This window comes from Neolamprologus multifasciatus, chromosome 7 (assembly GCF_963576455.1).
Source record: "Neolamprologus multifasciatus chromosome 7, fNeoMul1.2, whole genome shotgun sequence".
Taxonomy (NCBI): Eukaryota; Metazoa; Chordata; class Actinopteri; order Cichliformes; family Cichlidae; genus Neolamprologus; species Neolamprologus multifasciatus.
Genome location: NC_140445.1, coordinates 36,353,556 through 36,425,644, shown reverse-complemented (window position 1 = coordinate 36,425,644; position 72,089 = coordinate 36,353,556). Strand labels below are relative to the sequence as shown.

Sequence of the window (72,089 nt, the reverse complement as noted above, 5' to 3'; positions counted from 1 at the left end):
AATAGAAATAAGCAGAAAATATAATTTACCAACTTATCAACTTACTTCCTGATTCTGCTTTACCTCGTCCCCTTGTTTAAAAATACTGAGCACTATAATACTCACACAAGTAACATACATCATTTTTTTCAAGGCAGTCTGTACTATATATAAATACTAGAAAGATGGTAAATACTATAAAAAAAACCATAAATTCACTTAATTTAATTCAAAACAGTTAAAGAACTTTACAGATTCAAATATTTCACCTTTAAAATTTTTCTCTCGAGCCTTCACATTTACGGAAAAAACTAATAAACACCCTCACCCTTGTGTTTACCCCTTGAAACAACAAAATTCTGTTGTCACGCTCAGTGGGGTTTTGTCTAAACTGTAAAGTTTAGATTTTTGGGTGTGTGGTGAATTTGATCCTTGGGTATATTGTTGAATCTTCTGTAAAGGAATTTTGGTCTTAGAGTAAAGTGTGGATTCTTTGGAGTTTTGCACTCTGTGTTCTCAGGGCTTGTTTTCTGTTCAGCTTTATCATGATTCTGAGTTCTCACTTTGTTTCTGCTCATTGTTTGAAGATTTGATTTTTATGCGCGCTGGGATTTTGAGCTTTCACTTCATGTCGCAGTGCAGGTTTAATTATTGGGTTTGTTATGTGTGGAAACGCTTCGGTCTGTTCCTCGTTCTCCCTGTGAAGATTTGTATTTCTGTTTACCCCGTTTTGGACTTTGTAGTGGACTCATCACATGACCTGATAAAGATTATTTGGCTTTGTGTTGGTTGAATTCCTGCATTTGTGTGCTTTACTTTCCAAGCTGTAATGTTTTCTAATATTCAGTTAAGAGTGTATAGTGTAAGAGTGCTATGCACGGGTTTAATGTATATGTCTGTGTGTATTTTTTAATCATTTTACCTTTAAAAAATGTCATCATATAGTGATACAAGATAAAGCTCCTTACCTTTATGCATTTTTTTTTATATCCGCATGTTTAAATAAAGAGTGGTTAATGGCAGCTCTGATCTTTTTAGCGTGTTGCTGATGTTGCATGACAGCATGTAGCTGCAAAACAAAGGCAAACAGTCCATTAACAAAAACAAACAAACATTGACGACATGGAGCGGCAATCTTTTTTGTATTCTTACACTTTCTGTCCGTTACTGCACTGCTGCTGATGCATTCACACCCTCTTTAATTGTCCCTTTGGGAATATCTTATTTACTATTGTTATATTTTATATTTCTTATACTTCATACTTTTATCTGAGTCACTGTTTTCCTTTAATGTTACACATCACGTGAGGCTGGCATAACTGCAGTTTTATTGTTCTTGTCTTTGTTTTTCATGGACAGTGGATGTTTTCCTTATATTGTTGCTCCTTCACAATTTGATGATATTTCTGTGTCTTGTTTTGTGTTTTTCCCACTTTAATTTTTAAAGAACCTCCCGCCATTTGCCTGCAAGAGATAATTAGCTCGCTAACAGTGATACATTTATAGAAATACTCGTTTATATGCGTTGCCCTTCTCCATTAAAAAATAATGAATCCAGCATCTTTTATTTATGAAAGTTTGCTCATTTGCTTCTTTTTTTGTTTTCTAAAAACAAGGCTTAAAACATGTTTTTTACCAGTTAAAACTGCGAGGCGCGTCGGTCCAACCCTGACCATCAGTGTCAAGTTTTTAAACGGCCAATTTGTTGCACTCGGCTGGAGTTTAGCAGCAGTTCAAGAATGCCCAACAGCTAATATAGAAATTCATAAAGGCATGAGATAAAAGGCTGTTAAGGGAGTGTTTATTTAGAGCTGGAAATGCAGCAATAATGGCGTGCGGTCACATTTGAATACAGCGGGTCGGCTCTGCACGCGGCCATTGTGTTCCCATCAAAGACTGATTTCATGGCCAACAGAGCCGCAACAAAAGAGGCAGCAGGTCCCGAAAGTTTGAAAAGGCTTGAGGAGAATAAAGGAGGAAGAGAAAAGGGAGGAGGAGAAGAGAAGGGTGAAGATTGGAGAAAAAAAGAAGGAAGATATTTGAAGTTTGCTCGAATTTTTATCCCCAGAACAGACACAGAAAGCTCTTTTTTTTTTTTTTTACAGCAGAAAGTTAAAGCCTCTAAAACATTTATCAACGCTGTTATACAGGCAGCCATGGACGGAGTCTTCTCTCCATAAAGACTCAGAATCTGTAGACGCAGACTTGTGCTACAGATTTTGCATCTATAAATCACTTCATAATGTAGACATTTAACCATAATTAAACCATCTCTTCTCTTGTCTTTATAAACTATCTCAGCAGATTACTACAAATATCATGTTAAAAACAGCAGTATTTTATAGATCTCATACAACCTTGCATGCCTACATTTCTATATATCTATATAGAAATTAGGAAAAAAAGGATTTTTCAGAATGTATTATGTGTCCATAGATATGTTCATTATATTTATGTTAGCTTCATACATTCATATTTTCTCATTAAAATATTCTGTTTTATCATTATATGTTTGTCCATATATGATCTTTGTACATGTATAGATCTATATTATTATTATAATTATTATATATTATTGACATAACTCTAAATTAGCTGTTTGTTTCATTTTTTCAATACTAACTCAAAATATCCTCAAAAACTGCACATCCTTCATCATGATTCCTTCTTAGTCTATTTTAGTCTTAGTCTATCTACCTTGTTTAGCTTTTATATTTCCTACTTGGTTTTTTTTTACCTTTCATTTACCTTATTTTTTAAAATTTTGTTGTACTAATGTAAGGTGACCTTGAGGGTTTTTAAAGGTGCCTATAAATAGAATGTATTATTTTATTTTATTTTATTTTATTTATTTTTCTAGTGGAGACATGACCAAACAAGCAGCCATGCAAAATTACAGTTTTTCAGAATGTCTAAAACACTAAATCCCATTGTAAAAACTAAACTGTTAACTATGAAAACTCTTTCATCAAATCAATCCCACAGTTGCCAAAATCTTAAACACTATTCATCTGGTTAGGACACCATTTGCAAATCTGAATCTCCCATTTACCAAAACTCTAAACACATTCTCAAACACAAAACACATTTAGCAGTGTGGTGCACTTGTACCCAGAACGATGCACACAGGCTACAGAAGTGAAACACAACTAACACACTGTTTTCATGATTAACACACTACCACTCAAAATTGAAAACACATATTGTAACCTCTTCTTCTGCTTTTTGCTAGATTGAATACAGCTTCATCCACAAAGATGTGTTCATGAGGCCTAACCGTTGAGTCAAGCTCAAAGATTCTCTTTACACAACAAACTAATTTTAGTTCTGTAAATGAAATAAGATAATACATGTGCTATGTATGCAAGTTTACTTACAGTTTTTTCTGATGGCTTGAGAACATTTTTTGTATTTATTGGCTATTTTTGCAAAACTCTACACACAAATAAGAAAACTCTTCACCCAATCAGCAAAACATTGTAGTTTTCTTGTAAAAGCGAATAACCCTTGCTTAACTCTCCACACCTTTGTAAAAATTGTATTTTTGTATCCAACAGTTAACACAAGCCATCATATTAATAAGCACACAATGCACCAACTACACACTGATGGTATGAATAAAAAACACATCTGGCTTTTGCTTTCTCTGTGCACAAGGTAGGCTATGTCAGTTTGAGCTCATACTTTTGTCATAGATCCGTAAGCATAGAGGGATCCAAACTTCAAGTACTGGTGTTTATTCACTCATCAAAACAAACACAAGTGTTTATTTCCAAGTATAGGATTATTTGCAATCGCCATATTGACTATATGGGTTTCTTGGTCTGCAGTGAACATGCTTCCTCTGCCCCAGCATCTGGTCATCTAGCAATTCTGTAAAGTAACAATTTCAGTATTTTTACATCTATGGTATTGTTGTGTTTCTCATTGGCATATGGCAGTGCTATTTCAAAATGTCCTTATGATGCTTGCTACAGTGTAGCGGCTCGAGTTAGGCTGGACCCATTGGCCAGCTTCCCTCAGGGTCATTCCACGGTTGATTACATGGTCCACTATTGTAGCTCTGATGTCATCAGCAATTCTATTTCTTACTCTTCTTACCCTTCCTATCCCCCCTCCTCATCCTCCTCTTGCTCCTCCTTGTCCTTGTCGTCCTCTTCATCCTACTTCTTCACCTCCACGTCCTTTTCCTCGGCCTCCTCTACTTCTCACTCTTCCTGCTCCCTCCATTGTACTCCACACATTATTATAGTGCTAGGGCTCATTGCAAAGTGAACTAATTATCTAAAAAAGTTTTCACATGTGACAGTGTGCCAGACAGTTGGCAAAATAGTGTAAATAATGGCCTTAAACGTGTATAGTTTTGCGAGGAGTGTGTTGATCATTTGGAAATTGAGTGTAAAGCAATGTTTGTGCTTTTAGTTTTGCAAACTCAGTGAGTGGTTTTGCTATAAGTATTAATAGTTTTAGAAATTGTGCTATAAGAATCACAGTTAGGGTTTAAGCATTCAGAAAAAACTGTATAACAAAATGGTATTTTGTTTAGAATTGAAAGACGGCCACATGTATGAATCTAGCAAAAAGGAGAAGAAAAGGTTGCAATGTCATAGGTCAACGTGCCATTATTGAACTGCCTGGTCAGCGTGGTGGAAATGTAACTATCTGTGCTGCCATCAGCAGCTATGGGGTTCTCCACAGTCATGTTACTGTTGGGCCATACAACACCGAACTTCTAGCTAGATTCCTGGATGCTTTGCTTGAGTAGAGAGATCGCGAGTAGGCAGAGCCTCCCATATCATTTGGGACAATGCGAGCTTTCACCATGGGCCAAGAATACGCAATTGGTTTCGCAATGAGCAGCATTTTATCAATGTGTTTCTTCCACCATACTCTCCTTTTTTGAACCCTATCGAGGAGTTTTTCTCAGCATGGTGATTGAAAGTATACGACCGAAACCCTTACACAAAGGAAAATCTACTTCAAGCATTGAATGGAGCATGTGGTGAGATAGGACTGGAATCTTGCTAGGGCTGGATTCGATATGCTAAAGGATTCTTTCCTCGTTGCCTTGCAATAGAGACTATAACATGTGATGTTGATGAAGTCCTGTGGCCTGACCCAGCACAGAGGCATGATGCTGAGGCAGATTAAATAATCTGATTATGCTGTAAAAATATAGAATATGTATGCATATATATATATTGTTTTTGCTGCTGATCTTTTTTTGTTAAAATGTGAGTACAAGTATAAATGAATGAATAAATAAATATTATTTTCCGCTATCTCACAGTGTTTTGTATTTATTTCTGTAGTGTGTAATCGTTGCTAAGTTGTGTTTGCACATATATAATACAAATGCTGAGAGCAAGGCTGCTGTGAAGTTCAACAATAGGTCTAAGCATAAAAATCTATGCATCTTCTTTTTACGTATTGGTACATTTATGCAAATTGTATTGGTTTTAATGTCTATATTGTGGTTATTTTTCATTTTAAACTTGTTTATATTTCAACTTTTTGGATATAAATATTCATATAAACATCCAATTTATTGCAAAACAAATAAATAAATGTCATCAGTTACACAAATTATGGATGTATCTGTGGTGATACTATCCTGGTGTCTTTTTATGCACATTTAATTATGAATTGGACTTATGGCAGAAATTGTATTTTTATAATCATATAAATATGCAAATACTGTGTATGTTTGTCTATGCCTCTTCTATACTATGAATAGAAACCACTATTTAAATGCAAATCACCTGACAAAATGTCATCAGCTACACAAATTGTTACGTATTATATTGATTGTGTGTTCCTTTAATTTTAAATTGCATATGCTGTATATATTTCTACAAAATCTTACTTTTAAATATGTTACTACTGTTAAATGTTATACTGTGTGCTGTGTATCACTCTATGAACCAACAATTAATTCAAATCTCCTACAATCTGCTTTAATTTGTTTTATGCATATCAACCTCCACATTGTTTCAGTAAATCTCTAAACTTACATCAGAAATATCTGAGTCTTTACATTTTGCTTCAAGCGCTGCAGTTTTTCCTGTGTATCTTTTCTAGACGTATTCTCTCTGTATATTTCCATTACAGTTTTTTCTGAATGCTTAAACCCTAACTGTGATTCTTATAGCACAATTCCTAAAACTATTAATACTTATAGCAAAACCACTCACTGAGTTTGCAAAACTAAAAGCACAAACACTGTTTTGCACTCAATTTGCAATTTTGTAACACACACTTTGCAAAACTGTAGGCACAATTCACTGCACAACACTCTTTTTGCAGAACTTTAACACAACTCACTGCTTACACTCAATTACCAAATTTCCAACACACTCCTAGCAAAATTATACACATGCATGGCTATCATTAACACTATTTTGCCAACTGTCTGGCACACTTTCACATGTGAAAACTGTTTTAGATAATTAGTCCACTTTGCAATCAATCTAAGCACTATAAACAGGCCACAGGTAAGCTGTCTATGTGGAGTACAATGGAAGGAGCAGTAAGAGTGAGAAGAGTGAGAATCAGAGGAGGCCGAGGGAGAGGACGTGGAGGTGAAGAAGTTGGAGGAAGAGGATGTGGAGGTGAAGAAGTTGGAGGAAGAGGACGTGGAGGTGAAGAAGCAAGAGGGTTAGAGGAAGTTAGAGGAAGAGGACAAGGAGGAGCAAGAAGAGGACGAGGAGGGGAAAAAGGAAGGGTAAGAAGAGTAAGAAACAGAATAACTGATGACATCAGAGCTACAATAGTGGACCATGTCATCAACCATGGGATGACCCTGAGGGAAGCTGGCCAACGGGTTCAGCCTAAACTGAGCTGCTACACTGTGGCAAGCATCATTAGGACATTTCGAAATGAGAATCGGTAAGTACTTTGTAGCACTGCCATACTCTAATGAGAAACACAACAGTACCATACATGCAAAAATACTGAAATTGTTACTTTACAGAATTGCTAGACGTCCAGATGTTGGGGGCAGAGGCAGAATGTTCACTCCAGAGCAAGAGACCCATATAGTGAACATGGTGATTGCCAATAATGCAATAAGACTGCGCGAAATACAGCAGCGCATAATTGATAATGACACCATCTTTCAAAATATACACAGTGCAAGCATTTCTGCACTAAGTCGTGTACTTGCGCGCCACAGAATAAGAATGAAGCAAATTTACAGAGTTCCTTTCGAGAGAAACACACAACGTGTAAAGCAACTGCGATATGACTATGTGCAGGTAAGCTAGTGTCATTGGTTCTGAATTTGGAAGTGCATACTGTAGTGCTGTGCATGGGCCTGATGTGTTGCATTTGTTTTGTCTTGTCCAGAGAGTGGTGGAACTAGAAGCAGATGCAACGGGACATGAGCTACTTTTTGTAGATGAGGCCGGTTTTAACCTCAGTAAAACCAGGAGATGTGGCAGGAACATTATTGGACACCGTGCCATCATCAATGTCCCAGGACAACGTGGTGGTAACATGACCATGTGTGCAGCTATAAGCCAAAATGGTGTTGTTCACCATCATGTAACCATAGGCCCATACAACACTGCACACATTATTGCATTCCTGGACACCTTGCATGACATGCTCACTGTTCAGAGACCCGAGCAGACCCGATATGTCATCATATGGGACAATGTTAGTTTCCATAGGGCTGCTTTGGTCCGCAACTGGTTTACAGACCACCCATCCTTCATGGCACTCAACCTCCCTCCATACTCTCCATTCTTAAATCCCATTGAGGAGTTCTTCTCTGCCTGGCGCTGGAAAGTGTACGACCGTCATCCTCATCAACAGGTAGCCCTTTTACAGGCAATGGAGGAGGCATGTGGAGATATTCACCAGGCATCATGTCAGGCCTGGATACGGCATTCAAGGAGATATTTTCCCCGGTGCCTTGGACTGGAGGATATTTTTTTCCCCTTTTTTTTCTGAAATTCCTATTTTGTGTTCTGACTTTGTCTTGGTTTTGATGAGTGTGAATAAACACCAATACTTGAAGTTTGGATCCTTGTATGTTTACATGACACTATGACAAAAGTGTGACCTCAAACTGACATCTGTACACAGAGAAAGCAAAAGCCAGATGTGTTTTGTATTCATACCATCAGTGTGCAGTTGGCGCATTGTGTGCTTAGTAGATGATGGCTTGTGTGTACTGTTTGATACGAAAACACCATTTTTACGAAGGTGTGAAGAGTTAATCTAGCTGTGTTCGCTTTTGCAAGAGAACTACAATGTTTTGATAATTGGGTGACAGGTTTTCTTATTTGTGTGTAGAGTTTTGCAAAAATAGCCAATAGTTACAAAAAATGTGCTTAAGCAATCAGAAAAAACTGTAATCCATTTATATACATGACAATCTGTAAACAGCTGAATCTTTATGTCTTAAAAGTGCCACTTTATTGGTTTGTATACATTTAGGTTTACATTTAATAGTTTCTTATTTATCTATATGCATGTATGCAGTTATGTAAATCTTTGTATGAAATCATTGCTTGTTTTAAGAGAGCATACATGAGCAAAAATCCTTTATATGCCTGTAAATAGAGAAATGTTAATTTGAAATATCCCTGTTTTTAAAATAAACACACATCATTTATATGCAGCACATATGTACAACAGCATGTCTCTATTACCTCTGCTTCCACTCGTCATCAGGTCTTACATGCAACACCAAAGATGGCTGCCATGAAACACCAAAACACAAGCCTACCGACTCAGGACTCACCAGCAACCAACCACTGCAGCAGGAGGAGGAGGAGGAAGAGTTTACAGCCAGACAGATGGACCCCCGTTTAAAAACTGCTGGCTCATTTAGAGGGAGAGAGGGAGAGGGAGGATGACACTAGTTATACTGAGAGAAGAGAGAGAGAGAGAGAGAGTCAGTGGGACAGATGCGAGGCAAAGCGGAGCAGTGTTTGTCACTAACACTATAGATTAGCATGTGGTCTCCAGCACAAAGCTGCAGATCAATACTACTGCTCTGTGCACAGCAGATGGCCCAGGACACAGAGAGAGAGGAAGCGAGCGAGAGGAGGAAGCAGGAGGAGGAAGCATCCAGATCAACCTGCAGCTTTTTTTTCTTTTTTTTCAGCTTCATTCACATTTTACAACCAGCCGTAGCCACTAAAACTCACCAGGAAACACGGCAGAGGAACCTGCTGTGTTTTCCCAGCCTTTACACAAATTGCACCGTGAATTAGTCTTTTATCAAGAAGATGCCAACTGAGTCTGTCAAACATGTGCAATGATGTGTTAAAGCCTCTATAAATCTGTAGTGTGTTTAATTTAACAACAGGATGAAGATCAGGTTTCTCTGATAAAACATCAGACTGCTTTCTGATAAAAGTAATAAGAAAAAGAGTCTCGGGAACAGTGACGACCACCAGACCTATGGATGTTGTTTTACATGCAAAGAGCATTCAGTAAGTTGCTGCTTTAGGTAGTAACTTCTCTGCCAGATAAGTTCATAATTAAACACGTCATCACTGAGGGATTTGTGTGTGCTGATGTACAGGGACACCAAAGGCGCAACACTGGCAGGTGATCTAAAGAGCTCCTCGAGTTTGCAGAAAGATGTCTTCTCTAGTGTATAGAAGCAAAAATGTGCTCCAAATGTACAAAACATTTACATGCAGTAAAACATCACAGAAAATGTATTATTATCATTGTGAAGGTAAAGTAATGTAGTTGTAATTCTATATAATGTAACGTGCAACTGAATACAATCACATAACTGTTATTAAATAATGTAAGATTTAACGTTGTGGTGATGTAAAAAAGATGTAATAAATGCAAAACAAGTCAGCAGCACTGCAGTTTGTATATGGAAAAAAAATATAGTCAGTAAATTAATTGTGCTGATATTGATCAATATTATTTATATTTATTTATTTATGTTAAATAATTTCATTGGAAATTACTTAATGTGTTCTCAGTCCATCATTCACTGAAATCCAAAACAAGTATTAATGAAATGACTGAAAATAAAACCGTGACTTTCCTTCTCCTGTTTTTCATACTTTTTTTTAAACTTTTTTTTTTTTTAACTTTTGCAATGCTTGTTTTTCCTGAGCCTTTGAAATAATGAACTCTATATTTCTGATGATAAAATGTTGTTCTTCGGTGAGGACCAGATTCACACAGAAATGATATGCTTTTACTTTTTTCTTACTTTATTGATAATGCTTTTTAATTCAATTCAATTCAATTCAGTTCAATTCAATTCAAGTTAATTTTATTTCTACAGCCCTAAATCACAACAGCCTCAAGGCACTTAAATTGTAAGGTAGACCCTACAATAATACATACAAAGAAAAACCCAACAATTAAATGATCCCCTGTGAGCAGGCACTTTGGTGACAGTGGGAAGGAAAAACTCCCTTTTAACAGGAAAAAAACCTCCAGCAGAACCAGGCTCAGGGAGGGGCGGGGCCATCTGCTGCGACCGGTTGGGTCACTGGTGTATCTATGATTGTCCCTATTATAGTATTTGGTACGTGTTTCTTTCTGTTTTTGTTAAAAAAAAAATGTGTATCATTCGCCTGCACAAAATAGTTCTTTATGGTGTCGTATCATCAAACGGTGTACAACTATTATCTAAGACAGACGTTCCCAAAGTGTGGGGCCCGCCCCCTAGGGGGGGCGCAGAGCCATTAGGGGGGGCGCGGCATGAAAAGGGAAAAAAAAAAAACAACGCTTGGACACTGCTAGCACGGGCGCCCACACGAACGCAAAGCAGGAGATGAAGCATAGCTGAATATGTTTCCAAACCAACTTCATTCTATGGTGAAGCATATCTTCCCTTTGGTTTCACCTGCACAAGTGCCGAGGTAGGTCTCCCTGCAGGATTGGTTTCCCCTTCGTTGGGAGCAGCGCTGGGCTGTTTAAATCACGGACAAACAGTATCCCACATTCTTGATTTGTAGTTCACAAACACTTGTTGTAATGACTAACTACTCCTGACATTTTGGAGATGTTAGCTCTTTATACAGTAAAGTTACAGTGGGATACAAATAACATCAGGCTCATCCTGCCACAATTTGTTCCCCGGTTCAAATCACGGACAAACAGCATCCAACAGTTGTTTATGTTTTTGAACCCATTTTGCAGAGGGATTTTTTGAAAAATGTATTGATAGCAATGATGAATATTATTACACAGGAAAAAAAAAAAACAACTACATGTAAAATAATTACACCATGACGCCTCTGCCTTTCTAAATGGAGGGACAGTAACTGCGTGGGTATGTAAGCGTGTAAAACCTGCAGATAGTCAGATTAACAGTATTTCGTCTCTGTCTGCCATTCTGCAATTCATCTCATGTAAACAATAACGTGCACACAGCGTGAGGTGAAAAAAGGCACATACCTTTGACATTGCGTGACGAACTCTGTATTCCTCGTCCACACGTAAACGCAAAAAAGGAGTTTTAAAAAATCTCTGTTCTCAGTGATTCGAAACGCCGTTTACGTGTGGACGAAACAGCTGCGTTTTCAAAAATACCCGTGTAGGTGTGGACGTAGCGTAAAAGACTTAGTAGTTTATTTTCTTACTACCTGTCATTTATTGCAGATTACTTGTATTTGCTTAATTGTTTACTAAATGTTTGAGGTGTGAAATAAACCGCAATGGAGCAAAATATGGGCGTGTGTGGTTGGAGGATGTGTTCGTGCGTGTGCGCGCGAGGGGGGGGGCGCGAACATTTTTCTTGTAAAACAAGGGGGGCCCAGCAAAAGAAGTTTGGGAACCACTGATCTAAGAGTACAGTGTGCAGTTCTTTAAAGACATTACTGAGACTTTAATAATTAAACTTCATATCTGTGAATTGTTAAAATGTCAGTCTCCAGTGGGTTGGTGTTCTAGTACAACAGAGGTGTTAAACCGTTTCTCAGAAAACAACTGACAGATTGACTGACAGTCAGAATTACACCACATGTATCTTTTAATCACTGATTTTATTAATTACTAAATATTTGTATTTATTTATTTTAGCTAATGTTTACCCTTCTGAGATGATTCACGTACACGTCTCATGGGAGCTGAAGCTTTTGGAGGAAAATACAGGTTTACTGGTTTTAAGACAAAATATTGGTATTTGAGTGTCAGCCAGTCATTTATAAAAGTTCATGCATGTTTCGGAAATTTTGATATGAACTTTTTCAGAAGGGGCGGGGCTTAAAGTTTTGCTGGGAAGTGATTTGTTTTGTTTACGCCCCCATATTGACTCCAAATTTGGTCACTTCCCTCCCTCCCCCTCAACCCACCATCACCAGCCTACAGCTGCTCCTCTCTCCTCAATCTCCTTGACCGACCCCAAACTCCCTTATTACCTCACCTCTTTCTTCCTGCTCTTCATCTTCTTCTTCGCTTGCTCATCCTGCTCGGCACGTCGCCTTTCTCTGTGGTTTTTCTTCCTCTCCGTGCAGTTAAAAATATTAAGTGGAGCATAAAACATAAACAGTTTGCTTCTCCTGCAGTGTTTCCTCAGCAAGACAGCTGAAAGTTTCAAGAAGAGACAGACAGACAGACAGACAGACAGACAGGTTATCCCTCAGCAGACCCCCTGCAGAGCCTCTGACAACTGATCAAAAGGAGAAAATGGGTCAGGCTTCTGTTCTTCTGGCCTTAATTACACAACAGTCTTTAAACAAAGCAACATCTGCCCAACTACCCATCCTGCTCCTCCTCCTACTGCTCCTCTCGCCATTCTCCGTCTCATCCACCTCCTTTTCTTCATGGTTCATCCTCCTTCTCATCAGTGAATTCTCAAAATCTTTATTTTACAGGCCCTCAGCTGAAAAAATATAAAACATACAGAATAATTGAGGGAGACTTTTACCCAGTCGGAGAGCTGAACCTGCAAAAAATAAACTTTGGTTTGAGGAAAGAAAATATTGTATATATATATTCGTGGGGAATAAAACTTCCAGTAATACTAAATAAATGTAATTTATATAATTACCATAGTCCACTAAAGAGAACCAAAAAAGCCAAAAAAAAAAAAGAAGAAGAAAAGAAGTAATCATATTTTAAAAAACTGTTTAGAGCAGCTTTAACTTTTACTTTGACTCTTTTGTAAGTGGAAGCAAATCCTGGTCATTTATTCAGATACACTGAGAATAGAAACAACTAGTAATATTGTTTTAGTGCTAAATGTTTACAAAGTCATATATATAGTCATCACAAACGCTCCAAGTATAATTGTTTACGTTGAGAATATTGTTGAGTGATTATAATTCCCTACTAGAAATATCAAAGGTGTCTATTAAAGACATTTCACAGTGTGGACACAAACACTTCCTATTTACATTTACTATTATTTATTTATTTTAAGCACGACATCTTCCTGCCGTCTCGTATATGAGCAAAAGTCTTGGCAGTGACACAAATTTTGTTTCCTACACTTTAACACTTCTGTTTTTATTTGGATTATTCTGCAGATTGTTTTAGATTATGTTTCTATTATACAAAAAACTGTGCAAAAGTCTTTAGCTATCCCTTTTTTAAAATCCATTTTGCTATTTCATGAGTTTGAAAGTCAATATCTGAGATGACCACCTTTATACTTCAACAAGATCTGAACTTACTCAGGGAAGCTTTCCTATAACTTTACTAAGTTGTCTTCAGGAATAATTCTCCAGACTTTCTGAAGGACATTCAGAAAGTCTGGTCTTTTTTTATTTCTTAAAGACGTGATTTTCATCTGCTGTATATAGTTTTTTTTTTTTTTTTAGTCCTCCCACTTCTTCTTTGGTCCTCCAGTTGTGGCTACTTTATCAACTGGACAAGTGGAGGAGGCAAAGAAGTGCCAGGCTTACAAAAAAGGTAACAGATCTCTACAACAGATGAGCAGTGTCTGAAAATCATGTCCTTAAAAATGTCCTCTTGAATGTAACTCAAGAAGCCTGAAGAACTATTCTTGAAGACTACTTTAAAAAATTAGAAGAATGCTCGCCTGAGAGAGTTCAGACTGTGTTGAAGAACAAAGGTTGTCTTGCCAAATGCAGACTTTCAAGCTTACTGGAACTGAACAAACGCTACTGTTGCTTTTCTCATTTTCCTGGCAAAATATACAGAAACTAAGGGGTGGCTCAAGACTTTTGCACAGTACTGTAATTCCTTAGCAGGCTGCTTAGAACAATGATAATGTCTTTTTTGCCCTGTGGGAAAAACGAATGGGTGTTAGCACAGATTAAATGTCCGATCGTATATGTGAGAAATAAAAAGGTGGATACTTTTGTTTAGCAGCCGGTGTTAAAAATCATTCTACCTGTTCAGCTCCATCCATGACACAAGAATGAGAACAGGCTGGATATTTCTCTCTCAAAGCCAAAGTAAAGCTAAAATAGTGATTAGCAATGCTCCACCAAGCAGCTATTCTCCAACAATCAGCACTCTCACCATCCAAAACCTTACTTTAGAAAATGTTCACAAGTATTAAGCACTGATGAGATTCATGAAGCCACAGAAATAGCCATAAAAAGCAGAACTTTTACTGACTGGATCTAAAATAACTGCATGTTTTTTTCTTGTTATCTAACAATAGCAGTGATCAGTTGGAGAGGGCACAGAGACAGAGAGGCAGACAGAGTTATTTAGCAGTCATTTGTCCTTGGGAGTGTAATGAATTGTAAAGTGAACTGGCTACAGGCTATAATGCTCTCTCAGTGCAGCTCCCACGCTCATCACTCCACCCGGAGTCTGTCGATAACGTCCCGACACACCACCACATCATTTACACTGCAGCAGCCAGCGCTCAACACTGTGAGCTACATGGCTGCAAACATCTATCCAACCAGCATCATGCTACAGTCCAGCTGCACTAACACCCACAATATTCATCTACCAGTTAAATGAGGTACATAGGTTCATTATTACCCAACTGAATTTTGGTGGAGAGGTGGAGTTTGAGGAAAAAGCCATAAAGATCTGGTTTGGTTTGAGATCATTTTCTTTAAAGTTAGAAAATAAAGTATTGACTTTGGTGGGGATGCCTTGTCTAAGACACTTCTGGTCTCATTTAATATTAAAGCATGTAATGTTATGTTGTAATACTTCCCCATTCTTTTTCTTTCTGTCAATTCTTTCTTCAAGACATTAGATTTCCTGTATTGAGGTAATTCAAGTGAGATTACTTGCAGTTTGTTCCATATTTGTCAGCCATGCTGGACAACCACTGGTTTCTGGGGAAAGATGTGCATTGACTGATTGATTAGCAGTGGTTCCTGGAGGTTTCTGGTTCTCACTGGAAAGAACGTTGCCTGTGGTTTTTCATGGTTGTCAGCAAACAGTCCCTAATTATTAGCCAAGTGGTAATAAAACTTGAAAAAGTACAACGAACACTGGAACTGGAGAAGGTTTGCCATCAAAGTAAAAGTTGTGATGATCCTACATTGTGACACATCCAAAGTGGCCAATAAGTAAATGTCATGTGGTTAGCGGTCACATGTCTGCAGAACTTCAGCGCTGAGTTGAGTTAGCTGGCTAAACTGCCCTGTTCTGCTATAACTGTGTAAAGTACATGTTTTTAGGGTGATGGTCAAATTACTTTCACAAATGCGTTTTAGATAGTTTGAAGTTAATGAAAATCTTCTATTAGTCAGTCAGTATGTCTTTTATATCCTGCATGGTGACTAGCTCTAGAATTGCTGAAAGTGCTGATACTGCATTTAGGGACTGATAACTTATGCTGTTTACATGTTGACATGATCTCTGTGTTCTGTCCTGGGTCAGCCTTGAGAGCTCCTCCAGGTTGGACATGCCCAAAACCCCTCAGGCTCTGGCTCCTTTTGCAGGAGTACCGGCTCCTCTCAGAGCCCATGGGCCAATGAAATGCCACTTTAGTATGGCGGAAAGGTTTGTGTGCCTGAATGATCCCAGGAGCTGTGTTGTCCTTCAGCACCAGTTTTCTCCTTGTGGGGTCTCCAAAGGTAAAATGGTCCAGGATGAGGGGAAAGGACTAAGTGAGATTCAGAAGACCACTTTGAAGAGAACAACAGTAGTCCCTGTTACCTTGCCCAGCCAGGGCTCTGGGTTACCAGGGGAACCTCCCTGGAGTTAAGCCTGAGGGAGGAGCTAATCGGTGAGGGCCTTTTGGCCAGGCCTTCGTCTGTGTGGCTCATTGGTCTCTGTGGGCCAACCCTTCTGTAGGCGTACCACCCTCAGGAGAGCCTGTAGGGATCTGCTGCAATTTGGATCAAGGAGCATTCAGAAATGGAGGCCTTCACAATCCAATTCTCGGTTGTAAAAAGTGGTAATTGGAACATAGAATATTTATATTCAGTGCATGAAATACCTACATTTTGTACTCTTCAGAGGGGGTGCATCACCTTGGCGACGGAGGAAAAATTGAAAAAACGTATTTTAACCCAAACAATGACTTTTGTTCAAACTTAATCTATTATATTTATCACCTAAAACTAACCTGGTAGCTTCTAATGATAATAAATATAAGAATATACATGGTGAGTCTCAATTATAGGTATCATTTTTCACATTTTGTTGCAGTCCGTTCAGATATCAGCATCAAAAAGTTGCAAAAAGACTGCTGAGATTAAACAGTGTTACAATCATGTGGTATTTTGCAAAAACATCACTTGTTTAATATCAGACAAGCATAAAGGCTCACTTCCTCTGTGCTTCACATTTTTGTCATGTGTTATTGCCTGTCCCCACACTGACGGTGAACAGTCAGAGACAGCAGGTGATGCGATGAGAGCTGAGATGAGATCAAATTTTAATGATCCCTGTGGGCAAATTGCATCTTTTGTTGCAGGAGCTGAGGAGAAAACACAGCATCCTTGGTTTGTTACAAAAAACGCACAGATTAAAGTCTTTGTTTTTTGGGTTTCACTCGCAGGAAGGCGCCAAGACAAATGCCCGCAGGATGAAGACGTGATTTAGGGAATCTGCATACTTAATGCTGAACACCTTCAGCCAAACTGGCCTTAAAGGCTCAGTTCACATTCTTATCAGTGGAAATGTTTCTTAGCCTTTATGCTCACACTCAGAAATCCATATAATGATTTTACACCACATTTATGTTAGCACTTGTAATTTTGGCTAACTATGGAGCAAGCTTTCTGTATTATTTTCAACACCTCTTTATTTAAAAAAAAAAAGAAAAACTCTTTCCTTTCCTTATTTCTAGTTTATTCAGTCATTTGTATTAAATTATTTATATGTCTAATGTAAAGCCCTATATGACATAAATAATTAAACAGATTTGTTTAGAAGGAACAATTAAATCTTGTAAAGCTGAATATGAAGGACTTCTTCATGGTGGTGTCTTAAAAATGGACAAGATGTGCCACTGAAGGCAGTGTAACATGACAGAAAGCCCCAGAACAGACAGACTCCTTCCCAATGTCAATAATGACCTTTAAGCCTTGCACTGCACAAGTACAGCACAGTCTTTACAATTTCAGAATTAATTTATCACAGTTTGTGGGAGTAATATACAAGACACGGGAGAAAATACATGCAACAGACAATACTGCAATACCATAAATTCAGGAGGAGACATGTCATACATGTTCTTGGTGACATCATTAAAATATATTAAAAAAATTAGATAAGAAAACAAGATAAATATATTCTTTATGCCAGAAGCTAGGAAAAAGCAAATAATGGTACAGCAGCCAAAACACGAAAGAAAATCTATAATTTAAAAAAAAAAAACTTAAATGAAGCAGAATATGACAAAACCAAAAATCTGAAGAAGGTAAATAAATGACATGCAAAGCAAAAAAGTGTATTTATTATAATAAGAGCTCAATAAGTAGTTATGAGATTAAAAAAAAGTAAGACAGTTGGTAAAAAAAAACCCTCTAATTTGGCTCCATAAAGTAAAATGGCTCAACAAATTTAGTCAAATATCATGTAAACAGCTCAATACAGTAAAGTAAGGAGCTTAACAAGTAAAAATCAAAATAAAATATCTTAATAGGCCATGCAAAAAGATTAGTGTAATTCAATAACATTTAAACATTTAAAGTAAAATGCTATAAATTATCATTTAAAAAGAACTAAAGCCAAATAGAGTAAAACAGCTCATTAAATACAATTAAATATTATATAAAGAACTGAATATATAATATTAAGAAGCCCACTAGCGCGATCATTATAAGACAATTATATGATGTACAGCAAAATGCCATGTAAAAGCTGAGTATCACAACGTAAGAAGATCAAAAGGTGAAAATCAGACTAAAATACAGTAAAATGTGGTGTACAAAGTTCATTGAGTAAAATATCTCAATAACTTTAATAAAAGAAAATACATAAATAGATAATTAAAATAAGCACAGAAAAGGGCAGGGGACTGGTCTTTATTTTTTAATCAAAAATGTTAAACTAGTACATAAAAATATGTATGAAGTCTTCTTTAGACCGATATCATAACAGCGGTGATCCCGCCCACAGCTGCAATCATTAAAAACGCTGATTGGCCTATCTTTCAGCCAACCACGCCCCCAGAGTCCTCTCCGTCCCTCTGATTGATCTCTTCCACCGTCAGTCACACCGTATACGAGTTCGCCTCTCCCCCTCCGCCTCCTCACCCAGCAGGTTGGGTTGAGAGGTCGGCTAGGGGACCGTGGACAGCTCCCGTCTGAGGAGCAGAGCAACACAGGAGGAGGAGAGGGCTGGATATGGGGGAGCCACCGCACAGGCCCGTATGATCGAGATAAAACACTTTTTACAAAGAGAGCGAGCTGGAGAGGCCTTAAGGAGGACCGGGGGGGAAACACACCGAGGGAGTGGAGGAAACACGGGGACACGGCTACTGACCCATCCCGGCGCATCACGGGAGAAGCGGCGAGAGAAAGGAGGAGAAGAAGGAGAGATAATTCTGCTCGACCTGATGGACTGAGAGGACAGATGAATGAAGACTGCCTACACTAACGCCTATAGATGCCTGGCCAAGGACCTGGACGCTTACGCCATGAACACGGACATGACAATGGACGGCATCGGCAGCCTGCATGGCGGGGTGGCGGTGAGCTCCGTGGCCCCTGATGCGGAGCTGATGAGCGGCCACAGCCCGCACCACGGCCGCGGAGGCTCGTCGGGACCCGGAGCGGCGGCTGCGGCTGCGGCGGCGTCCACCCTGCGGATACACCAGGACCTGGCTGCCGCCGCTGCCGCGTCCTCCCGCTCGGCCATGGTGTCCGGCATGGCCACGATTCTTGACGGCAGCGGGGAGTACCGGCCGGAGCTGTCCCTGCCGCTGCACCACGCCATGAGCGTGCCCTGCGACACCTCCTCTCCCGGGATGGGGATGAGCGGCACCTACACCACGCTCACCCCGCTGCAGCCGCTGCCCCCCATCTCCACCGTGTCCGACAAGTTCCACCATCACCACCACCACCACCACCACCACCAGCGGCTCTCCGGGAACGTGAGCGGGAGCTTCACCCTGATGCGCGACGAGCGGGGACTGCCGGGGATGAACAACATTTACAGCCCCTACCACAAGGACCACATGTCCGGGATGGGTCAGAACCTCTCCCCGGTGCTGGGCAACGGCCTTGGCTCCATCCACAACACCCAACAGGGTCTCCACAATTACGGCACCACGACGCACGGGAGCCACGACAAGATGCTGAACTTCGACCACACAGCCTCTATGCTGGCCAGAGGGGACCACCACCACCAGCACCGAGGCCTCGGCGCTCCGGCTGGCGGGATGATGCCGCACCTGAACGGAATGCACCACCCGGGACACCCGGTCGTTTCCTCGGCGGGCCACCACCCCCACTCTCACCCCCACCTCCAGTCTCCATCCCACGGGCCCGTGTTGGCTTCCACCCGGGAAAGAACGCCCTCCTCCTCGGGGACGCAGGGGGGGAACAGCTCGGGACAGTTGGAAGAAATCAACACTAAGGAGGTTGCGCAGAGGATCACGGCGGAGCTCAAGAGGTACAGCATCCCCCAGGCCATCTTCGCCCAGAGGGTGCTGTGCCGCTCCCAGGGGACCCTGTCGGACCTGCTGAGGAACCCCAAACCCTGGAGTAAACTAAAGTCAGGCCGGGAGACCTTCAGGAGGATGTGGAAGTGGCTGCAGGAGCCCGAGTTTCAGAGAATGTCCGCGCTCAGACTGGCAGGTAAGAGAGGAAAACAACCTGAGCTGCTCTGCTGCTGCTGCTTTGCTTTGATTTGTTTTTGTGCCACAGCAAGAAGAAAAAGGAGAAATCCTCCACATTAAAACAAAATATCCTCAAATGATTCCTCAGCATTTATCACTAGCTGACTTTTAATCTTCTTGCTGGCTTTATTTTGGTTGGTTTCTCTCTCTTTCTCACTCCTCGTGGCTCCTCACGCGCCACTCCAATTTAGGTGAATGGGATTTATTTAGACTCACCGGTGCTATGATTACCATTATTGATCAATAACACAAAAGGATCGATGGGAAATGACAAGGTCATGGGATTTCCCTCCAACAATCCTCCTCTTTCAGTTTCCAGTCCCTCCATGGCAGCGAGGAAAACGCTGCACTAACACAAAAAAATCTACTAGTTATTCTGCTTTAAATAACACCCAGATTAATAATAAATATATTTAAAAATCCAAGAAAATAAAACAACAATAAAACCTGCTAAACATCGCACAATATTTTTGGTATAATTTGTGGTTGTTAATGTCCATCCGCGGGTGTAAATATATATTCTCAGGGTTGAATATTCTTATAATGCTGGTGTTTTTACTGTCATTAGCTCCTTAAATGCTTATTGCATTGCGATTGCATTAGCATTTGGGTGGAGAAGTGTGATGGGGGCGTTCAGGAGGATCCGTTTTTGATTGTGTGGAGCTTGAAGCAATCAGAAAGCTGTGACATAAACACACGAAGGTCTGCAGAATCGGTGGGTCTGGTGCCCCCTCTAGTGAGGAAGCTGTTCCCTGTCCCAGCCTCTATTGTCTGCAGGAGCAGCACTAAAACGGGCCAGTTCCCCCTTTTTAAAGGTCAGGTCATGGAAAGGCTTGCATTTAATTTCACACCAAGATGTGATAAACGTTTAATGTTTCTATTGGGATTTGGTCATCTATTTATCACAACAGAGACATTTTCTTTGAATATGTAGTAATTTTAGAGTCTTAAATTATATCAAAGGTTCTTTATTTTCATGTTAAAATGTAAAGCGCAGCACAAGTGACAGCAGTATTTGTATTTACGTGGTTTAGAATACGACTTTAAACTACCCACTGCACGTCCACATCTTAATACCTGCATACTTCATAGCTTGCTTGCTGGGAGTAAATTATAGCTCCACATCATTTCAGTTTTTTTATTAAACATTTTTTTTAGTGTCTCCCACGATACAAATATGCCTTTATATTGTTTTTACATGCAAAATCAGAAAAAACAAAGAGAGGCCAGTTTATGTAAATCACATAAAAAAAAAATTTTTTTTCATGTTAATCTGAAAAAAAATATGTGTTTTTCATTAGGGCTGTATATATACATATATATATATATATATATATATATATATATATATATATATATATAGTTATAAACTGCATGATTTATGCACTGTGAGTGATTTAAAGTTACTTTTTTTTGCACAGTCATTCACACATATGACTTTTTGCTGTTTTTATATAAGTTAAAAAGGATCCCATATTGTTAAAATTGTGTCTTTACTTTCATTATGTCCCATTAAAAGCACAAATGATGAGTGTGTTACCATAAGACTTTAAATCGTTAAAATTATTCTCTTTTTGTTTGTTTTAAAAGTATATGCCAGGGTTTCTTGTGGCTTCAAAACTCATTTTGAAGTTTTAAATATGTAGATAAGTACAAATGCTTTGCATATACATAAGGGCAAAAAGTGTGTGTTACCTCACCTGATAGAAATCTTTGTATTTTCCTCTTATTTCTGACCATTTGTTAAACAAACATTAATTCAAACTTCAGTAAATTAGGCCCTGTTAAAAACACAGATTAAAAATGTTTTTCTTTAATCATAAAACTGGTGATTTTCCTTTGGAAGGAAAGTAAAAACTCTGTGCCGAGATATTTTAGGTGCAGGAAATGTGCCTTCACATTGTTTTTATGTATGCAAAATTATAATTATTCAAAAGATGAGAAAACACAAAGACAATCCAAAATATTACAAATTATTACACTTATACTAAGCATACTTTATGGTCATGGTGTCCTGGCTTAAGTGAAACGGTATTTATAGTTACCTGATGTGTGAAGTTTGTAATTATTGCATATTTAAGCTATAACCTGCATATTTTCAGTGGTGCATTCACCTTTGTTGTGTTAAACCTATAAGCTTAATTTATATATGTAGTGTCAGTGCCTCACTCTGTGTAAATATGCTTTTACATTGTTTTTATTTATGCAAAATTCCAAAGAAAACACAAATAAACATGAGATTAAAAAGTAAGAAAGAAGAGGAAATAAGGATGAAATGGATGTAAAAACTGTGTGGCAGCCCCAACAAGGATATCATTATTATTATTAGTAGTAGTAGTAGTATTTTCACTGTACTGCTTAGGTAAACCATTAAACATCAACTTTTTATGTTTCAAGTTAAAATAATAAATAGTTTTCAAAATGCATCAATTTGTATTTTAATTGTTGTTTTTTTAATTAAAAAAAACATATACCTTGTTTTTAAATTTGGGAGGCACATGGCTTTCACTTTCAAATAAAAAGAGTGACATGTGGAGCAGCAAAGTGACAGATTTGTGAAATATTCAGTCGCAGCTACTTTGGTAGCATTTCTGACTAATAGACTTAGAGTTTGGGATACTTAGGAATATTATAATCTTTAAAAACTTAAAAAAGATTCTCAGGAACAATGTCTGCTTGTATTTTGCTATCCGCTGAAATCCACTTCAGTTCTTTTGGTTGACTCAAGTTAATCAATCCCAGCTGCTTTCATAGGAGAAATAATCAGCACCGAATTAGTCTAAATAAAGAAATCTGGTAAATGCTCTGTTTTAGGGGATCACTATCTTTTTCATTTTAATTATACTCTTGATTTCAGTAGTTCTAAACAAACAAAAGTACATATAAGATACCAGAGAACAAATGCAGATTTACCTGGAAGTAGTATTAAATTAAAATCTTTGTATTAAAATGATCATTATAAGGAATTCTTACCTTTTGTATTTTATTTTTTATTCATCATTTCCAGAAATAATCACTGTAAATTGAAAATGTTCATTATAAAAGTAATAAAAACTATAACGTTTTAATAAGTTGCACATTTACATGCTTCATTATGAGTTTGTAAAATCTCCCACACAGACTAATGAACCCTCTAAAACCTGCATGATTATAAGCGCATACAGTAACACTAGGATGAAAGCATACAGCATTCAAATAATCATCTTATACATTTCTTTAAGTCACAGATAAATACATTAAATCATTTTCACCGGCTTAATGTGTTTATAGATTAGTACATTTTAAAATGTTATATCTAGTTGCTTTTATAGAGTCGGTGTAATATCCAACAATAAGTCTTCGGCATGGCTATTTTATGGGTTTTCTTTTGTTTTATACACATTTCCAGGACTTTCCATGAATATAGGATATTGATATTGGATTTTGTGGGTGAAATCAAGTAAATTGAAATTGATCCCTTTCACTCCTGGATATGTGCATTTGTCATGTGTGTGCGTCTCTTCAGTTTTTCATTCATTTATTTTTTTTCCTTTTTAATAAACTCTAGTTATCCAAAAATATAATAGATATGGTCTAATCTACTAAAATATGTTTGTTATCATACAGCCTATATGTCTTTCAATTTATATCATTACAGCTTTCTTATAATACTCATATTATCATAATATTTTAATTAGTTGTTGTTGTAATGAGATAAAAAAAAAAAAAAACACTTTATGTCAAGAAAAAAATCTACCAAATAAGAACACAAATCGAAATAAATGAGGCAAAATATACAAATGATGAATGATTGGATCAAATTTGAAATTAAAAATGTATTTATTGATCTATACAATGCATTATATACATATAACAAAATATTATTAAAAGATTTATCCAAATAACAAAAACAATTGCACTTGAGAAATTCAAATGAGTATACAGTTAATTAAAACAAACAGCTTGTTCATCAGTAATATGTCAATGTAAAGGTGTTCCTACATTTTTCCTAAAACTATATATCTTCTGTTGTTTTTCCTACTAATAATAACATCGTAACAGCATTTTATGAACTTATGTCCTCTCTTATTTTATCGCTGTGATAACCCTTTTATACCTTGTGAATGTCAGTGTTTTTGCAGGGTTTTTATTAAGAGTTTAAGAAGATTTTATCTTATTCTTAAACCTTCAGATCTGCCGTGGTTTCATCTGACACATCCTATGATGTACTTTGTAATATGATGCACCCAGTTCAGTATCCTTCTGCGTTTTGCAGAGACAGAAAAGGACTTGACTATAACAATGCGTGATATCAGCCCAACATGGAGCGCTGATTCTTTAACATTCGATTGGAAATCAGTATTTAAGCAAGCTGGATTTGCCTGTAAATTGCTGATGTGGATGAGATTATCTCTGCAGGATTTGACTGTAATTTCATTAGGGGTTCTTTGATTTTCGATGCTGGTATTTGACGATACAGGTTAATAGAAAATGACAGGAGAGAGTGGGTGGAGGTTGGAGCTGGAAGAGAGCAGGGGAGTGTTCATGTGATCTGTGTTCCCCTGTGTGTTGTAAAATGTCACAGGACAGCCTCACAGTTATACCTCTGTCTGAGTGAGCTGCACTCATCTGCTTTCCCTAGGATTATACTGCATATCTCACACTCTCAGTCTTTTTTAACTTCAAATCTTTGCAATGACTGCAGTTTATTATACCAATGCTAAAGATTCTTCTTATTTAATTCTAAACATTGAGAAATACAAATATAATCCTCTTTATTTATTTAGGTAGTTAACTAAGTGTACAATGTCTGATTTATAGAGTAAAAGGTAATTAAGTTTTCTGTTTATTAGTGTCTTTGTTGTCTAAAGCAGTTGTCAAAAGCTACACTGGAATCCATGTCATTTAAATGGTTGTATACTGAGAAACCTATGATAACATACTGTCATTTGTCTAAACAACTGTAGTATGTGTAAGATACTGCATAACCTTTTACGAAGTATATTACCATAAAGAATGTTGGAAAATATACAGATACTGATGTTATTCTTCTTTACTGTAAATCAGTTTAAAGTAGGAAACTGTAGTACATTAGAACTGATGACATAATAGTACTGTAAAAGTAAAAGTTTAAAAGTGTTTTTTTCTCTCTCTTTTGCTAAGCCAGTAGTTTCCTCCTCCTGCAATAGGCTTACTATAAATATTATGTAATAGCTATGAAGCTGGTTCACAGAATAAAACGTACGAGACAACAACAAAGGCTATAAAATTCTTTTGGCCTCAGCCCACACTGGACTTTCACTCAGGAAACTGGGGTTTGTGGCTCATCCAGCGCCATCATTTTTTAAATTGCTGTTATCTATTGACCTTGTTTTGTTTCCAGCTCCTGTTTAGTTTCTTACATTTCTTGTGTACATGAAAGCAATGGTAGTTTTACACAAAGTCTAAACATCATGGTTTGACTTGGCTGCGACATCTGCTCTTTGGGTTAAGCTAGGCTATAGAAAAGCGCTCTCCGTATAATGTAAATCAGCTTTGGAGATGTTACATGTTGATGCCTTGATTTTAAATATTAATTCTGTTTGATTCTGATGTGTAATTGGCATCCTGTGGTTTCTCAGAGAATGGGTCAATATTTTGTTTCTTTATTTGAGTGTTTGCCAGGTGTTGCACTTTTGCTCTTTCCATTGTTCTCTCTCGCCTCTACAGTGATTTTAAAATTACCGCAGAAACAGGGAGGTGCAATCCTTAGATCAGCAACGCTACAAGCAACCAATAGAGGTGGGGTCAAAGGTCAGAGCTGCAACACTCAGACAATAGATGGAGCAAATATTCCCTTGACCCTGAGATGAGCAGAGAGGAGAGGGAGGAGCAGTATGGGGGGGGGGGGGGGGGGGGGGGGGAATTGAGAGCTGGGCGACAAGTTTATCTGGTAGCTAAATTCTCCATCATAATGGCCTTTACAGTCACAGCAATGGAGGACAATAATAATTATGTGGTTATTTTAAGCATATATTTCCATTTCTTCACTCTCCCTATCATCTCAGACTCTGTCTAGTAATGTCTTAGTAATGCCTTTGTCCGTAAATTCTGAATATGATCCATATTATATTTCTGGGGAAAAAATATGCAGGTCGGAACAAACTGTAGGAAAACTACAGAAGGAAGTTGATACACTTTCATCTCATTCAGTCCACTTATTTGCTTATTTTTTGTATTTATTTCTCGACAATAAACCATCAGCTAAACTTTGGAAACTAAAGTTTTCAGTATTAAATGAGGGTTGAATGCTTTTCAGTCTATAAACATATTTTTGTTCTGGGTCTTTTGCAGGAAACTGTGGGCATGGAAAAACAAAGCATTATCATTTTTTTTCTAATTTTAAAAAGCATGTCCCAACCACTAGTCTTGGCAGCCTCGAAGAGATTCTGACAAACCATCAAGCAACTCCTCTACATCTTAAAATAGAGGAAGCAGAATCTGGGGATGAAGGGGATGAGTCGTCCATCACCAGGGGTGAAGTCACTGAGGCAGTTAAACAACTCCTTGGTGGAAGGGCCATGGGAGTGGATGAGGTTCATCCTCAATGTTGCGTGGAGATAAGGTGTGGTACCTCTGGATTGGAAGGCCGCGGTGTTGGTTCCCCATCTTTAAGAAGGGGAACAAGAGGGTGTGCTCCAGGAGGATCATACTCTTCAGTCTCCTGGGGAAAGTGTATGCCAGGGTCTTGTAAAGGAGTCTGTCCGTTAGTTGAACCTCGGATACAGGAGGAACAATGCAGTTTCTTGGGTGAAACTTCATTGAGTTTGCCCAGCCAGTCTACATGTGTTTTGTGGACTTCTGTCCCTCTGAGTGTTCGGTGGGAGGTGCTTCGGGAGGAAGTATAGGGTGTCTGGCCCGTTGCCTCAAGCCATTTGATTCTTATACAACCGCTGCAAGAGCTTGGTCCGCATAGCCAGCAATAAGTCGGGCTCATTCCCGGGGGGGTTGGACTCCACCAGGGCTGCCCTTTTTCACCGATTCTGTTCATAATTTTTATGGACAGAATTTCTAGGCATAGCCAAGTAGTGGATGGCTTCCACTTGGGCGGTCTCGCTGCTTTTCAGAGATGATGTGGTTCTCTTGTCTTCATCAGGTGGTGGCCTCCAGCTTGCACTGGAGTGGTTTGTGAAGTGAGGGGGAATGAAAATCAGCACCTCCAAGTCTGAGGGCATGGTCCTCAGTCGGAAAAGAGTGGAGTACCCAGTCTGGGTCACGGACGAGTTAATGCCCCAAGTGGAGGTGTTTAAGTATCCCTGGCCCTGGATAAGTGGAAGAAAATTGATGGATAGATGGATGGATACAGAAAGCAGAATTTCAGTAATGCTGTATATATATATATTTGATGTTAGACAAGCATTACATGCTGCATAGAAGTAGGTAGAGAAATTCAAATGATGACGGTTAATGTTCAGCACATTAACACACTTAGGTCAGTTTGGAAAAGTCGGTGACAAGGAAGTCAATGATACAGACTTCACAGATCCAGTTTTTCCTTGTGCTATGTCTGTGGATACATTTGCACTGGAAAGCTCTAAGTACTTGTCCCTAATTGCTAATTTGATGAGGAAGAGAATAACCAGTAGCGTGAATCAGCCTACAATTCTGCAAATGTGAACCCAACTCAGTGATAATAAGCTTGTCCTGCATTGCAAATTATTGGAGAAAGTTTTTTCACAACCTAGTGTGAAGCAAATTCTTTGCCAAAATGTAAACATTTTAAGTCCAGCAAACATGAATAACTTTCTGTACGTATCACTCTTATTGTTCCAAGTTTGTCTATAATTTTTAGCTTTGCGTTTTGTGTGATCTGTCTTTGTATTATTTACCTTACAGTAATAAGTGCCTTGAGGCAACTGTTTGTGATTTAAATTCAAATGAATTGAAAATTGAATTGATTGCACTATTAAAGCTTTCTTCACACACAATGAAAGGAACTGAGATACTGAGCTGTAAATGGGCTTCAGATGGGTTTCTGTGTACAGCAGGAGAGAGCTAAGGTCTGGTGTTGGCTGTGGTTCAGGATGTAGAGTGGCTCAATAACCAATAGAAATAGAAATAGAAAGAGCTTAGTTTCTCTGGCCTGCATTTTGAAGTGTTCTTGTGTAAGATACTGAAACCCCAAATTCCTCCCAATTCCTCCCAGTAGGATAAGTGCCAAAATAAGTGACTGTGGCTTTGTGTAAAGAATTTTGAGTGGTCAAAAACATTAGACAAAATAATAAAGGCAGTGAGTTTGCTGTTTTGGACTAAGATTAAGTATTCTTGAGACACTTAAGTAGCTTTCAGTGCTGATGCTGATGCATCAGTGCTGCATGTATGAATCAATGTACGTCACAATTTCTCCTTACTTTTTCAAAATAATATTAACCAAAATTCGAACCATTGTTACACTGACATGACTGTCAATACCACTACATAGTCGAAAGCATGTGGACGCCCCAGTTCCTGTACTTGTACATTTTCATATAAGAAAACAGTTCCTGCCCTTAAAGAGGCCTGTGTGGGTTGGATTAAGGCAAAGAGTCTGTGCATTTCCCTGTTCTCAGTCATGTAATAAACAAGTATTTATTTCACGCTGGTGTAAATTGAACCCACAACCCACAAAAAAATATTTAAAAATCACAGATTTGGATTTTTGGGTGGTGACAAAAATCGTTATATTCACGCAAAACCCTTAGCAGGTTTTATTTCAATTGGTGGATGAAAAATCAACCACCAGGACCTTTTTTTGGTTGGATTAATAAATAAATCTTAATAACCAAGTCATGTGTTCCTATTAACCTCTGTCTCCACTTGAAAAGTAATTGTCAGGACAGATGAATCAGTCACTTTTGTCTGGCAGAACAATAAAAGGCAATTTCCAACATTTTAGAGCCTTTGGATTTGCTCTTCATCAGATGAGCTAGTATCTTTGTGTCCACATACTATAAAGGCAAGTACATTTTGCAACAGCAATTTAAAGAGAAGTCACATACAAATCCTAATTCTGAAATTTAAAGAAACAATATAAACTAGCACACTCACAATATATTTAAAGAAAACAAATGTGCTTGTTTAAATATTTTATTTCGTTTCTTTCGACGCCTCCTCCTCATCTTCTCCCTCATTTTGAATCTGTTTCTTTCACCATTTTCTCGTCCCCTGGACCTCTTTCTCGCTCCATCCTCTTCTCTCTCTTTTGGGGGTGGAGGTATTATGTGATCGTCAGGGGAATTGAACACAAGAGCAGAGGCAGCAGCGGCCCGATGAATTATTGATGGGAATCTCAGCGTGACCCGCCTCGGTCTGCTCACTTCACTTCTTCTTCACCTCACAGCCGGGTTAACCAGGCAAAATGGAGGGAGGGAGGAAGAGGGAGAGAGGAGGAGGAGGAGTCCATTGTTTGGATGGAGGACAGAGTCGGCCCGTGACTGCGACTGAATTATGGATGACAGGAAAATGATGGGCAAATTGGTGTTGAATCAACGAACCGCTATTCACATGGTTTATTCAGAGTAATGTGCATGTAATGATACAACAATGATCCCTCTTTTCTCCTTTTACATACCACAAATTCAACACATATTCATATCTCTTTTGCACTGTGAAGTTGTTTCCTATGGAGTTTTTCACATTAAAAGCATCTCAGAAAACAGGAAATTAGGTAGAAAGGGAAACTAATTTCTAAATAGCACAGTCTATTTATCAATAGGATACAGTCATTGTTGGCTTGATTGTTTTAGCGGAAAATAAAATACAGAATATGATCACCAGGGATTACCTTAATGTTTCCAGAAGAGAATGAATCCACTCAGAGTCTAATTGTGCTGAAAATCTGAGTGACTGAACCTAAATATTTTCCATTTTATGCATCCTGCTGCGAGCAGACAGGGTGCATTATTAATGAGTCGGACTCTGCTTTATGACACAGATTACCAGCAGTTACTGTCTGTGTGTGTGTGTGTGTGTGTGTGTGTCTGTGTGTGTTGTCTTACAATTTCAGACTGTGGGAATACAGCTTGTGTCCGTTTTCGGGGTTTTTGTTCTGACCTCCTGCATATTCACAGACTGCCATCGATCTGTAATAATGGATTTCAGGCTGCTAAGAGGAGACTTGTGATGTTTGTTTGTGTGTCGGTGTGAGAAGCTTTGACAGATGCTGTTATCTCTGTCTCATGCTGTCGATAGCAGTTTTTGGTGGCTGGAAAGTGAGACGTGACAAAGTCTGTCTTCAGGTTTTGGGAAGTGAATGCAGACTTCTGTGTCTTCAGCAGGTCTGATGGGTCTTTCTGTAATAGATGGCTGTACCTTCTGGGTCTGAAAAGTGAAGTCCATGCAGATGTGTCTTAAACCTACATTTGTTTTAATGGCCAACTCTTCTGGTTTTAAAGAAGATTGTGGAAAAACCCTCAGCTCCTCTATGAGCTGAGCAAACACTGTCCTGATGAGGGTATGGGTTCAGTCACTAGTTTATAGATGTACTGAGTACAACTTGTTACTTCTTGTGTGAATTATGCTCCTCATCAGTATCCAGAAGGATGATTACTGTGTAACTGACAAGCTGCTAGCCTTCGAGCAATCCCTTGATTTCTTAGTCTTATCGCTCATCACGTTTGGTTTCAAAACATCAAGTTGGTGATGGCAAAAACCACGAGATTGAGGTTTCACAACATCACAGTGGCTATATCAATCTCTTATATATGGTCGATGATGGTTTTGAAGACTACAAGACTGAAAATATATACATTTTCAGGTTGTGAAGGTAGAAAGAAGGAGCTCTTTATCTCTACAACACAAAAAGCTGGTGATGACATTATGCTGATAATACACACTATTTTCATGGTGGGCAGTGTAGATGCTGTGTTTGGGATGAAGCAGTCTAAATCAATGCTTAATAGAACCTGTTACTGTAGGCTCTTTATGTTACAATGTAAAGCACCTTGAGGCGACTGTTGTTGTGATTTAAGGTTATATAAATAAAACTAAATTGAATTAAATTGATTCATATCAGTTGATTCTCTTCATGCATAGAGTTGACAAATCTCATGTAAGGCATGATATCTGAGATGCTTTAAGCCTCCTGGCTGCTGTTGCTCCACATCTGCAAGCCACTTTACAACCCACTTTCACTCTTATTGAGTCTCATGTCTGTTACCACTGATGTCTGCTCTGTTCTGTGTGCTTCATATTTCTCAATTTTCATGTACGCACTTAGAAGGACATGGAGATGCCAGAGCAGAGCTTTGCCACCATAATATATTAGTTGTTATACTTTTTTTTTTTACTACAGTCCTGACTGAAATAATTGCAGTGTCTAAACCAACCTGGTCCCATGTCAGAGATATCCAAAAGATGATCTTTGACTTTGGTGTCTTAATACACCAACTGCAGCGATATTCAATGCCGAGGCCAAACACTAACTGTGTTTGTAAGTCTGCATATGTTGGTCACTCCTGACTTTCAGTGTTTTTTTTTGGTTGTGCCTGTGCATTTTTGTAATAATTAGCTTGCTTTTGTGTCTAAAATTACGGAAAACTCACAACTCGTTTGTATGTTTTGTAAGGTTCAGATAATCAAAAGATTATGACTCTAGAGGCTCTGGCTGCACTATATTCATTCAGCAGAGCACCAATCTCCTTTTACAGACTCTTTCCAACCTTCACCGTTCCCAATAAGAATATCAGAAGAGTGGTGTAGAGATTTTTTGTTAAGACTGTCCACACCAATTATGGTGCACCGGTGTTGCTGGGGCAGTAGAAGCATTGCTGGGGCTACCTGAGTGGCTCGGGTTCAGGGGAGAAAATGGTCCTGTCGCCTCTTTATTAGGACGGTCAAATCAAATGTGACACCTGGACCATGAACTCACTGAGGCCGAGTGCTCAGAGAATGCACAGTGGACAGTCGGAGCTGCAGCAAGGACGAGAAAACAATCCTGAATCATGCTCAAAAGGCCAAATTAGCTTTCTTTTCATAAAGATTAGCCTAGCTATGAAAATTTGCTATTTATCGGTGCTAATATCTTATATTTCAGTATAGTTAAAAACTACTCTACTCTGACATTAGGTGCAATGAAATGTATTATTGAGATACATTATGGAAAAAGTAGTATGCAATGTCTTTGGCCCTATAGTATTAATTTATAGCATGCCAGTCTTAATTTCTTACCATTCATTTGGAAATTTGCCTCTTTCAACCTTAGGAATAAGACTTACTCCGTTAACAGGTCTGCTTTAAGCTCAAAAACCTCATAAAGAGCTCAGTAGTGTGTAATGGTATAGAGCTGCTGTAGTCTGGGAGACACTAACTCGGGAACTAGCATGAGCGAACTCTGGCTTCTGCCAGTGGATTACAATTACAGGGTCTTATTTGATCCCCTCTGCAGGTTCTAAGCACCAACAGTTAAGTTAGCTTATCTATGCACTGTTCCAGTTACTTGGGTTTCCATATAAAAAAAGCTTCACAACACTGTAAAATGAACAAAAAACAGTCAGACATTGCAGTTTAAAGCCATTTCCCCAGTTTAAATGATACCTGTCTACATAGGAAACATGTCACCCCCTGCACATTTCCTACAGCTATATTTAAAAGAAGCCAATTAGTTATCTTCCAATTCATATGGTAACCTAGAACCTATTTCAAGAGAATAATGATAATAATAGTAAATCTATTAAAAGTATGTTTTCATGGCCAAAGGTCCTCATCATGGATATTTCTGGAATAATGGAAAGGCTACAGTTAAAAGGAGGTCAATATTTTAGTGACTGGTATGTAAAAGCCTGCAATTTGGTCGTGATGTGCAAAGACAATGCAGTAGATTCCATTAATCCTTGAAGTTACAATTAAACAAAATGTTTATACACTGCTTCCAGTAACAGACTAAAAATATGGGAAACATCTAATGATTGTGACATGTAGAACAGCATTTGTGATTAATTTCAACTATTTTTGTCCTTGTTGGCTGCTGTTGGATTTATTTTTTAACCACATTATATATCTCAAGGGGTTTTTCAGGAGATTGCAGAATGTGTTTGCTGACGTTATCCAATCAATAGTGAGGCCCCGCAGCAGTTTAGGTCAGAAGTAGACTGGAGGAGGTGCAGGATGTGAGGCCTTATTTGGTTTGTGCTATTTTAGTGGTTGTTAGGATTCATTTATTGATCCACACATGAAGCACCACCTTTGAATAGACCGATCCCATTGATGACATTTTCTGTTACTTTACTGTAGTTATCTTTGTGGGGTTTGTATGTTTTCCTCCTAATTTTCTTTTTCTCTTTGTTTCCTCCATCCTGTTCACCCATCCTCCCTCAGCTTCATTAGTATTGGTGTCACTGCCTGGCTGAAATAAGTCTGTCCAGAGGCGTAATGAGCAACGACAGGCAGGACAAACCTGTCAGGCTGCAGGCAGGGTTTACTGTGAAAACACAGTGTTTAAGGAAAAAAGGAACATAAACGCACAACAAAAACCTTTAGATGTCTATTTTATTATCACCTAACTCAGTCATTCCCTTACTCCAGACTGTACTTGGAAATCTGAAAATTTATCTTTAATAACAACAATGAGCCTGAGGTGAAGTGTTTCCCTCTTTGTGTTTTCATTGCTTCACATTGATCTTCTGGTGATTTGCTCATTCTCTATTAACAGTTTTACTTTCATACTCTGGTAGCCACTGAGCCCTTTTCTTTATTATTATTATGCAGTTTTAAATTTTACACGCTTTACTTTGCCAAGAAAAAACAGAGCATCAAAATATGTATAGATGATTTATAGATTATTTGCTGAATAGAATTAATTGTAATTATTATAATTGAACTTAAATTTCTTGGTAATGCTTAATGTTTATATCATGATAAGAAGAAGTAGAAGAAGAATCCTGGTGCACAAAAACATCTGATGACAGGCTGATTAATTTAGCTTAGAGTAAAAACATTAATTTATTACAGGAAAAACTGTGTCAGTGTGTAAATATGGATTTTTTAAACACTTAAAGAGCCATGAGACACAGGACTATTAAGCTTAAATTCAGATTTTTAATATCTTTCAGTTTTTAAATGGTCACAGTTTGAAACATTTTCAACTCATGTTACTTCCAGCCCACTTACTGCTCAAGCACAATTTATACATCAGAATGCACCAAACTCATTTTCAAGTTTTCATTTTTCTTGTCAATCTGTGATATTTCAGTTTGCTGCTTCAGCCGACAGTTATGCAAATGTGCTGATGTGTATCTATAACCGATCAATGCTCTGATGGTCAGATACTGAGATCGGACACAAACAAGGAAGCTGAGGCACATTCTTGTTTGTTGTCCTTCCTGCTCCAGCCTCTGCTCATGCTGTTGTTTTCTCCTCTGCTGTTTTCCTCTGAAATGTGTGTGTGTGTGTTGTTGTGTGTAAACCAGCAGCAGTTTGGGCTTGGCCGTGTGCGTGGATGGATGACGTGGATCGATGGCTGTAATCCCGAGCAGATTAAAAGAGCATTAATACTGGCAACGATAACGTAAACGGTGTGGACCGAGATCTCCATTGATCTGCAGGAACCTGATCCAGACCGGTTCCTGGAAGAGATGGGGGAGGGGGTTGTAGGCCGAGAGAGCTGACAGCATACAATAGAGAGAGAGAGAGAGAGAGAGAGAGAGAGAGAGAGAGAGAGAGAGAGAGAGGCTGTATCTGAATGTCTCCTGCTGCAAAACAATAACAACAACCTGGACACTTTAATGTGCAATAGTAGACGCAGCAAACTACTTATGTGAAAGGCATACATGCAACTCAGCAAGGAGCCTTCTGGAGCCAATGGCTCACTACATAACGATCACAATAAGCTGAATCACAGTACAGGAATTACTTTATTTGTGTGCTGGTTCGTGCTGGAGAATGTGGCTAAAATGGTTTTGCACTATGATGCAAATCGGGGCTGAAACCAGTTTCTTTTTCTGCTGTTTGGAGACATTTACATTGACTGTTTTCTTTAGTCTTCTGTGAATATTTGATATGAGAACAGCATGTTTCACTTTCATTGCTTTAGTGACATTCACTGACTTTGGACCAAATATTGATATGAGTATATATTGTTTCGATTTCCCTTGCAATATGTTATTGATACACTGAAACCAAATATATCAATATCTCTGTACGTAAGTATGTAGCTGCTCTAAACCGATTCCCTCACCAGTTAGACTCACCAGTGACATTAGTTTTTGGTTTCAAGGTTGTGTTTTAGTAAATGCTTTCCCTGTTTAATGCTCCACATGGACTGTTTACCTTCATGCATCCAGAGCCTGTTTGAATGTCAGTACTGCACTGCTACCCTTTTCTACAAATTCTGCATGTTCATGTGCAGGAAATTTGCTATTGAAATTCCACATGGCGGCACTTATAAGATGAATGAAGGGAAAGCAAATGAAATATGTGACAGGAAGAAACTCACAGGGGGAAAATGACAATTAAAATAGTGAGCTAGTCAGTTTTACTGACATATTCTTGGTTTTTGCCTCTTTTTGGTCAGATTAGTCAGTGAATATTCTAGAGATGGACCCAGGGGTCCACCCCACTTGGAGGACTGTTTTAGGTCAAATTTTAGATCTGAATATTTTTATGACATAACAGTATGATTTATTAGGGAGAATAGAGTAGTTCCCCTTGTGGAAGGAGGAAAAGGAAGAGAGGACCAGACTTGCATTAAACAACATTATAATCAGCATCATAACACATGAAAAGCATTTTCCAGTCAATATCAGATACTTTAAGGCTGAAAATGCATTTTGATGTTTACTTGTATCATAGAATCGCTGTGACATGATACGGGTGTTATTGTAGGCAACATATCATGATACAATATGAAAGCTGTTGTCCATATTCCCACCTATGGGAGCATGCTAGGGATGTTTAGCGAAAAAATGCTCCTACAGCTGGTATTGACTGGCATAATAAACAAGTGTAGAGTTGTCACTCTGATAAAACACCAGTTGTGAGGCACTGAAGGAATAGGGAATAACTGAGGTGTACACATGCAAAAGACAGAGAAACCAGGGAGTTTGATGGCCTATACCTGTGAACAAGCACATGGGAATTCCAAGTTCAGGGCAAGCAAAGAGGCAGTGCTTGCCCAGTGAAATCTAAAAATAGGCATCAGTTAAAACCAGCGAAGTGCAAGCAATTGTTCTGCTTATATTATATCATATTGGCTGTTTGCATTTTTTCTATAAATCACCAATGTCTTGTGGCCACAGTTCACTATTGTCTCTGGGCTTGACTCAAAACCATTGGACTCTATGTCATTTTCAAAACACAACTTTTATTTTTAAATATTTAAACCCCCTTGTAGATATTGAGAGTTAACCATGTCATACAGTGCTCAAGTCTTATATATTTCAGCTGTGATTTTTATTGTTATATTAATATTTTAATACACTTTAAAAAAGAGAGAGAGATGTGATCCTAACTGGCAACCACTCTGGTTTTATTTTATGTTATATGCTTGTCTTTATGCAAAAGTCACTGCACATCAATAGCATAAAATTATCTAGTCTTTTGGAAATAGTGGATTTAAATGGAATCAGGTTTTACATTTAAAGTTCAAACATTTAACTCATTTTTCCCCTTTAAAAAAATCCTTATAATTTAAGTTGTTTTTCGTGGAAAACTGTTAGCAACAATAGTTTTATTTTTGTATTTAGAGCCACGTGGACTACCATTCTACCAGTTTAATACACCAGTGAAAAATGTTGTGTTGTTTAGGGGATGATTTTTGCAGTATTGAGTCTCATCTCATAACCATTTGCAAGTCAAAAACAATGACATAAACACAGAAAAAAAAATATAGATAACATGTATATAATTGTACATACACACACGCGCAGGCAAGACAGTCTTCATGATCACGGAAAATAAGCACAAGCAGTTGAACAGGGCAGTAACAGAGCAAAACACAAGAGTACCTGTTTACAAGGCGTTATTGGGAAATGAGACACAGGTGGGAACAATTACTCACCTTAACTGTTCAGGAAATGAAGACGAGGATTTAAAAACCACAATTCAACGCAGGAGAAAACCTGTGAAAAGGGAAAACTACAGACATTTATAAATAAACATGGGCCATGACTGCCTAATTTCTCTTTGTTCTAATGTATGCATGAAGCCAAATTTCCTCTTTTGTTGAATCTTGTTGTTTTCTACTTCACGATTTCTTCTTGCAGTAACGGCATTTTCTTTATCTCACCTACAGAGCTTGTACTTTTTGTTTTGCTGACCTTTTATTCTTATCATTTGTGGTGACAAAGTCCAAATCAAAGCCAAATTTACAGAGAAAAGAAAGCCAGTGTTGAAGGTCAGATTGTTCTTATTTTTCTTCTGTGCTCACCTCGGCTCAGTTTGGTGGTAAAAGCATTAAAAGCACCCAGATTGATGCGTATCAGACAGATGGGTTTGAAGGGAATCCTCCTCTATTTGATTGGGCCACATAACTGGATTCATTTAGCTGAATCTGTCTGTTATTGGATTATGTTTCATATTGGATGGATGGGATCCAATTGTAGATATTACAACCTTTAATGGAGACAGGTTTAGCAGGAGAGAGCGGGCAGGAGTTTGTCAGTGAAAAAAGCCAAAGATAAACACGGGAAATAAAGGTACAAATAAGTAAGGAAGCAGATTACTGATTGATTTGACTTGGTTAATAAATATTAAACTTTTTGATCAAGATTAAGCCATATTAGATCAGATATTTAAATCTAAATACAATTTTAAAAATACATTTTCAGACTAAACGTAAGTGAGCTACTTTGCATCTCTCAGAGCAGGAAACCTGATCAACTCAAATCGCTCGCCACTGATTGTTTGGAGACAAACATAGCGGTGAGCCGTTTGCCAGGATGTACCTTTATAGTTGACCAACCTTCTTTTGATCAATCAGCGATTACAATACAATCTATTGATCAGAGACTATTATCTTTCTGCTCGTGTTTGCTCTCTGTTGGACCGTTGTGCTGTGAGACAGAGTGGCGATGACTTCAGGCCTCCAAAAAACATTGCTGATAAGAAAGAGGTACTGAGAGATCAGTTAACTCATCACCTATTACTGTGTGTGTGTGTGTGTGTGTGTGTGTGTGTGTGTGTGTGTATAATGTCCAAACAGAGCTTCCCTCTGACTTATCCTCAGTGTCAATATTCAGCAGGTTAAGGGTTAGTGGGTGTTTTCTCTCAACATTTTCATTCTTTCTCTTGGAAGGATGTTTTAATGTAATTTTTTTCTTGCTCTTATTAACTTTTATTTACTTTGTTATATTTAAACCCTTTGAATGCATGGGGTTTTAATCATTTATACAGGGATATAATTTATTATGTGTGTATTGTAAATCTTGGTGGAAAAAAGCGAATGTCCTTGGTTTATGTTGTTTTTAACTTTGGATGAATGTGAGTTTTGCCACTACAATTCTCATAATATTTGATGTAAACGGGAAGGATGCTAACATGGAGTCATTGGTTTAAAATTGCCTGGTTTCTTAGCATTACAAGGAACCTATTAATAAAGATGCTATGCTATGTTAGGTCCATGTATATGAGGATCTAACATAGTATCAGGATTATTGGTTTTATTTTTATGGCTGGTCTGAGTGAACCCACAATGTATAAAATATTGTTCAGGATATAAGAGAACAATTTGTCAAACAGATCAGATCCTGAAGACTTAACAGCAGTGATATCAGGTTGTACATTTTAGACAGTTTGAGCCGAATCGTGTACAGACTGGAGGTCTAGCAATAGTTCATCTGTGCTTTATTATCGACCAATATCCACCAATATTTTCTCCCTTGGTCTGTGTTAAGTTCTCTGTGGATAATGGCCAGTGTCTGAGTCAGCAGATAAAGATGTAGTTCACGTGTGCCTTATTATCCCTCCTTGGTTCTGGATATTTATATTGCATTCAGCCTTTGTCAGGTTGTCCTCTGTAGTCCCTTCAGTCTCCCTTTTTCTGGTAGACTTTCTATATTTTTTCTTTTTTCATACTATATTTTTCCTCTTTATAGTATTTTTTGCATCCTCCTGCCTCATAGAGCTGTGAGGCTCTGCAGTTGGGTTCACCCTGTTCATTGCAAACATACCAAGTGATTGGAAACACATCTATAAAAACACAGATTTGTAACGTACTCAGACGATTGTCATCATGTTTATTTAAGCATGAATTTGAACAGTTTCTTTAGCTCCTGCACGGCCGGAACTAGAGAGGACGGGAAGCAAGTGAATGAGAGAAATGAAAAATTAGAGAAGAAGGCACAAAGCAAGACAGAGGGTGAGTGATGAAGGTGGATGACATCAAACTCCTCTGAGGCCATTTCCTCATCAGCTCAATGACATCACTGAGTCACCAGTTTCTGTGATTGGTCAGCCCGTTTGTCCTGGTAAACAAGTAGAGATACATTAATGTGTGTGCGTGCGGGCAGGCAGAGAGACCTTTGTACGGTGATGTCACCACAGACTGTGTGGACATACAGATTACACACTGATAAACCATCTTTGCACACACACTGATTCAGTGATTACGTACTCTGAATACTCTTTCTCTCTCTCTCTCAGACTCTCTTTGTTCCTCGGTACATCACTCGTGAAACAGATCAGTCTGTACATGTGGAAACCCTTCAGACACACCAAGACTGAACACGGATGGAATAATTAACTTTAAAGAACTTGATCATATCACAGGCCAAAGTAAAGCCTCAGTAAAGTAAAGCCTGAACCCAATGCATTACATCCTGTGGCATAATTTCATGCTGTTTTGTCTGATGATGCTTGCGTCTCCAGGTGGTTTGCAGGCTTGTTAGAACACTGTAGTATTTGGAGATTAACAGTTTCATAAACACAGCCGTGTCTTAGGATTCACTTGAGGCATTTCAGTATAACGAGTGGTTCAACTGCATCAGCAGGAAGAGTACGGGCAGCTGACAATAATTATAGGAGGTCCTCCTATTCTGATTTATAGCTTCTTTGGGATTAATGTTTCTCTGAGTTTTGGGCTTTGGGTCACAACATAAGCAATGTGGGAACCCATCGCCTGTCATATGATGAATTAGCCTCTGTAGGTGATAGCCAGTGTTTCAACTAAAAGGCACAGAGGCAGCAGATATACAGATAACACATCTCCCAGCCAAGATTTCCTGTTGTGTTTCACAGTTATTTCTTACAGTCCATATATGAAGGCAAATGCTTTTTGTAAAAAGGGGTTGTCAGCTGATTGCATTTTGGCTATGGCATTTCTTTTTTTATTTGCCAAAAGCGATTGGTCAGGGAAACCTGTTCCTTACATGTTGTGTAAATTAGACAGACACATCTACATGTCTTTATAGACACAATACAAAAAAAGATATAGTTTAAGATCAAAGGAGATGAAGGTAACAAGGATTTGTCTGGTTTAGAGTCTAACAGAGTGAGTGCTCTTTATTTCTCAGCTGACTTACTGACATACACTGTATTTTTAAAGGAGACATCAGAGGATAAACTGTTACAGTCTCACTCATGCTCTCGAGTGTGTGTCTGTGTGAGAAAGAAGCACAAAGAGGCTTTAGTCTGTGTCTCCATTTCCGGTTATTTTCTTAAAACGGAAGCAGGAAAGCACCATGGTGCATTAAGCATGACCACACACACACACACACAGTGTTATACAGTAGTAGAGTACTCATTGCTAAGTGCTACAGTCCTGTTTCTGAGTGCTGAGATATGATGCATCAAGTATGATTGCCAGGCTGACATGCTGTGCTTTAGCTTCTGTCTTACACATTACACACACATATGGCTGCCGGAGACCTGGTTCTACATTATTATATCAGTCTGTGTGTGTGTGTGTGTGTGTGTGTGTGTGTGTGGTTCTTTTTAGGTTTTTCCGAGGTCTTTTCATTCAGCAGCCCACCACTGTAAATAAGGACGTGTTTGTAACGATTGAATGTAACTACCAATATATCAGCCATCGATTTGTGAAGTCTGTTTTGAGGTCTTGAGATGAACATTTAAGCTGTGTTTACAGAACTCAGAGCTGAAGGCTGGTTTGCCATAGATGTCTGTAGGAGCAGAGGTCATTTTGTGTCTGTATTTGTATTAAAAAGACAAATGACATACAACAATCACCTTTTAAAGGTTCAGTTAAAAGTGTTTGTTTTTGTTAATTTTTAAAAAAAAAGCAAGATTTAGTCAACTGGATTTTGTCACCGCACCTTTTAGCAGAAAAGTAATAAAATAAAGACATAAACCTTGAGCACATAGCAGCAGATTACAGTTATAGTACTGAGATAAACAGACAGCACCAAATGACAGTTAGCAGTCATGGTTATTGCAGTGTAGGGGCGTGTGACACCGCGCCAGGTTCGCCCACATTAACAGCATCACAGCTGATTAACGACTGAACCCAAACAACGCTCGGCCTGGTCGGCCCATGACGGAGTGTCGAAGCGTCCAAAACATGGCGCCACACACAAGCCTGGAAGTGTGTGTTGAAGGGCGACTTTACTACTTACCCTGCACTTATATGCCCTTTGTGTAATGGATATCAGAGCTTAAGTGGTAATGGTGCAATAAAAAAAAGAATAAAGAATCACAGAGAGAGGGAGAGCGAGAAGGAAGACGTGGAGAAGGAGGAGAGAGAAACAGTAAGGTAGGAGGAGGAGAAGGTGCGGGGAAATGACAGAGAGGCAGCGGTGAGGAGACAGGAAGGAAGAGGAGAGATGGAGAAGAAGAAGGGAGGACAAGGGAGAGGATAGTTAAAAAGATAATGGAGACAAAAGAGGGGGGGAAATGATGGATTGGACAGAAAGAGGACAAAAGATGAAATAACGATGAACAGAAAACAGAAGATGGCACAAAATCTACACACACAGATGCAAAGAAAGGCAGGGAAAGAAAGAGAGAGAGGAACTTCCTTTTGTGCAAGAAATCCTTTTTTGTTTCTTGCTGAATGAAGCCTGTCTGTCTGCAAAGGCCCGACAGACATCTGTGGCTTTATATTCAGCTGTATTGATCCTCAAACTCTCTCCGTCTCGGTTTCTTTTTTTCTCAGTCTTCCTCTTTTTCCTTCCATCTGCCTCCGTCTCAGACAGAGGAGAAGTAAAATGGCAGCTGCAGTTTAGTCAGAATCATTGATTTTAATACAGAGGTGGTTTCATACAGGAAACAGTGGCCTGTGATCAATATGCTTTGGTGATCAGTGTGACCTGTGTTTACTGTGAAACTATGTAAGTAATACGTATTGAACCCTGACACAGAGTGATTTGAGGGCCTCTCACTCATCAATTATCTGACACGTGTTAACTGTGAAGTTTATAAGTATACAAACATTTTTGCACATTCCAGTAAATATCTGGTGGTGACATGACCTCGCTTCATTTCTGTGTTAAAGCCATTGTTTGAGCTTCTGTGCTGAATTTGATCTCTGGTGTGTTTTTTTTATTCATGGCGTCCAGCTTATTAACTAATCGGCCCTCTACCCAGGCGTAGCGTCATTGCCATCGTGCTGTTGGTTTGTTAGGAGGAAAAACTTCTGCATTAAGTTAGCAAAACGCCTCCAATCATGTTGCAGTGTGCTTTGATCTTAGGGCTGCTAACTACCTTTTATCACTGGAATTCACCGTGTAATGTTTGCTAGCCAGGTGTGGCAAGTGAAAGTGAGAGATTGAGTCTTTAAATTTGCCAGTTCCAAATGTTAAATATACACAAGCTACCCTGACTTCTTACATTACTCTTACTCCCAAAAGTTTAAGAGCATTGCAGGTTTAATGACAGCTGCTTGACTGAATGCTGGAGGATTGATTTGAGTCCTCTGTGTCAACATTTTGACCATTTTGGCCCATGTTGTTTTATTTTTTTCTTTTTGGAGGCAGCAGTGACCATCTTTGGACGAGAGGGCACAGTTCTACATTGACAGTTTGACTGGATGATAGCCGTAGGCTGTATAAAAAGATGGATTTAGCTTCCAGGTTTTGTGCCAGAAAGTAATTTTCAGTGTTTCTTTATGTTTGTTATGTGTGATATTTTTGCTTATATTGGTAAACAGACTTTAATCAACATTATTTATGAAGGGGTTATGTATTAAATAACTAACTTGTTTTACAAGTATCTTTATGACTCTGCATTTTTGTACCCACATTATAATAAATCCAGTCTTTTTTGGTCACTTAAGATTTCTTTACATAACTGTAATGTTATATTTGCCTCAATTTCTGCTTTCCTCGAGACCATATCTCTAAAAGTCATTGTGCCAAAAGCTGATTGCAACTTCTATCTTTTGATAGGAATTTTCTTTCTGGCTGAAGAGGAATCGATATAATTCATGACTGACACGTTTGGCAGGTTATAGGCCAACAAATCATGTAAAACAGTTTAAATAACCCAAATCACCTTTTGGCATTCTGTCTTCTGTCTTCCTTTAGACTATAGAAGTTTCTGGGAAGAACAGCCATCGGGTCTGATCCCAGTAAACACTTTCCTTCTGAGTTTATGTCCTCAGTTAAATCTGAGTCTGTGTTTGTGACGTCCCGTTTCAAAACACCAAGATGCAAGTGATGAAGATGTTCATCTTGAGGCTACGTCCGTCTTTTATGGTGTTTACAGCACAGGAACAGATACTTGCTCATTAGTTCAAAGTAAGTAGTAGCACATTAGTAAAATACAACAATTTCACAAAAACTGAAGCCTTAATGTAAGTTCCAAAAGAGTTCAACCTTCAGATGGTTATTATGACAGGGTAAACTGTCCATGAAGACCAAATCGGATTTGTAGCAGTCTCTAAACATGTTTATTTATGATGTAAACTAGAACATTTTAACACTGGAGTCTGTGAGGACTGATTGTAGCCAGTATAAAAGATCACTTTGGTTTCTAAAGTCCTGCTTTACGTTTCCATCATCACCGTCTTGGTTGTAAAAGACAAGATGGTGATGATGAGGTTTCTGTTCGGGGTTCTGACTGTGAAACCCACGCAGTCAGTAGTTGTTGACTTGTGATTGAAGGGTTTTTAGCCAATAAGCATGTGGTTTCATGTCACAGGTAATCTGTATCCTTTATTTATGTTGAACACATGTATTTGTGCTTTTTATTATTCTGGCTTATAGTTTTCCTATTTTTTGTTTTTACGAGTAGAAGAGAGGGATTGTGTATTCATCTCTAAGCACTTCTAATACTGGTGATCTAAAACTCAGCCCTGTCCCTGAACTGTGCCCCGTTTTATCCACTGTCATTCAGACCACTATATTTCTGAGCTGTCACACCGTCCGACAGGAATTTGTCACTATTTTGTGAGCGACTCGTCCATTCCCTTTATGTATTGCAATGTGGGAATTGGCGTCCATCAGCAGCTGGACTCCTGCATGGCACTGTGGAGACTGAGGCTGTCACGCAGGAGCTGCCAGGCTGTGATCTATGTGATCTATGGTGGAGATGAAAACAGTCTGTAATGACTCTGCTGAGCTCCCCTCTCCCCGTCTGTAAGATGAAACCAATGCTCGCTGGCTCGCTCACTTCCTCCCTTCAAACTTTTACTCTTTATAATAAGCTTTATTCCTATAGCATCATACAACGCAGGAGGGAAAATGAAGGGAAAGTTAAACTTGGTTTTAGAGTTAGACCGTGTTTTTTATTCTTAAAGATGTGAAAGAAAAATCTGGGCTTTAGAAGGTTTAATGTATTTCCACTTCAACCTGTAAGTTCTCACCAAATGTGAAGCAACTGTCTTGAAACTGCACACATTTTCAGATGTTCATTTTAAAAAACATTTCCATAACGTATTTGAACTCAGAAAAAGGGTGAATGAGCATGCATGATTTAACTTTTCCTGCACAACATAGTAATAATATATTCACACTAACAATTCTGTTTTGGTTCCTGGTTTGTGGATGTTCACGCATTGGAAACAATTCTTTCCCCTTTAGTTCATTTACTTTTGAGTTTATGTTATTGTATTATTATTATGTAGCAGCAGTAGTAATAATATTACTACTAATAATAATGATGATCATGAAAAAAAAGTTACAAAAACTAAACAATATGCATCTATAACAAATGCAAAACTTCAGAAAACTAAAGTCCTTAAAATTACAATTTAAAAACTTGCAAAGAGCAATACACAGAACACAAAATTGTCATGAAGTGCAGGTTTAGGACCCAAATGCAGGACTCAAAGGTTGATATATGAACACAACTGGGGAAAAATGAGCGACAGGTGAACAGAATATAGGGAAGGAATGTAAAGCTAAAGGCAAGACACGGGAGACAGGAGGCTCACAAAAACGGCAAGTAGAGACCCAGTACAAAGACTAACCTAGACTAACAGATGTTGATTGAAAATGAAGCCCTCCTGTTTTTTGGTTATCGTTGTCACGTTCTCCTCATCTTTGATAATCCATTCCTCCTTTCTGTGTTTCCTAACTTTTTCTTCCACCCCTCTTTTTCCACTTATCGTCACGGGTGTATCTGAGCTCCATATCTGTTTTCACTTTGAATCGCTGCTTCAATAAAACATCAACTTGATGTTTCTATTGACGTTTATTGGCCCTTGACTCTTAAAGCGTCTGTATGATACACTGATGAGTTTGCTGTGAGTGTTACCAGCTCTTGAGGCTCTGCACTTGACTCAACCCCCCGTTCAAAAATGAAAAGAGAAAGGGCTTTAAGGTGGAGTGGTGCCTCTCAGCTGCCATATTGGAAGACTTGACCTCATGAGCTGAGGTGGGAGAGAGAAACTGATTGTTGTTTTTAAACAGTTCAGCACAGATGTGCCCAACATCTGTGTTTGACCTGCGATTCAGATACATAAGATCAGTTTTTATATCAGCCTTCTTCAGAATTGGTTAATAATTAACTTCAGTGAAGTGCTCTTAAATGTGTGTTAAAGTGAGGGACTGTCAGCTGGATTGTGGCCCTTTCTTCTGCAACTGCGGTGCTCCATCCTTTGTTTTGTGCAGATTCTCATCATGTATTATTAGTGAATGTAGTGCGGTTTCGATCTGGCATTGCACGGTCAAAGTCTTCACTTATCCAAGCAATTAATGAGCATCTCAGAGCCCATGCTAGGTAAAGCTCGTGGTTTTTAGCTCTTCACTGACTCAGGTTGTGCACCTTGAAATGTTATTCCCACCAGCTCACTGGTTCTGTTGGTTTTTGTTACTAATATTTCAGCTGATTCAAAGAAAGAAGCAAAGTAGCTGTAGCCATGATGTCTACTACCTAACCTTCCATGTCTCTTCGTACAAAGAGCTCTTTGTAGTTCCCACTAGAAAGGTGGTAACATATGCATTTTAATGTATATGTACAATAATTCAGCATTTTTTTATAGTCTATTATAATATTGTGTGTTTAATATTACTAATTATACTGTTCTTTAATGTTAGTCACACTCGGAAAAACAATGAGAGCAGACTGCAGCCTGAGACCACTCGCAGTCAGGTGTCGCCTGCAAAGTGACTTTGGTGCATCAAGATGGCTACAAGATGACAATAAGACTGGGTCGGCCTGCCATCAGTGGTGGGTGAATTGGGCCAAGTGAGCAATTACATGCGATCTGTTTGCAATAAAACTGTGTGAAATTAGAAAATTACAAATCTGTTGCCTTCTACATGCAAAGAAATTCTATTTAACTACATCTGATCAGAGTCCAGCCAGAACCTCATAGATCTGAAACAGAAGTTCATCCACAAATAGTGACATAATTGCAGCAGTATAGTGATTTAACAACAAAATGGCATAGGTGGTAGAGTCAAGTCTCCTATTGCAGAGACTTGTCGGAAGTCGTGCTCATTACTGCAGACTGATTCAGACTGATTTGTTGGCGTGTTGGCAATTTGTCTCCATTTAGCAATTAGATGGCAACTATTTGTAAAACCTTCATTAGTCTGAGAATGACAGTGGTCACTCTGAATGTAACCACAATTGTTGGAGACAGATTGCCTTTCAGAGGTGAAGGTGTGGCACGCGACTAGTTGGTCCTTTTACCCACTTGGTCTAAAAATTTAGACCAATCGACCACCAACATGAAGTACTTGTGCAAACTCCAAATAGCAATAAAGTCTGTTTATCAAGACAAAAGCCATTTCTGTAGCAGTCTGTAAACATGTTTATCACTGCTGTAAAGAGTTTGTGGAGACTGACACACTTTTGGAGTGAGCCTCAACTGCTCACTAGAGAAACTGCAGCTTAGCAAAAAAAATATTCTCTGCTCCTTTACTCTGAAACATGTTTTTGATTTCACATAAAATGGATCATAGTAACTGTCCAACCCTTAATGACCTATGTCTGCTAATAGAACTGAGTTGTTGTTGTTGTCTTGTTCACTTCGCCAAATTACTTTTAATAGCCATACTGAAGTATTGAAGATGTATCACCCATCTCAGAAACTAGAAAAAGTTCATCCCCAGCTAGACTGAAGTTTTCCATTAGAATCAGGATTATAACATCTCTGGTGTGCTGTCTAGCAACAATTCACCAACAGAAGTAAACTGTTATTGAATGACTTAATCATTTTTTATAAATGTTGCAATTTAGTATAAAAGTGGAAAATTTGCAGTGCAGATCAAAGACTTTAGATAATGGTTAGACCATAAAAGCCTTAGCTCTATTTAAGACTAACTTGTGACTACATAGATGACTATGAGAGTAAATACTGTGCTGGAAATGCTTTAATTGAGATTTCAGTGATGATTATTCAGATGATGTAAAAATGACATGACAGCTGATTCAGAGAGAAAAAAAACAGGAGTGATTCTCGGTACTTTCTGCTGATCTCGTGTGCAGTTAGAGACACATATAGCAACACTCTGATGTCTAGAGTGGCTGAGAAAGCTAATGAAAGGCAGAGGGACTCTGCCTTATTGATCCCATTGATTCAGACCTTACCTTTAAAGAAAACCCACCCCCTCACCCCACCTTTACTCTCACCCCTCCTCAAACCGGTAAACCCCTTTTGAATAATATAATTGTGTGTTTGATCCTTACTGTAACCTCGAACAGAAGAGGGAGCAGGTAGAAAAAAAAGGCTGAATGAACCACCCAAGCGTGCTTCCACTGAATGTCGTGTGTGTGTTCGTGTGTGTGTGTGTGGGAGGGGAGAGGGGTGGTTGTGTTTGATTGCTCCCTTTTTTTTTTTTTTTTTTTTTTTTTTTTTTTTTTTTTTTTTACACGTAGATGTGTCTGCACTTTTTTTAAGTTAAAAAAAAAACTTGTGTGGGGTGAACTGCTGCTGATCTGCTTTTAATTGAGCTACAGTAAGCAGGAAGCGAGAAAGTCAGAGAGAGCACATTTAAAATCTATTTACAGCATGGCAAACTACTTTAAATGGAGCATCTTTAACAAAGCCTGGCAGATAATAAATATTAGACCACACCTCTATAGGTGTATAAAAACGAGTACCTAGCCATGCATACTGCCTTTACAAACATACAGTTTCATTGAGTTCAAGTGGATGCCACAGTTGCAACAAGTCATTCCAGCCTAGATATTCCACGATCAGCTGTAAGCGGTATTATTGCAAAGTGTTTAGGAACCCCAAGAAGTGGCAGACCGCATAAAGTTACAGAGCAGGATCACCGCCTGCTGAACGACATAGATATAGATGAGAAACGCTCTAAGATTAACATCTGCGTAAAAAACGTGCACCACATTGGGGTTTTTCCATGGCCAAACAGCTCAGTGAATTATCAGAGCACGGATCTAACCATCCAGGGTACCAATGGGTGTTACTGTTCCTCTACATCACAGATGTGAAACATAAGGCTTATGGGACAAAATCGACCCAGCAAAGACTCCGACCTGGCCCACTGGACAGGTTTGGAAAATGTGGAGGGGACTTTAAGTGGATTTTCCAAAGGTTTTGTATCTTTTCCTATTAATAAAAACCTGCTCTGTGACTGAAAAGTAATTAAGCAATATATAAACAATTAAATGACAAGTAAGTTCCTATTTTTTAAGATTTTAAATTTCTCTGTTTTACATTGAGTTCTGTGAATTAACAAAATTTGGTTTTATAATTACATTAGTTTGGCATAACAGAGCTTTCCTATAATTTTATACATTTATTTCTTACAATTTAAGCCTACATAGTCATTCTGACAGATTTGTTTCATTTGCTACATCAGCATTTATTCATCACGTAGAAAAACTGAGACTTGTTGTTGAATTTGTGATTCTTTTGCATACATTAAGGAATATCAGGATTTAAATTGTAGATAAACTGACAGAAAGGGTAGTTTCACTGTTGGGTGAACTTAATATAAAATGAGTCCCATAATATAAAAAGAGTTTGACTTCCCTGCTCTGTGTCACAGATGTTAACACTGAAATGCATAAAAATACCTTTTAGAAACTGGAGTATTTACAAAGAAAAAAAAAAAATTAAATTTTAAAATTGCATAAATACATTTTTATAATTTGCATGATTTTTGCTACATCCATAGATTATTTAACACTGATGATGTAGAGGTCTCAAAGCTCACAAAAACACTTGCATCAAACATGCCACACTTTACTTCACTGGGCTGAACTGGTGCAGCTTTCCCAATGATGATGCTACGATATCTTTAGGCTGCGGCACTTGAAGTGGTGTAAAATTGATTTGGTTGCAGCTCTGAAAATTTCACGTGGATCATCTAAATTTTTTTCAAGAGTATGTGTACAGCCTACTAAAAGGCTTTCCATCTGGGAGTGTATGATGCTGAAACTTCAGTCTGTGGTGGCTTTGACCGCTGCAGGACTCTGAATGCCTCTGACTTGAATTTAAATGTTTTAGTAAATATTTCTTTTGTGACATTTTATTCTGAAATCAACTTTAGAAACACATAAAAACAACAGTTACAGGGATTATGTGCTGAGCAGGGGTCACATATTCCTGATAAAAAGCTGACTCTAACCATTTCATATCGCTTAAGATTTCTTTTTTTGCATCTTTTCAGCCTTTCAGTAGAACTGAAGCTGTGCATGCTTTCAAATTCACACACAGAATATGAAATAATATTTCTCAAAGTCAAGAACATTGTTTCACGCCTATTAAAGCCAGTGTAAAGCCAGGGGTACCCTCCCCCCAAAAAGAAAAACAGGTGTAGCAGAAAAATATACATTAAAAAAAGCTGATAAACTACAGCAGCAGTATTAGAAACAGGTAGCAATGAAAGCTGTTAATAAGAAGTATGAAGAGTGGTGTACCTCCCTCAGTCTGTTAGCTCACAGTTAAATATTTTATCACAAAGATCATCCAGTAAATAGTCGTGTCCAAAGTCCAACATTTGCCTCTAGTTTAAACTTCGAATTAACAAACCTGTGGCAGATTTTAAGCCCTCTAATTACCTTCATATTAATAACCAACAAACGTTAAAATATAAAAGGAGTCCTAAGAAAATATAGGAAATAAATGCACTGTTAAAAAATAGTTAAATAATTAGGAATATATATGAAACAGGTTAAAAGGCTCAACATGCAGAGCAGGTACAGAATAAAGTCATTAGTTGTGATTTAAAATATAATTATTGATATTTGTTGTACATATCTCTTCTCTACAGTCATGATGATTCTGAGATGACTCTCTGACTCTCCCCTTTCTATCTCTGAGGATGAATATATTTTGTCAATGCTGGTTTTTTGTTTTTTTGGTAACAGCTGCCTTCATTTTCAGAGATCAACAGTGCCACCTGTCAGTGATAAACTGTAACTACAACCACAAGACTCCTGACAGCGAGAACAAAGGACCCTACATGATTAACAGCACAGACACAAAGACATTCACACTTATCTCCAGACGCCTTTTTGAAAGGCACCTCCTGAAATTCAACTCAAAGGGGGAACATATTTCAGAGTTAAGGCAGTTTTTCCTAGAAAAGTCAAAAAAGTGTTTCCAAAAAATACCAGAACCTGTATAAATGCCCCGCAACGAGGTTTTAGCCAGCAAAAATCACCAATTCCTTTCTTAGTCAGATTCTTTAATTGGTGTTTCTTTTACTCATGTACAATATTTCAGGGTCATGAATGGTCAGAACCAACAGAAAAATGTCTCTCAGACCAAGTAAAAAAAAACAAAGTTGTCGTTATGGTACAAGGACTGATTGCGTTTACAGGACTAGGCACTCCTTAAAGGCCGGTTCTGAGCTTAAAAGGTAATATTTGGGGGAACGGTGCATTTTTAAATCCATCTGTTCCTGTAATGAGACAGGGAAACAAATAAAGGTGCTGTCCTTAATTAATTTAATCTGTTGTCAGGTCGCTAAACGCCGAGATACAAAGCTGGGGGAGGGATGTCGCTCTGTGTGTGTGTTTACAGAGAGGATAGTTTCCCCTTACATAATAGTTTTGTTACTGAATTGAGTCCTTAACCTGATTCGTATTGATCAGCTCTGACTCGTGCATACTTAATTCAGGGAGGTAAGCAAATCAAACACACAGACCTCCTCCTCCTCTGCCCTCTCTGGCTGCTATACAGCAGCAGACACATTTCAGGTGTTAATCAGTGACAGGAAAACTACTGTTACTTCATGCTGGAAAACGGTGATCCCTCGGCACTCTGATCTAGTCAGAGAGGGTCAATGCAAGTATGGGGCTAAAATGCAGCTTTACACCAAGATAAAGCAGACAGCTCCAGCCCAAAATAATCCAAATCTTTGATTCAGGCGGAGGTCGTACACGTAGAGGCAGTCAGCGAAAACAAACACTTACAGGTAAGGAGCAGGCATCAGGTTAAAAACAAATAGCTTTAAAGGTCATACACGAATAAAAAAAAAACAACAAAACCAGAAAATCACAAAGAGCTGCTGAACTGCAACGAGAACAAAAAAGTGGCAAGAAAGTCGAGCAAACAGGAGGAGAAAGACTGGAGAGCTGTGTATATGTATTAGAAGGGCTGATTTGCTAATTGGGGACAGGTGTGGTAGACTTAGCACAGGTCAGTCTACCTTCAACTTGCTGGAAAAACATCACATAGAAGCTTGTTTCTTCCACTGAAAATAACATTTTTTGGCAACCAGAAGTCACCATTTGGGGTTATTGTCTCAAAAGTTCAACTTAATAACTCAAAATTTCAAGTTATTTTCTTGATTTTGAGTTAATTTTTGAGTTATTACATTAGAGTTACTCAAAAGTAATAACTCAACTGTTTGTTTTTTCAGTGGCAAACTCTACTGACTCCTTTAAAAAGCAGCTGGAGAGAGTTTTATACAAACAGGCTTTTAATTAATTTGAACTTGTATGTCTGATCTTATTGTAAAGCACTTTGTGATTTTTATCTGTGAAATGTGCTATATAAATAAATTTTACTTACTTACTTACTTACTAGAAACAAGTTTATGCAATGACAATCAGATAGTGCTTCCTTTTGAATTATGGAAAGAATTATGGAAAATAAATGTCTGCTTTCCTCTCATTAAGGATGCTCCAGTGTATCTTCTGCTAAAGGAAGTAAAAAAGAAAGCACTGGAGTAACTTTCCTTACTATTTAGAGAATCCTACTAGCTGTTACTGTGACTGTAAGAAGATATTGCCAGGCCACTTCACTAAGTTAGGATCCTTAAAGTTTAAAGCAGACGTGAGAATAAGAATGAGTGACTTCAAATATTAAAGGTCACGTTTTGAGCATTACATGGTGTGCTTTAGGCAGGCAGATGCAAAACTAACGTTTTTTTTTTCTTTTTGGAAAAAGGTGCACAGAAAAAACAAGTACACCATCTTAACATAATCAGAGGTTGGAAGAAACACTCACAGCAAGGTGGCAAGTAAAGCAAACACAGTACACAGTCCTGATGGTTTTAAACAAAATCACACATAAGAGTATATCTGTCATAATTCAACAGATGAGAATTCAAAGTTCTGGTTTTCACTTTAAGGTAACCTGATTAAATCCACCATTTGCATCTTGCCTGACTGACTGCAGGGTACTGAGAGGAAACCTGCTGCTGTGTGCACATATTAACCTTTCAAATAGGTGTTGATGGCGTTTTACTGTTGTCTATAATATCCTTGTGTATTTTTTGCTATTAAACTTATTAAATGAGGACTGTAACAACACAAAAAGAGATGAAGAGACGTCAGACATTGTAGTTTCATCTGGTTTTTACTAAAACTAATATATATTATGTAAATATTTGTAATAAGTGTTTCCCTGATGTTTTTTTATGTGCAGATGTTGATTCCTGCTCTCCTTCAGCCTATAGAAACCACTCCTGTAGGAACTTATTAGTGTTGTTAGTTTAGTCAGGATGTGTGAATGACCAACGTCCTTCTCCTGCTCTAAATAGTGTAGGATGCTACACCCAGCCCTGTGCTGCAGTGCCTTTTTGAGTCTATCCACACAAACCTTCTGACATGGATTTACCTTCCGTCTATCTTTATGATTTACTGGACCTTCACTTTACACAAATAAAGCTTGATTGCCAGATTTTACCACAGTCTATACAACCAAATCCATCAGGAAATGAACCAAGTAGGCTAGAGGTTAAAGCACACTTAGATACCAAACGATCATGCAACTCCTGTGTTTTCTAATCAGTGAAACATCATAGCATGAGCCATGTAAGTAAAGTTCAGCCCGGTGGCACAATGGAAAACATGGCGAGACAGAAGGTACACAGATCAGATCAACACAGGAACATGAGCGTCTGTAAACAAGACCTTCTGTTTGTGTTTCGTGTGAGGGACACTGCAAGATCCCCCTCCAATATTTAACTGTTGTTCAAATACAAACAATAACACTTTTCTATTTTTCCCCTCTTATTTTTTCTTTCCCCCACCCTCTCACACTTGCTTTGCAGCGTGCAAGAGGAAGGAGCAGGACACGTCGAAGGACCGCAACAATACGCCAAAGAAGTCGCGGCTGGTCTTTACCGACTTGCAGCGGCGCACCCTGCTGGCCATCTTCAAGGAGAACAAGCGGCCGTCCAAAGAGATGCAGCTCACTATCTCGCAGCAGCTGGGCCTCGAACTCACCACCGTCAGCAACTTCTTCATGAACGCCCGCCGCCGGAGCCTGGACAAATGGACAGATGACGGAGCCAGCCCTGGCGGCCAATCTTCAGCGTCAAGCACTTGTACCAAAGCGTGATAATAGAGAGCGAGGAGGGGAATGGGGAGTCGGGGAGGGGGTGGGAGTTTTGGGGAGGGATGGAGGGCGCGGGTTGAGGTTTCGTCCAGTTGAAGCGTGGAGGAAAACCAAACTTTTTACTTTTTTTGTTTGTCTGGTTTTGTTTTGGGTTTTTTTTGCTTTTGTCAAGAGTGACAAACTGAGAGAGGGGCTGCTCACTGCCACGACTTGTTTTAGCCAAACCGCCTTTTGCAAATTCATCATACATCCATTAAGAAGCTGAAGGGTAAATTAATCTTTAGAACATTCAAACCTCACTGACGTTCACTGCTGATGTCTCCTTTTGGACAATAAGCTGACACGCTAGCCCAAATACCAAAGACGAGAAGACGATGCGTGTTTTCTATTATGCAATATAAGCTAGAAACCAACCAAACAGGAATGCAAGGAAAGCTTTAAGACCACAGAATGTGATAGAAGCTCGGGGATAAGCAAGAGTTGTGTGGAAATTTTGTGGTATTTCTAATCTCAAATGTCCAAAGCTGACACATCAGTTCACGAAAGAATCCTAATTTAGAAGCTGGGTTTCAGAAACTGCACAATCAAAGTTTGTTATTTATCTTGAAAACAGAAGGTAGTTTTTTTTCTTCACAGGATATCTGGACAGTTTTATTCAAAATAACATTAATAGTTACTCCAGCTCAGTATTCTGCTGATAAAAATGTATCAGTTTATCTGATATACAACAGCATTTTCAGGAGAAAAAAAAGTCTAAAAAATTTACAATAAAAAACCTCACAATTTCAGCTGTAGGTTATGACTTCAATCTTTAAAAAAGTTTAGAGTTTTTCCTCATTCATTTCAGGATTTCTTATTTGTTATAAAATTCTTGATGTTCTTTTCTTCCTTAAACATTTTGAGGGTTTTTTTTTTTTTTTTTTTTGGTAAATTTCCTGTAAATTTCACACTAAAAATCTAGTTAATTTAGCCTTTTTTCTTGTAAATTTCCAAATCGTACCCCTCAAAATTTAGATTCAGCCTTTAATAGCTCAAAGAGTCTTTTATGTATTATTCAGGAAGATGTTTTGGCTGTGCAGTCTCTGTTTTTATCACAACTGAGGAGTTGATTTCTAACATGTTCTATACAAATTTTAATGTGAAAATAGAAAGCCGATCTCTTAAATGCATGCGATCAAGGTAGACTTCTATTTTGACTGAAAATAACCAACTCTTGTTTATAAAATGACACAATTTCCATAGCTTTTTGGATAAAACATGTAAAGATTTGGCTCTTTAAAGGGGAAAGTGAGGATTTTCTTTTCTTTTTAAGTTAGAAAATGGCAAAATATGCAAGCACAAACACACACACATATACACACACAAACACACACACACACACACACACACAAATACTCACCAAGGCACATGCAACTTCTTCATAATTTGAGCTACAACCTTTCTCAGCATATTTAGTGTTTGATGGAGTATTAGTGTATAATATATGAATATATATGATGTACGTGAGCACAATCTTGAAGCACATTTTCTTTGCAATAGAACCGGGGCTCTCTGCCAAGCCGAGTGGTCGTCACATCTTAGAAAACTCAGGATGCCATTTTTTTTAAACAGTGGCTGAAATCTATTCAGCGTCTGTTGTCACATAATGTACTGTACGAATGTACAAACAAACATGCAGACAAACAAACAGATTTCAGACACACACACAACTTTAAAGAGTCATTTCCCAATCACTTCCCTGAATTCACAGCCAAACCAAAGCTAAGCTCCAGTTTACCCTTGCTTCACCCACCCATCACTTCTGTTACCATAAACTCATCCATTAGGGCAGCACACTCCACAAAGCATCTTAGCATTAATACCACCTTGGTTTGCAAAGAAAAAGGAGGTTTTCAAACCAATGAAAGTCAGACTAGAGCTGAAATTTATAACCATGTGACCAAAATCTGTGATCCTCAAGGTGGTGAACTAAAAGTAGGATGGGGATTTGAAGGTCAAATGATAATTTTAGCCTGGATTTACAACTCTCTGGCTGGTCATTATTTAGATGGAACTCAAATCTGTTCAGATTTATCAAGTGATATGGCAAGTCGTCTTACTAGGCACTGGAAACCCCCCAAGCAGCACTTGTTTTTCCAAAATGGTTTTGTTCACCATAGTTCAATATTATTAACATTAAATCTAAGACAATAAAAAATGTCAAGAAGTTCTGGGCTTTAAATTAGTCAGCCACAAGAACCCTGCAAACATCTTGGCATTAAATAAGCATCGGCCAGCCGCTTTTTCTCACCATCTAGTTGCATCTATTCTGTTGCACTAGAGTTAATTTCTTATTGAACAAACACTAAGCAGATGACATTTAGGTTTATAATCTTGACATTATCCACAGTTTAGATCGGAAAGATGCCACAAAAATGCTCCTACATTGGTTTCTTTAGACCCTTAAGTCAAAATTTGTGAAAAAAAGTATTAAGTAGTAAACTATTGAGAAAACAAGGCTACGTTATGTTGAGAGTGATTTCTACGGCTCTTTTTTAGTCAACCACAACAAATATTGAAACCAAACCTTTAACTTTTTTAAGAATAAAGAATGTTCTAGATTGAAAATCTTTTGGTATAAATCCAGTTTTAAGCCAAGATGCTTTTTGGAAAGCTTTGATCTGCCCTCACTGCTACCACAGGTAAGCAAACCAAAACCTCCCACTGCATCAACACATCCGCAGAACCAGTTAACCATCTGAGCCCAAGAAGGACAAACTGTCTAGGCGAATCAGGGCCTTTGTAATAGTTAAAGAGGACAATCTAAAGACGATGCCTGGTTAGTCTGTCTCTTCCAGAGGGTCAGTGGGTTGTAAAAGAGCATTTGCTGCAAACAAATGATCTCTGATAAATGTGTACATCAAATTGTGCTGATTTATTAAGATAAAGCAAAAGCCAGTTGCTTAAAAGTTTGAGGACAACACTCAAAAATGTAGTTTGTTTGCAGCGTAGGAAAGTTGGATGCTTGGTAAAGGGGATGGACAGTCAACAGACAGATGGGCTGTGACACAAAAACTAGACTCTTCTGCCCATATTTTTGACTGTCTTTGTGTCCAAGCATCCATAGCTACCAAATCCTCCAATACCCATTGATTTGAAGGTTTTACTGTCACACTTTACAGCCTTTACACATGATGTAAATACTAACAAACCCACAAAACCTCAAGCACCATCACCTCCAACTCAGTTTTGGCAGCCTTTACCATTTGCAGTCGCTTCATCAATCATCTTTCACTCAAGCTATCAAACCAAAAAAAGAAAGGAAACCAAACCAAAGGAAACACGCCAGTCAGCAGCCCCTGCTCCTTAGAAACCCCAGGCGGAGTCTTGGCCTGGTTAGAGGCAAGCCAAAGGCTTTAAGAACGATTTAACATTTAAAAAAAAAAAAAAAAAAGGACACTTAAGACTTTTTCTATTTATTGACAAATCGAAACCAAAGAAAACTTTTTTTCTGCACCTAACTGTTCCAACAAATGGGAAAAACTGATGATGGAAGAGAATTATTACCAAAAAAAAGAAAAAAACAAAAAGAAAAAAAGAGTGGCGCCAACAACGTCGAGGATGGAGGACAACGATGACAAGGGAAGATATGAGGAAGGATGACACCACGAGAATGGAGAAGTAGCTTTGTTCTGCCTGATATTAAGTCAGGCAATCTTTAAGGGGAAGCAAGTTGGGGACTGAAAAAGGGTAAAACCACATGGGAAGGAGGGAAGGAACGAACGGAGGACACCGTTGACCATTTTCTTCCCTTCGATCCACCCAAAAAAAAGGCAGAACATTAATGTGTTTCTCACGGTTGAAGAGTGTCTTTAACGTGTGCCTATGCAGTTTTTCAAAGTAAAAAAAAGGTTAAAAGAACAACAGAAACCTCATCAGCTAACAAACCAAAGATTCACCGTTAACTCCAGTAGCAGTTCTCCCCCCCTGCCCCCCCCCAAAAAGGGAAAATACCCATTTTTGTTAACCAGCATGAACATACCTGCAGCATATGTACTGTTGACAGTGGTGAGTTGTTGTTTTTTATTATTATTGTTGATCACCTGTTATACATTAAACATTAAAGGTTAGCTTAAAGGCTAATTCAACTTGTTCATTGGTTGACTTTAAAGCAAGTAGTATTACCTTCAGTCTAATTTTATTAAAACCAACAAATTCAGTCAACGTGTTTCATTCAAAGAACTCACTTTGATTATGAGTTAGCTAGCTGGCTTATACACTATTCTGGATTCTTATATTGGCTGATCTAGCTTGTATTTTAAAACAATTTGGATTTTCAGCAATCATTTAGCTGTATTAAAACCAACAACCTTAGCCAACATTTTTCTTTTGAAAACTTTACTTGGATTGCAAGCTATCGAGCTGGCTTATCAGATCGTTTTTAAGCTGTTCTGGAAGTTAGCATAAAGGCCATCCCAAAGCCTTGTTTATCATTTGATTTTAAAACTAGTAGCATTTCCTTTATGCAGTTAGCCAACAAACTTACCCAACATGTCTCTTTCACATAACCCAGTTTGATTGTAAGCTAGCTAGCTAGCTACTTCTAAGCTTTTAAGGTCATGAGCTTGCAAATAGCTAATTTTATTTTCCTGTGGATCATTTACCCCAAACTTACAGCTTTTATTTTTATTGGTTGTTCCTTCAGCATGGCATCAATGTAGCCATCATTACCTGCAAACTTTACCACCAGACCACACCACACATAAAAACAATCTTCTGCTGCACACCGAGGGAGATATACTGGAGTATTTGGAAAATTCAAAAGCTTCTCCCTTTTACTTTTCACACAGGTCAATGTCTACCTCCAACTCCAATAGGACAACATATTTGAATTTGGTGAATTAGCATTAAGAAACAACATCAGCTAGTTGTTATGCTTGCACCCAGTTTAAATATTCTAGCTAGTTGCTGTTGTCTAGCACACTTCCTGCTATGGAAAGAATGACAGCGGTAGTGCTATTTGAACTGTACAGTGCATACCAAAGATTTTTTGCTGTACTAACAGTAGCACACTGTCACTTTTCAATCAGTTTATTTTATGCCAAGTCTAACTTTGTGCTTTTCAACCCAAACCCAGCTAAATATCTGTTAAAGAAGAAAAAGCTGCATGCTGTTAAAGATGAGATTTGGACCACTTACAAACCTGTACAATAATCTATTCTATCATACAGTATATAACTATAATTACTGTAACCCTTAAGTGAATTTCAGCTGACGGACTAAAGCACGGCTGGCTAGGGTTAAAAAGTTTTTAAAGTTGGATAGAAGGTTTCTGTAAAAAATTGTAGCCCAACTTGCCATGCTGTAGGAGAAACCTAAAAATCCCCTTTCTGTAGCAAAGAAAGCTCATGTTAGCTTGTTTCTTGGGGGGAAGAACTATGCTGCTGCTCCGTGAATACAACAACAATAAATAAAACCAAACCAAAAAAGACCAAGTTGACATCTGCTGAGAGAAACTGCTAAAATATCGGTCAAATAGCTTTATCCTTAGTTTTCTCTCTGTCTTTCTGTATGTAAAGCTTCTAGTCCAAAGAAATCCTCCACCCACCTGGCTGTCCCGTCCTGCTAACAGCGCCCAAGGAGGGGGCGTGACTTACAGTTCAGGGGGTGGTGGCCATTTTCCATTCCTAGTTGCAGTTCGTCTGGATTTAATACAGGCTAAACCTGCCAAACTAACAAAAGATAAATGAAAATGAAATAGGAAGGGTATGAAACCAAAAACAGTCCCAAAGAGGTTTTCATTGCTTGTTTTTAAGTACTTAAAAATTATTTGCCAAATTTACTACTACTGTATTCCTTCTTAGAGTTTTTTTTTTTGTATGTTTTTGCAATATGCGATTTTTTTATTTAATGTAATTTATATTTTTAATTGTGAATTAATTTAAGCGAACACATTTTTGTTGCCAAATCTCCCTCTTAACCCTTTTACCCTTGATGATTAGCTTTGCCAAAGTTTACACTGTATTTTTCTTTTCCTTTCTGTTCGATGCTGTATTTATTTATGAGGTGTTTTAGAACACGCTAGTTTTGTACTTATTAATAATTTTATGTTATTTAATTAGATGTAATTGTTTTTTGATGAATATTTATGAGTATTTAAGAATGTTAGGTGCATCAAAGATGCAGTGCATTTGCCAGGCCTGTTAATTTATTCTTAGCTAGCTTTACTTTAAAGCAAATGAGATGTTGTGTTATGAATGTTTAGACTTAATGACAGAACAATGTAGAAATGTCAGATTAGACTTGCGTACTTCTGAATGTGAACACTTGCTCTCACTCTTTAGCTAATTTATTTTTTGTTTGTTTGTTTGTTTTGTTTTTGTCCTGGTAATTATTTTTTAATTTTTTGTAATGAAAACAATCTCTTTATGACAAATATTAGCCTACCGAATGATGAGCACTGCATCTGTTTTCCTTTTCTTCCCTGTGATTTTTGTGCTTAATTTTGTTAATTTGTTTGCATCCTGCTGACCACTGTTGAACAAGCAATGAATTTGAGACTGATGTTCTAGTGACACTTGATCAGGTGAAGTGAAGGGCCACATGTTGATATGAACTGACTCGCCAAAGATAACTGGAGTCCTTGAGAGGCCAATAAACTGTGTGTGTTTACATCCACGCAGCTCACACCCTGGTAAAGCTCGTATTCGTATAACCACATGTACACTTCTTCAAAAGCATATTTGAAGTTGAATAGTGACTTTTTTAAGGTATATTTGTCACATTTTTAATTCAGCAAAACAAAAATAATTTATAAGAAATGGACTAAATAAAGAAAAAATTTAATTTACTTTTACAGCTGTAGGACATAATGTCAGATGTTTACCAGATATTTGTTTTATAGGGCACCTGTATATTGTATATAAAACATGGGTGTAACCACATTTTAAAGCCTCACTTTTTGGTTGTTACCATCTTGGTTTTATGAAGCAAAACATCACATGTGAAAAGTAGGTCAGAGAAAGTAAAAGCATACTCTACTTTATTGTCTCTTTTGCTTTAAATGTGACCATAATTTATAAAAAAGTAACATTGTTATATCTTTAGGAAGACTTAAACTAAGACCATAAACTTATCAGAAAGGTTTGGGGCTTTTTTTTTTTACCATGGTTGCAAATACTGTGATAAATGGGGTCCTTTTCTTATGGACGTAAATGTAAATCTTGACTTCTTTTTGCAACCGGAGCAGCCAACCTCTGCTCACTATTATAAAGAAAGTATGTTTAAGACAGTTATACACTGGCTTCACTTTCCAGGCTAAGATCAAAGGTTACATCCATCTTTTATACACAGTATATAAGTATTTTGCTGTCAAAAATTGATTTTTTTTTCTCAAGAAATCAAACCATATTCTCAAGCATGTCCTCTACAAACTTAAACCGTGTCCTTGCCCAGGCACTATAACCAGGATGTGAAATAACTGCTGTTATCAGGTTTTCAATGTGTATGACTGCGTGAATGCCAACACACCAACTTGTTTCGCTTATTACAAAGGAAAAATGAGGAGTCCCTTAAAGCTAGCTGCTTCCAAGACTGACTTTGTCTGTTGTGTGTAAAAAGAAAAAAAACCTTTCTATTTCAATAGTGAGAACCAGAGAGGCTACCTCACTGACTTTCCATTTGTCCTTTTAATCGTGTTGATGAAACCAAAGAAACCAAAGATTTGTTTCCTCTTCGGTACGGTCTGCGCTCAGCTCCATGCTTTTGTACTTTCTGTTCTGTTTAATAATCCCACAGATTCTACATTTTCTTGTCTCTCTTATTCTTACTTTCTCTTTCTCACATTTACATGTTTCTCTTTTAGCTCCACTTGGCCTCTTATCCTCAAAAAGTGCAAAGAAGGTGAAAAGGCAGACTTTGTGTAGGCTCAGGCTGTATGCAGAATATCAGGGCTTTATCAGTTGTAGGGGTATTAATGTTCAAATGACTTCAACTAAGTTATTTGAACATTTCATGCGATGAGCTTCGGAGTTTAGATTCCAAATTCAGAAATACACTCAACTGAAGATCAAAAACAGCCCCATGATTTAATGTAAAAATAACTAGCATCTGTTATAAATATTTTACAGCTGAATGTAGTTGGTAAATTAACTGCTGGTAAATAAAAGGGCCTCAATATCACTTAAACTATGAGTAATGTCTTAAAAAAATGTAAAAATTCAATGTAATGTGATATTATAAAAAAGTCTGATTTTGTACAGTTCCTCTACTCATATTCTGGTTAATTGGCCTAAAAATAAGGAAAAAATAATAAACAAAGCTAAAACGTAACTGATAGTGTTTGTCTTTTCTAATTAATCTACTGCAACATTAATATTAAGAGTCACTGAGCTAAAATTGGACTTTGCTAAGGCCCGTTTCAACTAAACTTGACTGTATGACATATGAAGTAAGGCCTTTACTTTGAGACACAAAAGTAAAAATTACCAAAAATTATACAAGAAAAAAACAAAAAAAAAATAGTCCTTTAAACAAGTCCCAACACCTTGTGTATGAGATGTTTTCTGTTCAGACACCCACGTCTTGTTTATTCATCATCAGTACTGTGTTTGAGCAGGAAGAAGCCAAATGAACTACTTCCAGGATGTGTCAAAATGACTCAATCATGTCCATTATGATGGTGATAAAAGCCAGTTAGACTAATTTTACTTAAACAAAAAAATACTTGGTAATTAGCATTGAAAACTAGGCTGAGTTGGAACTTGTGATCGCCCTACATTTGTAGTCTTAATGGGACCTTTTATATTTATCGCAGCAAAAATTTCTGGCACAACTTCACCTACTTCCAAGCTGCATGGAGAGGATGAAAGAATTCACAATGCAGGAACTCCAGCAACACTTGAGGGAAGATGAACAACTTTAATAATTGACCGACGCGTTTCGGCTTGTGGCCTTCATCAGGGTCATAGTAAAACATTGTAGAATAATGCTTAAATATTTTTTTAGTATTTAAATAGTATTTAAGCAATTTTCTACAATGTTTTACTATGACCCTGATGAAGGCCACAAGCCAAGCGCGTCGGTCAATTATTAAAGTTGTTCATCTTCCCTCAAGTGTTGCTGGAGTTCCTGCATTGTGAACCTTTTATATTTATACCAGATGTTGTGCACCAACCAGTATTAACATCCCTAAAAACACAGCCCAAGCATAGCTAAAAAATCCCCCTGCAGCTTCAGCTGACACTAAAAACACAGCACCTATCTTGCTTATGACAACCCATGTGTCTGCTGTATGTCACCAAAATTGAAAACCAACTTGCCAAAGAGGTTGCAATAATATTTTGATGTTACTTCAATGCAAATCTTTACTCTAAAATACAAAGTAATTAAGTACAAGTCATTTGTGAGCTTTTGGCCTGCTCTGTGGGTCTTACTGTATCCACTAGACAATAAATAAAAAAATAATCAAACAAACACATATGGGAGATAGATGATACCCCATGAACCTTAAACTGATCATACTGGCCTGGTTGCAAAAGCAAAGCATACCAAAGTCATGCAGAAGATTGAAGGACAAGAGATCTAAAAGTCACAGTCAGTCAGCTTCTCTTTTTAATTTTAAAATAAAGCAGCTTTTTTCCCTCATAAAGCAAGAGCAATATTCAAGTAACATCAAATATCGACACATTAAACTGTCCCATTTTTCTTCCCTTCTCACAAGCATTGGGTTAAAAATCAGTTGGGGAAGCCAAATGGCAGCGGACTAAACTTTTACAAAATGTATTTTTTCTTCTATTCTGAGTTCACTGACACTTTGCTTTTCCAAACTAGGATGCTTTGAAAACAAAGAGAGCGCTTTTGTTGCAAAGTATGAGATAACTTTGGATGAGTGCCTTTCTTGAACCAAAGCAAAGTCTAGATCTGTTGATGTGCTTTAAATGTCCTGTTCCCATGAAATAAGAAAAACCTCAGTGTGGATGCCACCACTGAGTGTCTTCACTGCTCTGTGGTGCTTTGCAGTGTAATGAAAGTGAAGAAATACATTAAATACCAAAGGTTTCCTCTTCTACGTACTATTCCCTTCCTTTTCTTTGTCTTTTCCCAGCTGGGCTTTCACAGGATGATCTGGTTGATGTTGTGGCTGTATTTACTGACTGAAAGATGTTAATGTCATATTTGCTAGAATTAACAGAGACATTAATGAACAGCTTGACCTCTTGTCCTTTTGTAAATGTGGAAAGCCAAAGAGACATAAAAACTTTTCCTTGTTTTTGTTAAAAGAAAAAACAAAATACTTAATGCTATAATCATCTACTGTCAGTTTAATGCATACTGGAACAGGATGACCAATCAGATTGTATTTTGTTTATTACAAGCAATACTCTAAAAGGCAAGAAACCTGTCTTCACAATTAATGCATGTTGGTCCAACCAGGAACCAACACAAAGATAATAAATAGATTTTGACCCTCCATAGATATGGAAAGCCACAAAAATAAAACTCTTATGTTTTACAAACAATATAAGATTGCTTTATGAGTTCCAGACTTTGCAAATCAGTACAAATATTTGTGTAGATCACAAGAAGGCAAATCCCATTTTTGCGAGGATTTTGCTCGTACAGTAAAAGAATGAACAGTTTTTCCATAATGTGGTAGAACAAAAAGCCCATGTATTCTGTTACAATGTTAAAAATGTAATTTTTTAAAACAGATAAAATCTTATTAGATATTTCTATTATTATGCTACAAAGCAGTTTCTTAGATACCACAAAATTCATCATTTTCATTGTGGCTTTATTCAGCGTCTAATGTACAAAAATTAATGTCATGATTAATCACTGCTTGCTTCAAGTTTACTTACCAACTTATCATGACTGATGATTCCAATTGTCAAAATTTGACAGTGATGAATGAAATGTTCGGCATCTTGGCCAAAGACATAAACAATTTGCATTTTTGGTCTTTGCTTTTCTTTCTCAGTTTAATGTAATATGCTAACAAACTCATTTTCTCAGTTTTTCCAGTTACTTCATGACATCCTTGAAATAAATTAATTTTTTTTAACTTCTTGGCTTTCTATGTGTACAGAAAGTCAAAAATAGATGTTTTATAATACAGAAATAAATGTTAATTTCAAGTGACCTGGAATTTTCACAGGGAAATATGGAATATCTGTGTGCACTGAAGCCAACGAGACATAAAATTTTAAGTAAATAAAGTGATGAGAAAAGAAAGATTTTCAGTACAACAAAAAATATTTCACAATTGTTGCATTAGTTTTATTATTTGTGAAAATAACTCCGGTGTGTAAATCTGATGGAATTTTATAGTCATTTCGCGCAGCAAAAGCTGTGCAGATTTTCTAATGTTGACTCCATTTTTGGTTTCAATTGTAGATCTTGTTCTTGAAATGAAAATTTTGCAATCTTGAGCAAGACAGAAACCACAATACTCAACCAGATCTGGTGGAAAATTAGCTCTTTGTTTTCCTCTTTTCTGTTTCTTCTTCTTCTTCTTTTTTCTCAAATGGTCGCAAAGCTTTAAAAATAAAACTAAACATGAAGACAAACTTATGAGCGTTGTGCGCAGACCGTGCTCTCTTTACCAAACTGTTGCAGATATACCTCATAGACACTAGTGTTAGGATGATGTTATTATAGCGTATGTCATAAATTATTCACTTGCTCTTCTTTCTTTTTTGGTAACTGTGACTTTAAAATGAAAAAAATGTGGGGAAAAAGCTTTATACATTTTTAATTTGTGATTTATTTTTTTGTGATAGCTAAAAAGGTGCGCTAAAACCAAAAATTAAAAATGCTTGTCTTCTTCTATGCTCTCTTTCTTGTTGATGTATTGCTGTTCTCCGTCTATCCCATCTACCAAGGATTGAAGGACACATCATTTTAAATCTTATTTTTTGGTTCTTTTAAAGGGGTTTTTGTCCCCTCGTATGGATATTTTTGGGATTGGGAACATTGTTGGAATGATGTCACAATCTACATGTTTCAGCCCAGAATAATAACGGCTGCTTTCATGTACTTCTTTTACATTTTTAGTTTTGGTTTCTTTCCTTACCAGTGCCGTAATGCTAGCATCACATTACATAACCCATACAGCAGTCCTATAGCCCAGATTTTATGCATGAGTATAATTAGCTAGCCATGTAATGCATTGTGAGTCTTATTATTAACCATCTTCTTGTTGTCATCTTCTTGATTCATTTTCATGACTATATGCTGTACACACAGACTCTTGTGTTGCATCTCGCATTGGCACACCTTTGACCTCCTGATGTTTAACCTGATAACTTGTTTCCATTTGGAGTATTGAAGCATCGGCACCCACAGTGAGAAGGGATTATCAGGGTACTGATAGTTTAAAGGAAAATTTATCATATAATTTAGAAGCTGGCCCTTCCTGTGATGGTTAAAGTAAAGTGATGCCTTTGACGTAGAAACGGTTTTGACTGAAATCAAACAATAATCAAAGTAGTATTCTGTTTTTGTTTTGTTTTTTGCTTGGTTTGAATATTGCTGGGCGTGAACTTGAAACTACTAAGCAGCAAAGCTTTAAGAAATTGTTCATGTATCTCGTGCTCTGACCATTTATAAGAGGGATGTTTAGGAGAAACCCAAGATTTAATTCATTTTTAAAGGCTATTTATGAAGAACAAGAGCCAAAGAACAAATGGACAGTTGATCAAATTTGAGTTATTTCAGTATCCAAAGGAAAAGAACATTCTAAGTGATGAGAATCTTGATACAAATGGCCCCACATAACTCAATAACTAAAATGAAAATTAAACAAAAGTTACTTCAGTGTTTCAGTGAGGAAAAAGAAACCTTAATCTCACTTAAGGCTAATGTTTTGTGAATGTGGTCAAAGTGTTACTCTAACTTAGAGAAACTAGTCAGAAAATGGCATCTGTCACCTGAAAATTAACAGTCTGACTTTGGAAAACCTTTTCTTTTTTTCTCTTTTTTTTGTCCCTGTTGAGTATATTTTTGCTTTGTTTCATTCGTCTGTTGATTAAGTGTATGATGTAAATTAATATCCTAAATCCTGAATGTTATTTTTGTGCTATAAACCCCAGAGTTAAGTTTAAAATTCCTAAGAATCAGAACTTTACAAGTCCGCTAAGTTATTAATTTTCTAATAACGTATGTGTACGAAACATTAACCTGCACAAGTGAAATAATGAAACCAATGACATAAAATTTGTATATGTGCATTTAGCTGCATTTCTTTTGTGCATATAGAAATCCAGTCAGAACCTATGGTTTTAACATCAGCAGCATCAACAAAATGGGGTCAAAGGTTAAAGAGGCAGACTCATGAAGTCAGTACGTGGATAAAATCACAACCTGTCCATGTTTTTAGTTACCACGGAGAATAATTAATGTAGCTTCCTTTCAAAAATACATTTTTCCATGCTTATGCGCCAAAACATCCCCCTGAACAATATTTTAATCCTTTTTTTTTGCTTCTTAACCTTTTTTTTTACTTATTTAATTTAATTTTAATTTTAAATTTTATTTTCTTTATTTTTCATTTTTATTTTGTCATATTTGTCATACTGTAATTAAAAATCAAATGAGGCATTTTTATTTTTGACATTTGGTCGGAACAGAAAAAGTGAAGTGACTGCAAACTTGTGGTGTGGAATAAAAATGATGATCAAACATGAAGAAGATATTTGGAGAATAATTGTTGTTCCACTCTATGTATAAAAGAAGAAAAAAATCAATAAAGAAATCACAATGGTCTTATCCATGTACAACTGATTCTTCTGTTATTTTCTTTATAATAAAAAGTACAATGATGGGAAACTGCAGATTCATATACTCAGTTTACTTTTCAGGGTTTAAACGTTTATAGAAAGTTTGACAATATATAATGAGGTGGTGTGTTTTAAATATAAACCAGGTAACAAATGTGGTCACTGTAATGTCACCCTTTGGTTTTGGTCTTTAAGGTTTAAAGTTACCATTTTGGTTTTTGTTTTAGGCTGAAAATGACCATAAATAATCAGTTAATATTAACTATCGCAGTTAGTAAGAATTTGCTAATGTAAGTACCCAAGTATTTACACCCATGAACTATATATCACCCGAAGAAACATACTTGCTAATTACTGCTAGCCAGTGTTGGGAAGGTTAAATGTATTCCACTACAGATTACAGAATACATGCCCCAAAATATATTTTGTAACATGTTACGTTACTCAGTGAGAGTAACGTATTCTGAATATTTTGGATTACTTAATATATCATACTTTTTAGCTTTTTACAACTACATGAATGTACTACTGCTGTGTGATTTATTACTATTACTGAAAGTTACTTGTCATACCAATACAAACTAGATTTTTAAATCTTAATATAAAATGAGTAACAGTAGGGTGGAAATTAGGTAAGGCTGCACTTTTTGCAGCGATCTCGTACAGAAAACTATTCCGTGTGTACACAGTGTACAGTTGAGTCTTAATAGCTTACTTACAACTGGGCTCGTCAGGCACTCTTCTTGGCTGCAGTGGTTATTATTATATTTACATGCTTCCAGCTCCCGTTTCTGCTCGGTGACAGCTCGTACTTTTCCACCCTCCTTTTTCTCCCTCCTCGCGCTCACAGACACATAACGGGTATGGCAGTCCATTCTCCCTGTAGCACGGACTACACTGCCCATGAGGCTAAATTCTTTAGGGCGATGCCTGTAACACTCTGCCTGTTGCCTTCATATTAAATAATTTTCTGAATAATAATTTTAAAAAACATTTCTTCATGTCATTATGCGGGCCACGAGATTGAGACACAGGCATTAGAGCCTCTTAATGCGTGTTTTGTTTGGGTTTCCACCGGCGTGGAATGACCAAAAATAGAGAGGGCATAGCCGAACATATGAAACAGGAAAATACCGCCGTGTAATTTATTTCAACAAAGTAACTGTATTCTAAATACCACCTTTTTAAACAGTAACTGTAACGGAATACAGTTACTCATATTTTGTATTTTAAATACGTAACACCGGTACATGTATTCCGTTATTCCCCAACACTGCTGCTAGCAGACTAATGAAATATTAGAATTTCACCTACCAACACTGAATCCAATTTCTTGGATGGTCAGTATAACACAGCGGGCCATGTTATTTGCCAGCTGCATTAAAAGTGCTCCAACAGCACAAACTGAAGAGAGGAAGGAAACTACCTACAGAGACCAAAGGTGTTTTATTTTTTTACAATAAAACTTATTTAAACTTTATTTTTTTTACAGCAGGCTCCAAAGGTTTTCATTTAAAGATGGGCATTTTAAAATGGGAGTCTGTGGAGACTAACTGAAACATTAGAGATAGTTTTGGTTGCCACTTGATTTGGAGAAGTCATATTGTTTAGGAGTTCAAATCACCCAACTTGTGTGGGACCAGAAGACACCTTAATCTTCTGCATTCAGCAGAGATGTAGCGGTCTGGGTGAGCAGCAGAAGGTTTTCAGATACCAAAGTGTGCTGAAAGAAACTTGAATCTGGGAATGCTTTAACTAGAAGATAAAGTGGGGTTTGTTTTAGGGTGCAGCTACCATTGGATTGTCAAGTCAAAACCAAACAAGTGTGCAGTGACTTTAGTTTCTCAGTCAAAATTGAAATCAAAAATCAAAATGTGATTGAAGTGCAGGCTTTCAGCTTTGATTAATGGGTTTCAACAAAGTAGTAATTGGAGTCCTTTTTAGAGGTTTGAATGTGACCAGTGGTCAGGTGAGTCCTGTTCCCTGACAGATTAAGCAAATAAATAATCTGGAGTTTAAGTGTCGAACTTTATTTGGTAACTGCTCACTGAAACTCTCAAAATGAGGTCCAAAGAGCTGCTTGTGAAAGTGAAGAAGGCCATCATTAGCTTTACTTTGGTTCAAAGAAAAAAATCTTTTGGAGTGGCCAAACCAACAATCTAGTTATTTCCTATGAAGAAGAAACGCACTGACCAGCTCAGCGACACCATACAAGCTGTAAGACCAAAAAAAGACAACTAAGTGTGCGATGACTGAATTATTTCCGTGGGAAAATAACATCACAACAATCTAACAAAGTCAAGAGCGCTCTCAAGGGCTCAAGATCTTCACAAATGTAAATACAGAAGGTTTACAGGAAACTGCAAACCACAGCTTACCTCCTAAGTAGAGAGAGCTGCACAGTTCAGGGGAAAACAATTCTTTGGACAGATGAAATCAAGATTAACTTTTCCCAAAAAGTTAATCTTGATGGGAAGAGACAGAAAAAAGGTTAGAGTACAACATCTGTCAGACATGGTGGAGGTAGCATTACGTGGGCATAAAGGTCTGCCAGCGGATCCGGATCTAGTGTTTACTGATGTTGTGATTGCTGATGGAAGTAGCAGGACATGAACTGTGAAGAGTTCAGGGCAATGGTCTTTTCTCAGGATTCAGGGAAAGCTCCAAAACTGATTGGACAGAGCATCACAGTTCAAAGGCAACCCAAGAGGTTCTCAAGGCAAAGAAATGGGATGTTCAATGTCCAAAACAGTCAGTCACCTGACGGAACAGCTTTTCTTTTATTAAATATAAAAACTGAATCCATGAAGACCCGCAAACAAGCATAGACCGAAGGTAGCTGCAGTAAAGTCCTGGCAAAGCATCTTTAATATGATCTTTTTCCTCAGTTTCCTTACAGACGTGTTTAAAGTTTCATCTTGTCCCGCATTTTCTTTTGTTAGATTGGTCCCCTCTACCTCTCACCTTGCCTCTTTTCTTTTTAACCACTCCACGACCCCATCTATTTCTTTCTTTCTGTGTCTGTAATGACTCTACCGCCTCTTCCGTCTGATTCTACATCTCTTCTCTCTTCATTCTTTTCTTCTCAGTGTCACTCTGCTCTGTTTTCTCTCACTGTAATCATTCCAGCATCCATCTCCTCTCATCAATCCACCTCGTCACTTCTCCCCTTTAACCCCTCCTCCCGCTCTCTTAATCACTCCGTCCCAAACCTCCTGCTCGCCTTCCTACCTCTGTTGCCAGGGAAACAGTGGCCCATTGTGTAGCTGTTAATCTGGTGACATTGTCTTTCTATTACCTGTGGGTCAGATGCCTGATAAGGAGAACAAAGCGTGGGAAACCGAAGAGCGACTCACTGGAAACTGCTGTACAATGAACAGCTTGATTTTAAGATTTCTGTCTCACTGCTTTGTGCTAAATTCACATTAACAGTCCAGCAGATTCCTGCGTGGTGCTGGTTTCCACTCTGAAGTACGAGGACTTTGTGCTGCAGGCTGCGTGGTAGAAGGGTGTTTGCTGGACTAGGCTGACATTGCTAATGCCAATGGACAGGAGCCAATACACCTCCACAATGAGTGTAAACAGGCAGCATGCAGGAGAAAGGGAATCAAATAGCCTGTAAACTATGCTGAGCTCGGTGCAGCCCGGCTGATATCGACCACCACGCCGTTCCCAAACAACGTCACCTGACCCGGCTTTGCCATTTTGGTTCTGCTTTAAAATGAGAGCACAGAAAATAATTCATCAGCAGACTCAGGCACGTCTTTATATACAGAAGCTGATCTGAATAGTCGGACCTGCACAGAAAAGCGGGAATTAAGACTGTAGTGTTTAATTATTAATAACAACCTCAAGTGACCACAAGAAGAACTGCAGTTTTTAGGTGTTTGCTCCTTGATTATCACTTGATTCTGATTCTGTCATTCAGTGAAGAAATGTATACAAGGCGAGCTCTTTATTCCTCTGAGAAACTGTGCAGAATTTACTAAATTTTCTTTCTATTTCCTTTGTTTTTTATTCTCCGCTTCCCCAGTTCTCTCTCTGGTTTCCTCTTATGCTCGCTTTCTCTTCAACCTTCCATCTTTCTCCTCCTCTCCTTTCGCCCTTCATTCTTTTACCTCTATCCTCTCCCAATTTT

General features: G+C 37.9%; 1 protein-coding gene and 1 long non-coding RNA gene across 3 annotated transcripts; both read left to right on the top strand.

Annotated features, from left to right (window-relative positions):
* Positions 1–6,336: 6,336 nt before the first annotated feature.
* LOC146514711 (uncharacterized) lies at positions 6,337–6,656 on the top strand. The gene is made up of 2 exons (XR_014875072.1): positions 6,337–6,560; positions 6,591–6,656. It is a non-coding gene; the product is annotated as an uncharacterized LOC146514711 (long non-coding RNA).
* Positions 6,657–18,584: 11,928 nt separating this feature from the next.
* onecut2 (one cut homeobox 2) lies at positions 18,585–67,466 on the top strand. Of its 2 annotated transcripts, none has more exons than XM_085166102.1 (2): positions 18,585–20,111; positions 50,784–52,894. In XM_085166102.1, the coding sequence occupies exons 1-2, from the start codon at positions 18,890–18,892 to the stop codon at positions 50,807–50,809; spliced, it is 1,248 nt and encodes a 415-aa protein (XP_085022228.1). In that variant the 5' UTR covers positions 18,585–18,889; the 3' UTR covers positions 50,810–52,894. The 2 variants fall into 2 exon arrangements, with proteins under 2 accessions (XP_085022228.1, XP_085022227.1); XM_085166101.1 differs by lacking the exon at positions 50,784–52,894 and adding an exon at positions 53,905–67,466 and having other exon boundaries at positions 18,588–20,111.
* Positions 67,467–72,089: the final 4,623 nt, after the last annotated feature.

Bases quoted from the DNA above. Each gene is read 5' to 3' on its own strand.
- onecut2 (XM_085166101.1), top strand. From the start codon at position 18,890: ATGAAGACTGCCTACACTAACGCCTATAGATGCCTGGCCAAGGACCTG. The intron at 20,112-53,904 runs GTAAGAGAGGAA...CTTGCTTTGCAG, and splicing joins GTCCGCGCTCAGACTGGCAG to CGTGCAAGAGGAAGGAGCAG.